The sequence below is a fragment of the Danio rerio genome, chromosome 24 (genome assembly GCF_049306965.1).
Source record: "Danio rerio strain Tuebingen ecotype United States chromosome 24, GRCz12tu, whole genome shotgun sequence".
Lineage (NCBI taxonomy): Eukaryota > Metazoa > Chordata > Actinopteri > Cypriniformes > Danionidae > Danio > Danio rerio.
In genome coordinates, this window is record NC_133199.1 from 40,994,458 (window position 1) to 41,066,546 (window position 72,089).

General features: G+C 36.7%; 4 protein-coding genes and 1 long non-coding RNA gene across 10 annotated transcripts in view; 4 read left to right on the forward strand and 1 right to left on the reverse strand.

The window, feature by feature from the left end:
* Positions 1-1,209, reverse strand: part of tsr3 (TSR3 ribosome maturation factor) — an 8,876-nt gene extending 7,667 nt beyond the window's left edge. The window contains exons 1-2 of one of the 2 annotated variants that reach the window (XR_012399102.1): positions 871-1,209; positions 137-344 (exon numbers count right to left, since the gene is read on the reverse strand). Coding sequence is in view for 1 of the 2 variants with exons in the window: in NM_001002370.1 (NP_001002370.1) it covers positions 137-344; positions 871-991 (329 nt within the window). In the remaining variant the exon portion in view is untranslated. 2 annotated transcript variants of the gene reach the window in all.
* A 435-nt stretch (positions 1,210-1,644) lies between these two features.
* gnptg (N-acetylglucosamine-1-phosphate transferase subunit gamma) lies at positions 1,645-11,076 on the forward strand. Of its 4 annotated transcripts, none has more exons than NM_001002057.2 (10): positions 1,645-1,780; positions 1,949-2,003; positions 2,090-2,212; positions 3,991-4,074; positions 4,405-4,498; positions 4,900-5,014; positions 5,759-5,841; positions 7,311-7,433; positions 7,512-7,593; positions 10,843-11,073. In NM_001002057.2, exons 1-10 carry the CDS (start codon positions 1,732-1,734, stop codon positions 10,932-10,934), a joined length of 900 nt encoding a protein of 299 aa, NP_001002057.2. In that variant the 5' UTR covers positions 1,645-1,731; the 3' UTR covers positions 10,935-11,073. The 4 variants fall into 4 exon arrangements, with proteins under 4 accessions (NP_001002057.2, XP_073796327.1, XP_073796328.1 ...); XM_073940226.1 differs by having other exon boundaries at positions 1,648-1,780; positions 2,090-3,099; positions 3,755-4,074; positions 10,843-11,076; XM_073940227.1 differs by having other exon boundaries at positions 1,648-1,780; positions 2,090-2,938; positions 3,162-4,074; positions 10,843-11,076.
* A 13,225-nt stretch (positions 11,077-24,301) lies between these two features.
* Positions 24,302-42,431, forward strand: sbk1 (SH3 domain binding kinase 1). The gene is made up of 4 exons (XM_683164.10): positions 24,302-24,492; positions 33,353-33,537; positions 34,174-34,376; positions 37,697-42,431. The coding sequence occupies exons 1-4, from the start codon at positions 24,452-24,454 to the stop codon at positions 38,468-38,470; spliced, it is 1,203 nt and encodes a 400-aa protein (XP_688256.4). The 5' UTR covers positions 24,302-24,451; the 3' UTR covers positions 38,471-42,431.
* On the forward strand, positions 30,459-32,909 carry LOC141380761 (uncharacterized). Its single transcript, XR_012399545.1, has 3 exons — positions 30,459-31,554; positions 31,993-32,325; positions 32,694-32,909. It is a non-coding gene; the product is annotated as an uncharacterized lncRNA (long non-coding RNA).
* Positions 42,432-67,694: 25,263 nt separating the features above from the next.
* si:ch211-183d21.1 overlaps positions 67,695-72,089 on the forward strand; it is a 25,675-nt gene continuing 21,280 nt past the window's right edge. The window contains exon 1 of one of the 2 annotated variants that reach the window (XM_073941106.1): positions 67,695-67,932. The gene's annotated coding sequence lies outside the window, so the exon portion shown is untranslated. Of the gene's footprint in view, positions 67,933-69,707; positions 69,833-72,089 lie in introns of those variants that run through there. The other variant, XM_695016.10, reaches the window with a different exon arrangement.

Genomic DNA, 72,089 nt, shown 5'->3' on the forward strand with positions numbered 1-72,089 from the left:
ATGTAGCTTTTCTGTGCAAATTCTGCTATTTAACCTAAATTAGTTTATTAATGTGCAAAAGCAGGTCTGACAAAAACATATTCAATCAACAACGAACAATGTATTATTGTTGAAAAATGTTTCCTGTGTGGCCCACCTGTCGGCAGGTGTGACGTATTTGGTTCCCATAGGGCTGAGTATCAGGCCATTAAAGCGCTGGTTGAGTCGTAGGCAGCGCACTAAACCTTTCCTTGCTAGCTTCCGTCCTGTGCAGCGTTTAGGGTCACAGTGACCCAGATCCCACATGGCCAGCGGACAGGGCAACTTCACCCCTCCGGCCGCCTCTGAATCTGCATGCTCACTGGCTGAAACACAAACATGACACACAAAATTATTGGCTATCCTGTGAAATTTTAATTCTTTTTCAAAAATCTTCCATGCTGTTTAACAAAGAGAAGCTTTTTTTCCCCAACATAGTTTTAAACACAATAATCCTAGTAACTATTTCGTCATGATGGCAGTATGTTTTTAATAACAATATAAATAACAATATTTTACAAGTTATTTCGCAAGATACTAGTATTCAGCTTAACGTGTTTTAGAATCTGCCACTATGCTGACACACAGCCATTTGTAGTCCCGCCCTCTTTTTAAAAGCCCATGATCTTATTTGAATTTAAAGCGACAATCACCAAAATCACCCAATTGGCATCAAAGCCCAAAAGAGGCAGTTGCAAAGAGTTATAAAACATTATTGGTGGTGTATTTTAAGCTGAAACGTCACATATACACTCTATTGACATCAGAGACTTATTCGAGATGTTTTCTAAAATAAGCATGACAACATTGCATGCACAATCCCTTTAAACGGACATGGCAGAAACCACAGACCTTGCAGAGCCTCGTGCATCTCCTCTGTGAATGTGTCCAATGATTTCCCCTTCATCCTGTGTCGAGTGTCTTTACCCTTGTGGACAGATCGCTCACATTTACCCTGTCTTTTACGCCCCATGTCTGAATTCGAGCTTATTTTAGGTTTAAAAGTCTTTAACTTTCGCACGTGTGTGAGCGACTTATTGGTTTAAGATCTTTACAGTGTACACCACGCCACTATACCGACTTTACGCCGACCATGGCTTAAATATAAATGTTTATGTGCTTTTAGAGCACACTTTAAAGATTAATTCTGACACGCTGCCGTTTCGTGAGGCCAAAACACGATGACGTCATGAAACATGGCTGTTGCTGTAACCAAAATAAAACTAATTTATTCACAGACATAGTTATAAAGATTTAGCTTTGACTATTTAATTGTAAAGGATATTTTAGCTTCAATACTACACACATGTTATACATAGCATACACGTAATAATCAAAAACGTAAAAACGCAATAGGACTTTTATTCTTGCGGAATCAAACCCGGAAATGTAGCATATTATTTTTTGGTTTACTGTCAGCGCCGCATTTTTAAGATTTACGAACGTTTTGATGCTTATTTCGAGCTTTAGGTTTTATTTAAACAGCTAAAATAACTATTAAATCTTAATTTAAAACGATATCGTCCTCTCTATTACTATTAAAACTATTATATAATGTCCTGTTTTGATAATTCATACGTTTCACAAGCGACAAATTCATAAAACATAGAACCATCCACTCTTTACATCGGTGATGTTTTCAGTTGTCACATGAACACACAGACGATAAACAGAGATGTAGTTTTATATACAAATCTGAGGATTTCACGAGTTATGGAGATTGTAAATTTTAAAGTATGCCTGTTTTATCTGACAGCACTAGGTAAGTATAACAAATCGACTTACCTTCTAATTGTATTATCAGATAATTAAATCAACACAGCGCTGAACACGCGGAACTGAAAGTGTTTTAATGTATTTGGTTTTACATGTAGAGTTTTAGCTAATAATATTCATAACAGCTGTGGTGTTCTTATATGTTATTTGTCAGTGGCTGTGACGTCAGGAGGGAAGATGAAGATAGTGGAGGAACCTAACACATTTGGGTAAGCTTTCCAACAGCTCCTAAAACATATTCAGCTCAAATATAAAATAATTGTATTCAAAATGTCCTTTTTCTTTTCATTTTCAGACTGAATAATCCACTTGTGTCTCAGACTAGTCGATTGCAGGCTAAAGTCAGCCCATCTCCAGTGTCTGGACCTCCACATCTGCACAGACTGGCAGGAAAATGCTTTAACTACATTGAGGCAACGTCAGTAACATTTTTCCCACATTAAAAAAAATATATAAATATGATTATCTAGTATATATGTTTTATGCCATATCATATAGTTTCTTCGTAAACTACTGTTACACTGAATGACATTTTAGTGGTTGTCTTCTTTTTTGGCGCAAAAGATAAAGGTAAAGGGATAGTTCACCCGAAAAATTAAATATTCTGTCATTATTTACTCACTTATTACCTCTTTCCAGCCTTAATGAGTTATTCTGTTGAACACAAAATAAGAAATTTTGAAGAAAGCTGCAAACCTGTAACCATTGTCTTCCATACAATTAGTTTTTCCATTATGGAAGTCGATGGCTACATGTTTTCAGCTTTTGTTTTTAAAAGCACTTGAGAAAGTAAATGGTGAGTAAATTTAAATTTTGGTGTGAACTATCCCTTTCAATATTTATTAAACTTTAATTATTATGATATTCTTCATCTGATGCACATTATTTTTATAAGTTTTTACTTTGTCATGTAGGTCAACCAAAAAAATGAAACTTTCTGTAATAATTTACTCACTTTTTACTTGTTTCAAACCTTTACGAGTTATTATGTTGAACACAAAAGAAGATATTTTGAAGAATGTTGGAAACCTGGACCCATTGACTTCCATACTATTTGTTTTTCCTGCTATGGAAGTCGATGGCTACATGTTTTCAGCTTTTTTCGCTTGAGACAGTAGTAAATTTGAGTAAATTTTAATTCTGGGTGAACTATCCCTTTAAATATTAATTAAACTTTAATTGTTTTGATACTCTTCATCTGATGTACAATATGTGTTTTTATTTTGTCATATAGTAAACCATAACCAGTAACCATTGACTTCTAAAGTATTTTATTTTTCCTACTATGGAAGTCGATGCCAATAGGTTTTTACTTTTTGTGTTTAAAACCACTTGAGACAGTAAATCGTGAGTAAATTGTAATTTAGGTGTGAACTATCCCTTTAAATATTAATTAAACTTTAATTGCTTTGATATTCTTCATCTGATGTACATTATTTTGTGTTTTTACTTTGTGATGTAGTTCACCCAAAAAATGAAATATTCTGTCATCATTTACTCACGTTTTTCGTGTTTCTAATCTTCATAAGTTATTCTGTTGAACACAAAACAAGATGTTTTTAAGAAACCTGCAAACCTGTAACCATTGACTTCCATACAATTAGTTTTTTCTACTATGGAAGTCGATGGGTACAGGTTTTCAGCTTTTTGTGCGTTTAAAACCACTTGCGACAGTAACAGTGAGCAAATTTTGAGTGAACTATCCCTTTAAATATTTATTAAACTTTAATTGTTTTGAAACTCTTCATCTGATGTACATTGTGTTTTACTTTGTCATATAGTTCACCCAAAAAATGATTCATTCTGTCATCATTTACTCACTTTTTACTTGTTTTGTTTCCTTTATGAGTTTCTTATGATTTTTGAACACAAAAGGAGATATTTTGAAAAATGTTGAAAACCTGTAACCATTGACGTCCATGGTATATGTTTTTCCTACTATGGAAGTCAGTGGTTACAGGTTTTCAACATTCTTCAGAATACAGAAGAAACTCATAAATGTTTATAACCGCTTGAGACAGTAAATAGTGAGTAAATTAAAATGTGAGGGTGAACTATCCCTTTAAGTATTTATCACACTTTGATTGTTTTATAGTCTGTATATTATTTTATACGTGTTTTTACTTTGTCATGTACGACAATGACTGAATTTTGTGCAATTGAAATAAAAACTAACACGTTTTCTTCTGTTTTTAGATACAAATATGTGTTTTGTCCTTTTCATAATGTGACTCAGCATGAACAGAGTTTCAGATGGAACGCATACAGCGGTATACTGGGGTAATCTTTTAATAAAAGTCTTTTTTTTATATTTGAATTATGCGTCTAGCTCAGGGGTGGCCAACCCTGTTCCTGGAGAGCCACCTTCCTGCAGATTTCAGTTGCTACCCATATCAAACACACCTGAACCAATTAATTAGGACCTGAACACCACGTGATAATAACAGGCAGTTGTGTTTGATATGGGTTGCAACTGAAATCTGCAGGAAGGTGGCTCTCTAGGAACAGGGTTGGCCACCCCTGGTCTAGCTTATATTTTTTTCTATTATTCATAGGTAATCATTATTTAAGAGTACTTTTGTGTGTGTGTGTGTGTATGTGTGTGTGTAGTATTTGGCACGAATGGGAGATTGAGAATAACACATTTACTGGCATGTGGATGCGTGAAGGAGATTCATGCGGAAACAAGAACAGACAGACCAAGGTAGGAGATGCTTTTGTTATTCATTCATTCATTTTCCTTCGGCTTAGTCTTCATTTTAGAGGTCACGCATGCCCTTCCAGCTGCAACTCAGTATTGGGAAACATCCATACACACTCATTCACACACATACACTACGGCCAATTTAGTTGCACTGTGGGGGAAACTGAGGCACCCGGAGGAAACCCACACCAACACGGGGAGAACATGCAAACTCCACACAGAAACGCCAACTGGCCCAGATGGTACTTGAACCAGCGACCTTCTTGCTGTGAGGCGACAGTGCTAACCACTGAGCCACCGTGCTGCTCTGCTTTTGTTATATATTTTGTTACACATATAATTTATGTAGCTGTATTTTCAGTAAATGCTGACCTAATTTACTATTTTATGTCTGCATTTAGGTTCTCCTGGTGTGTGGAAGCAGCAGTAAACTAGCAGGTGTTTCAGAGCCACAAACGTGTGTTTATTCTCTAACATTTGAGACGCCACTAGTCTGCCATTCACACTCCCTCTTAGGTAAGTTAAGCAATGTGTGTTAATAATCTAATCCAACTAGTTAAGTTTTAAAGGTACACTCCTTGTTGTTTTGAAAATAGGCTCATTTTACAATTCCCCTACAGTTAAAAAGGCGAGTTGTACCATTTTTTAATCCATTTAGCCGATCTCCGGGTCTGAAGGGAGCACTTTTAGCATAGCTTAGCATAGATCATTGAATCAGATTAGACCATTAGCATCTTGGTAAAAAAAAGTGATAATTTTCCTATTTAAAAAAATGTTCCTGTTTTCAGCAGTGCATCTGAAATTAGTCCCCAGCTAGGTAACAGCACTAAGTAATGTCATTGCTTGCTGCAGCCATGGTATGGCAACAATGTCTTGATCATTACACCTGAATGAGATTATAGTTCCTAGCCATGTCAGTCTATAAAAAAGTAACTTTATATTTTCTGTTGGTCGTAGTACACAATATAACAACAGAAGCTTTAAATAGGAAATTATTGATACTCTTTTAAAAAAAAAAATAATAATAATTTGTGAGATGCTAACGGTCTAATCCGATTCAATGAACTATGCTAAGCTAAGCTAAAAGTGCTCTCGCCAGACTCAAAGATCAGCTGAATGGCAACAACATTTGTAAAACTCAACTGTGTATCTCTAGAAGAGTTGTAAATTAGCCTATTTTCAAAATATAAAAGTGTAGCATTCCTTTAAAAGCTATTTACAGTATTCACAGTCTCTCGCCGTGCTTTTGTGTGTTTTCAGTGTATCCGGTTTTAAGTGAGAAATTACAGAAGGAGTGGGATGAAATTGCACAATCTCGATATGAAGAACTCATCACAGAACAGGTAACACAAAAAACCCTTGCTAACTACTGTACGTTTACATCAGGGGTGTCTAAACTCGGTCCTGGAGGGCCGGTGTCCTGCAGAGTTTAGCTCCAACTAGCTTCAACACACCTGCTAGGAAGTTTCTAGTATGTCTATAAAGAGCTTGATTAGGTGGTTCAGGTGTGTTTGATTAGGGTTAGAACTAAACTCTTGAGGACACCGGCTCTCCAGGACCGAGTTTGGACATCGCTGGTTTACATTTTGAGTAGGCAAGTTTTTTTATATAAGTTAAGTCCTGGTTTCACTAACTAGGTTTGAAATAAGCCGGGATTAGGCCATAGTTCAATTCAAGACATTTTTTTTTTTTTTCAATAAATGTGCCTGGTTTTATAAATCACTGGTGTATTTGATTATCACTGGTGTCCATCTTGAAGCAAAAAAAGACTATTATTTTTTCAGAAAACCACTTGAGTGAGAGTAAATGAATTAAATTTTTGGGTGAACTGTGTCTTTATTGAGCTCAAATGTCAACATGATTCATTTGAATTGCAAAGTTTTCACAAAAAAGTCCATGTCACAATACAGTGCTGATTTCTCATGTAGTGTTTTTTTAATCCATGTTCAACAGGATACAAAGCGTCTGTAATAAACTAAAAGTCTGCGTAAAATCAAAATTGACAATGTTAAGGTGAATAATTAATCGGTGCAAGTTAGTCCACTGAAAAAATGTGTTCGTTTTGGTAATCTTCAATCAAAGTCTAAGTATTTGCTTCTGCTTTTGGAGTTGGTCCTTCTGTTGATGTTAACCTGAGGACTTCTATAGCAACTGTATATAAATATTCTTATCTACGCGCCTCTGAGCACATTTAGTGTGCCACAGTATGTAATGTAATGTGTATTTATATAGCGCATTTATTGTGTATGGCCATACACCCAAAGCGCTTCACAATCATGAGGGGGGGTCTCTCCACACCACCAACAGGGTGCATGATCGTAAGGGCCGATAGAGGGACTTTGGCCAGGACACCGGGGTTACACCCCTGCTCTTTCACGAGAAGTGCCATGTGATTTTTAATGACCACAGAATGTCAGGACCTCGGTTTAACGTCTCATCCGAAAGACGGCGCCCACTGACAGTGTAGTGTCCCCTTCACTTTTACTGGGGCATTAGGACTCACGCAGACCACAGGTTGAGCGCCCCCTGCTGGCCTCACTAACACACTTCCAACAGCAACCTAGTCTGGACTCCCATCCGGGTACTGACCAGGCTCAGCCCTGCTTAGCTTCAGTGAGTAACCGGTCTTGGGCTGCAGGGTTATAGGGCTGTGGCCAATATGAGGGAATGATGTGCAAAACAAAGCCCCGCCCCTTACTTAATATTCAGTCTCAGTTAGAAGCCAATTAGCATATTAAAATAAAACACTCAGCAACTTCCAGTACACGCAAACCTTAAGAACATCAAATTAAAGGCATATGTGTGTGTTTAGGGTTATAATAAGCTGCTGAAGGAGCTGTTTGAAGAGGCTGGGTTTCTGAGAAAAGCTCAGCAGCAGAAGGCAGAGGAGAGCGTGACTTCTGTCTCACATCCCAGTCTGGAGCAGTGCACACAGGTCAGAGATGTAAATGCTGCACCCTTCACTCTGCTTAACTGCTGCATCCGTTGTAAACAAGCGTGTTTGTTTTAACAGGACTTTGAAAAGCAGCGAACAGAGATCGAACGGCTTCAGTCACTCCTAAAACAACACAACATCTCCTATGAGGCGACAGCAGGTGAGACGCATACAAAGCTTCACCTCATCTAATAGACTGTGGTAGATGTGAGTTATTTTAAGTGTGTAAAATTGAAATGTATTTTCTTGTGGTCAATCAGGTCAAAAGCAGAACTTAACTATAATAAGACTAACGCCATAGATTTCCCAGAATCAGTTTCTGTATAAATGTCTCTTGATACTCTTAAAATAATTAATAATTACCTAAATTAATAATTCGTTATATTTACATAGCGCTTTTCTGGGCGCTCAAAGCGCTTTACACATAGGGGGGAATCTCCTCACCCACCACCAGTGTGCGGCATCCACCTGGATGACGTGACGGCAGCCATTTTTGCGCCAGGCCGCACACATCACACAAGCTGATTGGTGGAGAGGAGACGTTGGAGTGATGAAGCCAATCATGATATGGGGAGGGTTAGTCTTTTTCGAAGGACATCCTGGGATTTTTAACAACCACAGAGTGTCCTCGGTTTAACGTCTCATCTGAAAGACAGTGCTCACAGAGCAGTATACGCTTATTTCACGCGGCCGCCATTTTAAAGAACCAAAGCGAGGCTGCGGTGGGAAGAAACCCGGAAGTAATGACCTTATTCTCCGCAGACGAGTGGGCGCTGCCATTTGAACCTTTTTGGCACGAGACTTCCAGTTTCATTCACTTCCATTCATTTTTAGACATTAAAAACTGCTCGTTTCGCTGTTTGATGTTGCAAACTGATATTTCCTTGTTATATTATTCTACTTGGTCTGTATAGTCATGCATACATTTGTTTGTAGAGCAAGTAGTTTGACCGTTTTTTGCCGTTTATTATTCCTTGTCATTTCTCCCATAGGCGACTGAAACGGAAGTTCTTAGCCAATCGCGAAAACAGGCGCACTTCAGCATTTTAGAATAAGGTCAATAGGACCAGCACTGGAAACATTGCAGTAACATGCTGTAGACTACAAACCTCCAGCTGTTGTCGAAATTTCAAAATGCAGAAATGGTGTAACCATCACTTTAATATTATTCAGTAAGTTTATTTTAAACAATTAAAAGCAAATTAGCATCAAACAAGATCACAATCTCAGTGATGCGCTTAAGTGTCCTCCTGGGGTCCGTTCTGCATACGTGGGTTACTCAGTTAGCTGGATTTGGATATTGACGATTTGACACGATCCAGGATCGTTTCATTCTTCAAAGCTGATCCGAGAGTTGTTGTCATGGCAACAGTTCTGCTAGGGCAAACCTGATCGGGAGCAGGTTCAATTCATATAAACAGGATTAGATCGGCTCAGTTCAAGCAAAGATAATACAGAAAGTATGTTCCCAATTCTGATATTTTCTTACAGTCGTAGTTATACACTCTTGGGAAAATGGTACATATTTTTTAACTATATATATAAAGTTATAGTCATTAATAAAATAAATAAAGTTATACATATTAATAAAACTTTTGCAATCTGCACCCTCGAAATGACAGTACAAAGACTGCCACCTGGTGGTGCAAAGAGAAAACTTAATGATATGAACTTTTTAGATCGCTTTAGTACAAATTGTGTATAATAGAAATGCACAATATGTGACTTTTTTAAAGCAATAATACATTTATGCAGTCATAAACATGTTTTGACAGCTAATATGCCGGTGATTTGATGCTTCACAAAAGTTGCAGACGCCTTTACCAATATGAAAACGCTTTTGTTAACAACCAGTTATTCTTTACACAGATTAAAAAACGGCTACTATAATAAAGAAAATCATTTCTAAATGTAAAACTAAATACATTGATTTGCATTGAAACACATGATGAATACTCTTGACACATGAAAGAGTAAAGCCTGCAGCTCACAACAAATGTGGAAGGTTATTGCGTGTCATATTTAACAAGCCGTTTACTGCTAATTTGATGTAATTTTGCTCACATGGATAATTGAATATTAATCAGATGATGTCATTACGCTGCTGTGCCGTCAGCCAATCGTTGCATTGCTGATCATGATTTCGAGGATCGATAGATCTGTCCTTCACAACACACGCAGCGATCTCAGATCAGTTCATCCAGACATTCTAATCTGATTCGCGAACTTGTTTGAAGAACCAAATTAGCGAGAGATCAGTTATCAAGATTAAAAGATCCAGGATCTGCCAAATCATCTTAGATCATTTAAGCGAGGTACGAAGAACGGACCCCAGGGCTTCAGTTCATGGCACTAGTCAAAAACCGTGCGGACGCTTTCCTGCTTCAGTCTATGTAACCCGGTGATTGATAAAACACAGCAGTCCTCTGCAGCACACCCTTGTCTTGTCTGTAATAGTGTTGTCCCGGTACTGAAGTTTTAAACCCGGCTATTTCCCGCTAACATGGAAGCGCTGCTGAGCGCGGATGACTCGACTGATCTACACGGCTTCGCGCTTCAGTCTCCGTGTATCTGTGTTTGGTTTGCACTCAGTTTACAAACTTCACCCAGTGCAAACACAGAAATTGCCGGCTTTTTCTTTTAATTCAGTATCGTGACAAGTCTAATATAGTGAAAGAAGCAGTTTATTAACTCAAATTTGATAAATGGCATCTAAGACGTGTGTCTGGGAAAGAAAACGTTAGCTAATTAGTGCCATTTCCCTTAACTTAGCTGAAAATGAGCTGTGATATCCCTTTTTACATTCACCATTCATTCAGAACAGAGTCCCCTTCACAATACTGGGGCATTAGGACCCACACAGGCCGCAGGTTGGGCGCCCCCTGCTGGCCTCACTAACACCACTTCCGTGCTAAAAGTGCAAATTCCGTTCTGTGCAAAGCTTTAAAACCATATTAAAATGTCTCATGCACCGAATTTAAAGTCAAATTTGTTTGTAACTGAGTCAAAACAACTTTCTCAAGGATCTTTGAAATAAAAGCAAGATTAGAAATTGGCGGAAAGTTAGAGAAAGAGTCTGGATCGAGGTTTGTTTTTTAGGATATGGTGTCACTACGCCACATAGTCACTTATTTGCACTCTACCTGCTATGTGACCTTATTTGTATATTGTGTTTTTGTCTGTATAATTGACTAAAATTTTTATATTTATTGAATATTTACATTCCTCTAGTAGTGTTCTTGTTAGCGGTATGCACAACGGGTCTTAGAGTAACAAAATTTCAATTCTCTGTATGTTTGAATGAGGCAGAATTAACAATAAAGCTAACTTTAAACAGTATTTGTTAAAGACATGAATGCATCTCACCTGTGCTCACAAGTGAAATAAACCAGTTCCCTCTCTCTCCCAGACAGGACTGAGGATCGGGGTTACACTGAACCTTCACCTGTCCAGGACCAGCACCTCCGCGGAGATGGCGGCTTCATCGCTGATCTGCACTGAAATCACAAAACACTGCTAATCTGAGCATTCAGGGAAATAATGTGACTGTGAGATGATGCTATTTAACGGGTTTTAAGCTTTGGACTTTATTCAGCCATGCAGGACTGACAATTAAAAATAAAGTTTTTGTGACAAAAAATGAGCTCACAATGTTAATGCTATCAGTTCTATGCCTCAAGCAAATATTTTTGGTTTTGATTGCAATGGATTAAAAAAAACAGCCTTTTCACAAACATATTTGTTATATATATGGAAAACTGTGGTCATTGGGGATTCATAATATACAAGTCAATGGTTATCGGCACTTTAAGAGTCTAAAAAACACATACAGGCAAAACAAAATGTATACCTGCGGCTCCTGTAGATAAGATTGATGTCTTAAGGAGATAAATTATTGGTCTGTGAAAGAAACGGAACATTATTTACAACATGATTACCTTTAATCCACAGCCATGGCAAACAGTCTTTGGCGTGGATATGACATTTGACAAAAATCTGGTTAAATAAATCAATAAAAATGAGATTTTTCTTGCATATGACAAATAAACTTGAAAAACCTGAATGAGAGGAAATGATGGGGACATTTTCATTTTAGGGTGATCTGTGCCTTTAAGCTGAAATCACAGTTGATCAAAAACCATGATGTAAAAGAAAAACTACACACTTTAAAAATTAACAATAATTAAAAAAATATTTAACTAAGAAATATTATAAATAAAAATGTGAATTACAAATCAAAACCATTCATGAACTGACAATTTATTAGGTACACCTTACTAGTACTGTGTTGGACGTCCTTTTGCCTTCAGATCTGCATTAATCCTTCGTGGCAGAGATTTAACAAGGTAATGGAAATATTCCTCAGGGATTTTACTCCATATTGACATGATAGCATCACACAGTTGCTGCAGATTTGTCAGCTGCATGTCCATGATGGGAATCTCCAGTTCCACCACATCCCAAAGGTGCTCTATTGGATTGCGATCTGGTGACTGTGAAGGCCATTTGAGAACAGTGAACTCATTGTCATGTTCAAGTAACCAGTCTGAGATGATTATAATATGCTGAAATCATTATGTAAATATATATATATATATATATATATATATATATATATATATATATATATATATATATATATATATATATATATAATATTTATTAAATATATCTTATTTCTAAGACAACAACAAACTCTACGGCATTGGATGTCATTCCCTCGCTGTAAACGCAAGTGTTCCCAGTTTTTTCTGCAACCTCTCTGCGCGTGCATCTTGAATGTTTACAAACATGGCAATTCGACTATAGTTTCTCATTAAACTCACTACAAAAACATCTGATACTTTTGGGAATGATAATGACTCAATGAAATCGATAACAAAAAACGTTTAATCAACCTGTAAATTAATTAACTGTCCAAACGCACCAATTCACCCAACAGTGCTATCAGTTGGGTGTAATCCTTTACAGTCTATGGTGTAATTGGTTACAAAATGACTATATTCACTTTACTCTTTAACTATTTTCTATTGCAGAACAAGAACAATAGCATACAAAAATGAGAAATACAGTGTTAACATTTTTTCCACATCAAAGGAATAAATCAGTAGAGTTTTTTTAATAAAAATAAAAATAAAATTTTTATATAAAAATTAGGGGATATAGAAAGAACAAAATTCCAAGGGATTCCAAAATTGCATACATCATTAGAGCTTTTTTTGTGTGTGTGTCTTTTAGGGTTTCTATATAATGCTTAAGATGAATTTTAAACAAATGAATTTTAGGCTAATCATTGGACCATTTTTGTTTGTGTACATGGTACTTCCCATATATTATAATTTAATAATTCTGCTCCAAAGTTTTGTTATTATTGTTGTAAAAAACTGATTTTTTAATTTTGTAAGTTTAAATATAAGATATTCAACATAAAACCAAAACATTTTGGACTATTTTCACATTACTTTATCTGGAAAAAGTAAGGAATTGCATCATCTTTTTAATTTAGCGACACCACTAGATGGCGGCATTTAAAGCTTCATGTTTTTCCCTCGTTTTCCACCTCGTGTAAACAAACCAAGCACCTTAGCCAATAAACCCGTGTCATTTACACAGAAATACTCTCCTCACACAGTCTGTATTATTTGCTCATGTCCAATTCTTCCTTTCCTTTGACTTGACCATCAGTAGACAGCAAAACAAACAGCCCAAAGCACAGACAAAACCTTGGAGCTGTGTGTGTGTGTGTGTGTGTGTGTGTGTGTTTTCTCTCAGGCTGTAAAGATGTAATATGCTGTTGCTTCCGTCTGCCGAGATACATCTTGTTAGAAACAGGCAGAGGAGGAAAAACCTTCAGAAAGTTCAGCTGAAAATGACCAGACCGTGAAAAAAGAAAATCCAATTACACAGAGACAGCAGCAGCGCCCGCAGAGAGCAAATAAAACCGCATTTTTAAACTTCAGCGTTTGCAAAACATGCCACTGTGATGGCCATGCGCTTTCGGTGTGTTTTGTATCAAATCAACAGTTCACCCAAAATGTACCATCTTTTCCCTGCTGAAAAAAAAACAGCTTAAACCAGCCGAAAGGTTGACTGGTTTTAGCTGGTCCATCAGGCTGGTTTTAGAGGGGTTTTGGCCATTTCCAGGCTGGTCTCAGCATCATGCAGTTGCTGCAGATTTGTCCGCTGCACATCCATGATGTGAATCTCCAGTTTCACCACATCACAAAGATGCTCTATTGGATTGAGTTCAGATGACTGTGGAGGCCATTTGAGTACAGTGAGCTCATTGTCATGTTCAAGAAACCAGTCTGAGATTCCTGTTTTAGCTAACAGGAGTGGCACCCGGTGTGGTCTTCTGCTGCTGTAGCCCATCTGCCTCAAGGTTGGACGTGTTGAGTGTTCAGTGATGCTCTTCTGCATGTCTCGGTTGTTACGAGTGCTTATTTGAGTCACTGTTGCCTTTCTATCAGCTGGAACCAGTCTGGTCATTCTCCTCTGACCTCTGGTATCATCAAGGCATTTGCACCCACAGAACTGCGGCTCACTGGATATTTCCTCTTTTTCAGACCATTCTATGTAAACCCTAGAGATGGCTGTGCATGAAAATCCCACTAGATCAGCAGTTTCTGAAATACTCAGATCAGCCTGTCTGGCACCAACAACCATGCCACGTTAAAAGTAACTTAAATCTTTCTTCCTCGTTCTGATGCTTGTTTGAACTGCAGCAGATCGTCTTGACCATGTCTTTGTGCCTAAATGAGTTGAGGAGAAATTTGCGTTAACGAGAAGTTGGATGGGTGTACCTAATAAAGTGGCCTGTGAGTGTATATCACTTTCATAAAGGTTAATTTTTCAAAAATGTAAATTCTCACCAAAACAATGAAATTATTTAATAACTGAAAAAGTGAACTATAAGCCTACACAACAAAAACACTCTAAAAAAATGCAGAGTTCACTATTAAACAAAAACAATTCCTTCATGTTCACTTTTTGCTTTCACAGATTTAAGTAGATTGACCATAAAACAAATAAGTTGTCCCAAAGAAATCTCTAGAGTTGTGTTGTTCTGGCTCATTTTAAACTAGTTTGAACAAGCAGCAAATATAATTATTTTGACAGTCTTCACTGCTACTCGCATTTATAAGTGAGACAAAGGCATTCACAGCTCTAGCGCCATGCAAAATTCTCCACTTTCTTTGAGAGAGAGAAAGAGAGAGAGAAATAGAGCGAGTGACCTTATTCTAAAGCTCTGGAGAGATGAAACTCTGCCTGCAGGACAACCTCTGCCTCACAATGACGCACTGAAAGGGTGCAACCAGTTGGAGATATTTATATCAGGGTTGTGTACATTAGATCATCAGTGGGTTCAGAGCTGCAGATGACTCATTAGACCCCCCGGTTAACATCTGACTGCTTCCAGTGGCAGTTCTGCGGTTCTGCTTCGGCACACGCTGTTCAGATCGATTCTTGGGGAAAAACCATTTCGCCAGTTCATTTCAGTCTCTCATGTTTCCGCTTCTAAATCTTTAGGTGGCTCTTTAAATGCAAATGAGCTGCTGCCGTCCCCCATCTCCCCTTTTCTAGAAGAGCGTGGAGCCTTTACATGTTGTGTCTCATTTACTGAAATATAAACAAACAAAACATTACCCACTAAACATACTATACAAAGCATACAAGGGTCCCTTTAAAGTGCCCTTATTATGCTTTAAGATTGTTGAGACATCTACTGTATCTACATGTAGGACAGATGGCTCTACTCTAATCTGATTGGTCAGATGTCACTGACTCTACACTTTGCCTTCATTGGTCAGATGAGTTTGGCTCTACTTTGCTCTTATTTGTTAGATGACTCTGACTGCTTTACTTTCATTGGTCAGATGAGTTTGGCTCTATCTTGCTCTCATTGGTCAGATGTCTCTGACTGCTTTGTTCTCATTGGTCAGATGAGTTTGGCTCTACTTTGCTCTCATTGGTCAGATGACTTTGGCTGTACTTTGCTCTCATTGGTCACATGACTTTGGCTCTACTTTGCTCTCATTGGTCAGATGACTTTGGCTGTACTTTGCTCTCATTGGTCAGATGACTTTGGCTCTTCTTTGCTCTCATTGGTCAGATGACTTTGGCTCTTCTTTGCTCTCATTGGACAGATGACTTTGGCTCTACTTTGCTCTCATTGGACAGATGACTGGCTCTACTTTGCTCTCATTGGTCAGATGACTTTGGCTCTTCTTTGCTCTCATTGGTCAGATGACATTGGCTGTACTTTGCTCTCATTGGTCAGATGACTTTGGCTCTACTTTGCTCTCATTGGTCAGATGACTTTGGCTCTTCTTTGCTCTCATTGGTCAGATGACTTTGGCTCTTCTTTGCTCTCATTGGACAGATGACTTTGGCTCTACTTTGCTCTCATTGGACAGATGACTTTGGCTCTTCTTTGCTCTCATTGGACAGATGACTTTGGTTCTACTCTGCTCTGATGGGTCAGATTGCTCAACTTTGCTCTGATTGGTCAGACAACTTTACTTAGCTCTGATTGGTCAGATGGCTCTACACTTCTCTGATTGGTCAGATGACTTTGGCTCTACACTGCTCAGATGGGTCAAAATGCTTTGCTCTGATTGGTCAGACGACTTTACTCAGCTCTGATTGGTCAGATGGCACTACACTTCTCTGATTGGTCAGATGACTTTACTTTGATTGGTCAGATGACTCTACTCTTATTGGTCAGATGGCTCTACTCTGATTGGTCTGACAGCCTTACTCTGATTGGTCAGACGGCGCTACTCTACTCTCACAGGACAGATGGCTTTACTCTCATTGATCAGATGGCTCTAATCTGATTGGTCAGATTACTTTACTCTACTCTGATTGGTCAGATGGTTCTACTCTGATTGGTCAGATGACTCTACTCTGATTGGTCAGACAGCTCTACTCTACTCTCACTGAACAGATGGCTTTACTCTCATTGATCAGATGGCTCTAATCTGATTGGTCAGATTACTCTACTCTGATTGGTCAGATGGCTCTACTCCGATTGGTCAGATTACTCTACTCTGATTGGTCAGATTGCTCTACTCTGATTGGTCAGATGACTCTACTCTGATTGGTCAGACGGCTCTACTCTACTCTCATTTGTTTGATGACTCTCGTCTGATCGGTCAGAAGACTCTACTCTGATTGGTCCAACGGCTCTACTCTACTCTCATTTGTCGGATGACTTTCGTCTGATTGGTCAGATGACTCTACTCTTCTCTCATTTGTGGGTTGACTCTCCTCTGATTGGCCTGATGGCTTTACCTTGATTGGTCAGATGACTCTACTCTGCTCTCATTTGTCAGATGGCTCTATTCTCGGATGGCTCTAGTCTTTGACTGGACAGATAGATCTTCCCTCTTCTAATTGGTCAAACCAAAAACCCATTACCATATCTAAATTTCAGCACTTCCTACCAGGAAGACAAACACATTTATTGTATTCTCTACAGAACTCTACAGACTCTCACTAACAGCTACACTACAACTCTGAAATTCACATGAAACAAAACACAACATTCATAAAAAACAGACACAAAGGTCAGCGCTGCCATTCCCATCAGCACATTAAATGAACTTCAGCTCCTGTCAGTCCAAACCTCAGGTGAAAAATGAAGGCTTTTCATCTAATTTAAACCCAAACCACTCAAAACGATGGCAGAGTGACATTCAGCAAGAAATGCGTGATATTCACAGTTGTCTTTTGGTCTGTTTCGCATCTCCTCTTGCAGCAGATGAAGAGGCGAGTGTGTTCATAAACGCCGGATGATGTGTTTCTGGAAAGATCCGCGACCTGCTGAATGCCATTGGAAGTCATTCAAGGGCTTCAGATTGCGGATAATCGGCTGTGAAGATCCTCAAAGGGCTGCTGGCGGACCTGCTGAGCGCAGCTGAGAGCGTGACGCTTCTCTGTGTATAATGAATGCAGGAAAACAAGCGTACATGACAGAAACCGGCTGCATGTGCTGGATGCTCACAGTGTTTTTATAGGAGGAGAGATGATGGACAGAAAATGATCCTGTGTTGACTCTCATGTTTCCGCTGTCCTCAAGCACACGTGCACTGGCATGACAAATCAGACACTGCAGACTGTATTTATTGTTATTATCATTTATGAAAGATGGAACATAAAGCTAATAAATGACATGCAACAATTTCTATAAAAATCTGATTATTTTAAATATAATGTATTATTATTATTATTATTATTATTATTATTATTATTATTATTAAATGCCAATTGGTCAGATGGCTCTTCTCTGATTAGTCAAATGGCTCTAATCTGCTGAGATTGGTCAGATGGCTGGACAGATTTTAAATATAATGTATTATTATTATTATCATTATTATTATTAAATGCCAACTTAATAAAAATAATTAAGATTTTAATGAGCATATTCAAATTTGAAATTATGCAAACAATATTTACATTTTATTAAAATATTGGTTATTATCATTAAAATGACAATAAGTTAACAATTAACAATAACTATTAATTTTAATATAAAATTATTATTATTATTATTATTATTATTATTATTATTATTATATTAATATTGATAATAAAACAAACTTATAAAGATGTCAACATAATAATAATTTAGAATTTTGATAGGTTTTTAATTATTATATTTAAAATTGAAATTATGAAATTAGTTATGTACATTATATAATTACTAATATTTACAATAAAATAATAATAATATATATTTTTATTAATACTATTATTATAAGTGAGACACTGCGGTTTGTATTTATTATTATTACATATTGTATTTATTAATATTATAATTTATTAAAAGTGGAACATAAAACTAAAAAATAACATGCAACAATTTCTATAAAAATCTGATTAATAATTTTAAATTTAATGTATTTTTATTATTATTAAATGCCAACTTAATTAAAACAATTTAGATTTTTAATGATTTATTAGCATATTTAAAACTGGAGTTATGAAAAAATATGTATATTTTATTGAAACTGTTAAGATAATTAAAAATAAGATAATAACCACAATAAATTATTTTTAATATAACAATTATAATAATAATTAAAAATATTATTCATATAAAAAAGACTATTATAAAGTTATTTTTATTTGTAGCAATTTCTTATAAAGGTGGCAAAATAATAATAACTTAGATTTAATAATTATAAAAACTATTATACAATTATATTGGTATTTATTGACAATTAGCATATACTTTTTAAGTACTATTATTTTATAAATAATAATAGTCTACTCCATGCCAAAGTAGCTGCAAAGTACTTTTATTATTGTCATATTTGTAATATATTACAAAGAACAAAAGTGCATTAAATGTGGCCTTACTGTGCAGATATTTTCAGCTGTATTCTTTTCTCAGCCTCGTCATTTATAAGACAGTGTTTCGGAACAAAAATAAAACAAGTCGACCTGGATAAAGTGAGGAGAAAGCAACTTAAACTAGGACAGAAAGTGTGCAGGAGCAGCTGAGAGCAGGAGTAATGAACACAGAGACGCTCTGAACACAGGTCAGAGGACAGGATTCAGGCCTTCAGGAAACAGCGCTCTTATTAAACCACATTCACATTTATTAAACTATATAATTCCAGTATGGGTGGCTCAGTGGATAGCACTGTCGCCTCACAGCAAGAAGGTTGCTGGTTCGAGTCCTGGTTGGATTAGTAGGCATTTCTGTGTGGAGTTTGCATGTTCTCCACGTGTTGGTGTGGGTTTTCTCCGGGTGCTCCGGTTTCCCTCACAATCCAAAGACTTGCACTATAGGTCAATCGGGTAAGCTAAATCCGCTGCGTAAAACATATGCTGGAATAGTTATCGGTTTCGTCCGCTATGGCGACCCCTGATGAAATAAGAGACTAAGCCGAAGGAAAAGGAATGATTGAATAATTCCAGTGTTTAAGTTGGAAGAGTTGGTGGTTCATTCCGCTGTGGAGACCTCTGATGACAGAAGGGACTAAGCCGAAGGAAAATTAATGATCGAATCATTCCAGTTTAAGTTAAGACCTAGCTTTTAAGATTCGCTGACCCTAAATGCAGTGTAAACATCGGCCAAATGAATACATTTACAAAAACATACATTTAATTATGCCAATAAATCCAAACTAATCTATTATCACTGTTGCTTTCACAAACAATGAAGGTCAATGTGAGATTTTGATCTACACTCTGAAAAATGATGGGTTATTTCAACCCAATTTCAGGTGTAATATGGACTAACTCAACTGCTGGAAGTAGGGTTCGCTGCAGCCCAGAGACCTCAAAGTGGGAGGGACTTAAACCACAAGTAGGTTGGGTTTAGGTGGTGTAGATATTAATAAAACACATCAGGTTACTGTGAGGTTGGGTTTAGAGTTGGGGTAGGCGTAGACATTCATAAGACACAATATTGGACTCATGTATACATGTACAAGACATTAAATAAATAAATAAATAACTCCAGGTTTGTACAGCCCACTTGGAGCTCAAATCCCAACCACTTGGAGCTGGCTCTGACCTCCGTTTATTCCCTTCTCAACTGCTGGGTTAATTTTTGGAAATGAATGAATGGGGCCATATTTAAGCCAATGTCCGGGGAAGTCCATACACTGTAAAAAATGCTGGGTTCCGCACAATTCCTTCATGTTTTCCCAACACAAATCAATGACAGTATGTTTACTATCATTTCTTTTACAAATTTACAACATAAAACAATTAAGTTGTCCCAAAAAAAAAATTAAGATTTGTGTTGTTTTAACTCATTTTTAAATAAGTAGATTGAACAAGCAGCAAAAGTCGTATTTTTGCTAATAGTTTACACAATTGGGATTTAAATAATCCAACATTTCTTAAATGTACTTGTTGTTATTAATCATAATAAAATATTTGCATAACAATGCATTTAAAATAAAACCTTAAAACATTCATTCATTTTGCTTTGACTTAGTCTCTATTCCAGAGGTCGCCAAAGCAGAATGAACCGCCAACTATTTAACCCAGTACTGGAAAACACCCATGCACACTCATTCAATAGTTGCCACAGCCATATCACCCTGCAGCCCAAGACCGGTTACTCACTGAAGCTAAGCAGGGCTGAGCCTGGTTAGTACCTGGATTGGAGACCACTAGGGAACACTAGGTTGCTGTTGGAAGTGTGTTAGTGAGGCCAGCAGGGGGAGCTCAACCTGAGGTCTATGTGAGTCCTAATGCCCCAGTAAAAGTGAAGGGGACACTACTCTGTCAGTGGGCGCCGTCTTTCGGATGAGACGTGAAACCGAGGTCCTGACATTCTGTGGTCATTAAAAATCCCATGGCACTTCTCCTAAAAGAGCAGGGGTGTAACCCCGGTGTCCTGGCCAAAGTCCCTCAATCGGCCCTTACGATCATGGCCTCCCAATCATCCCCTTCCACTGAATTGCCTCAATCACTGTCTCTCCACTCCACCAATAGCTGGTGTGTGGTGAGCGCACTGGCGCCGTTGTCCTGTGGCAGCCGTTGCATCATCCAAGTGGATGCTGCACACTGGTGGTGGTGTGGAGAGACCCCCCTCATGATTGTGAAGCGCTTTGGGTGTACGGCCATACACAATAAATGCGCTATATAAATACACATTACATTACATTCACACACCCACTCAAACACTACGGGCAATTTTGTTTGCCAAATTCACTTATTGCACATGTGTTTGGACTGTGGGGAAAACCGGAGCACCCGGAGGAAACCCACGCCAATGAGGAGAGAACATGCAAACTCCTGAAATGCCAACTGACCCAGCCAGGACTCGAACCAGCGACCTTCTTGCGTCGTCCCACATTAAACATATATATTTTACCTCTAGTTGACAAGACATTATTGGTCATTTATTTCAATTTAGCGGAAAAAGAAAGAGAATAAACACTATACCGTCAGTTTCTCAGTTTAATTTAGTTCAATTAAATGTGATGAACTGAATAAACACAAAAATGTGGTAAAACATAAAAACAAAAATACATTTAAAATCAAAAGGAAGGCTCTAAAATAACACTCAAGTCATTACAGCGAGGAGAACTGGGGTGAAAATGTGAAAAACATCTATCTGTCAGGTTGTGTGTGTTAAACTCGGTGTGCGGATGAAGACTGAATGTGGACGAGCTGCAGGCGAACATCCCTGAACACACCAGCGGACACACCGACATACAGGAGAGCAGCGCAGGGAACTGGGTTATTCGCACACGCACACACACACACACACACACACATAAGCAAACATACATAACACACAGCCTGTCACACACAGAGATTCATTCTTTGTGAATTGTGGGGACATTCCATAGGTTTCCATTTTTTAATACTGAAAAACTGTATTTTTTTTTAGAACGCTAGCACAACACTATCCCTAAACCCAACCCTTATGGAAAAATGTGCATCATACTTTCTCCAAAAAATCCCTCTGTATGATTCATAAGCCTTGCACTAATGGGGACATGGGCAGTGTCCTCATAAGTCACTTTCTCCTTGTAATACCTTTGTTATACAAGTTTGTGTCCTTGTATGGCACGAAAACAAACATGCACATACAAACTCTCATTCTCACACACACATACACAAGTTCTCTTTCTCTCTCTCCCCTCTCTCTCACACACACATATACATACACTCTATATGGCAAGCTGGTTTACCATTTAATCAACCCAGGCTCATTCTGAAAACGTACCTCTATATACATTTTTGGAGAGCACCAAACACCAGGAGATACGTTTTTGGCTGTTTCTGCTTTCGTGAATCCACCAGAGAGCGCTGTGTATGCTTTTTGAGATCTTACACTTCTCTCGCAAGCGCCATTCACACCTGCTCCTCTCGCATAAATCCACCAGAGGCTGTTTTTAAAGACAAACCTTAATCAAAATGATTTAGTTACTAAGTTTACCGTACGTTAATATCACTACAATATTACGGACTAAAGATCCGCTGTAAATGCTGCTCTCCGAGTGTAAACATGTAAACACCCAATCACACTATTATCGTCACGTAGAATTTTTGCCGCATTTTGTGACAGGATAGTCTATAAACACACGGCTTTCTAACGCTACCTAACTAGTGCATATAAGTTACCGAACAATGCTGATTTTTTTTCTCCTATTCGCCGTGCGGTATCTAACATTGCATTAAAACTACACTCTTCCAGCAGTTCCTCGCATCCAGTATCACGTTTGTCATAGGAGGCATGCATAAAATGTTCCTGAGTGAAAGTAAAGCGCCAAACTGCAGTTAAAGTTGACAAATTAAGAATTTGGCAAATAATTTGTTTACTGATGTCAATGAAAACGTTGCTGTCTTTCTCCTCTGCGTCTGTGCGTTGTTTTGCCACACTCAGTGTGTGCTCAAAACGACACAAGGGGGTTTCATGTCCCTTTAACTCCATACACTAGCCGCATTTCCACTGTCTGGCCAGTGCGAGCCAGGGCTTTAATCGGGCCGGGCCAATCGCCCGGGAGGTTGAGCAATGAGGCCGAAATCATGTCGCGTTTACACTGTCAGGCTAGTAGCTCGCAGCGCATCACGCAAACCTCGCCCCCAGAACGTCCCCCGAATCAAAACGTCACACAATCCGCCCACTTCGGCGGGAATCAGGCAGATAATGCACACCATCACATCATCACGAAACCATTCAAATAAAGACATCCAAAACAAACAAATGACCCGTTATGGTTCAGCATTACATTATATGTCTGTACGCACAGGCCTGTGTTCTCATTCACCATATTTATTTACTCACCGACCGACTGTCGGCATCGAAATCGAGTGGTCTCGCCACTAACGGAGGGACCCAGCGCAGTGAGCGCACCAATCCATATTATAAAACCACAGAAATTCTCTGTTGATAGACAGAAAAATGGAAAGAAAAAAGAAAATATATTTCATAACATGCTCGTTCAGATATACACGTCAAACATTCAGCCCAAATGCTCCGGAAAGATCTGAAACATTAATTTTTCCCTATAGGCTATATGACACTTAATAGGTGATTCCCCTTTATTTAAGGATATTTAGGGAAAGTGTTAAGTACTTCAGCAAATAAGAGCAAGTAATAAAATATAGCCTATGTTTCGTTGCGCTCAGCAGCTATCCACTAAAAAAGCTCTACATGTATTTAAGAAAAAAGATAGCCTAGCCTACAGAGAAAAGCTCTGACTGGCCTTGGCTCGCCCTGGCTCACTCGCTTTAGCCACGATAGTGGAAACGCAGCTAATGAGTACAGCTGAAAGGAGAGTGAAACCAGCTCGTTGAACATTACCTCATTGCAGAATAACCTTTTTTGGCTTTTATTTTTTGACCAATGTGAAATTCTATGAACGAAAAACAAATTTAAAATCTTTTCACTGACTGAAATCACATACTTTTCTTACAGCAGCTTTCAGGCGCTCCGCCATTCAGCCAAAAATCAAGGTAACATTTTATTTTGATGGTCCATTTGAGTATTAGTAGACTGTCTGCTTAATATCTGTTGATACTGCTTCTTCAACAGATGTTTAACCGATAAGAATCTTTGCAAGTACATGTCAACTTACACTAACCCTAACCCCAACCCCAACCTAACAGTCTACTCATAATCTAATGAGAATTAGTTGGCATGTAAATGCAATGTAACCATATTCAACAAACGGAGCATCAAAATAAAGTGTGACCTAAAACAAAAAATGCCATTTTCAATCAAAAACCCTAATGGTACTGGACCAGCATCGATATCAGACATGAAAAACTGGTATTTTGCCACCACTAACAGACACTATAGCTCTGGCAGACTAAATGTATAATGGGCTTGCCATACTCACAGCACACGAGTGATGCTCCGCTCTCCTCATGCTGTTTCCCTCACAAAGAAAACAGCGAGCAGGACTGCGCTTCTCCACACCAGCTCCACACGGCTCAGGATGTAAAGCGACGTGCACATGATCCGCACCCATTCACACTTCTCTCTGCAATGAATCTCTAGGCAGTGCTGTCGGATCGGACGTGGCGTTTGGATGCAGGAACATGAGGGCGAGAGACAGCAGGGCGCCGGCAGGTGAGTTCAGGACTGGGGGGAAGAAAAACAAAAAACTGTGTGGATCCATTTCTTTTGTTTGAAGGCATCTTGAAGGACCTGCTGTGAAGGAAAGGGCACTTGCTGTAATTGAGGGTTTGTTTGTCTCTGCTGGAGGTACATTGTGTGTGCGTTCTTTTCTGGTGAAGTTGGTGATGCTTTTTTATTGTTTTAGGCAGGATTGTTGATGTTTGTTGTAGCCGACAGGAAAAGATGAGGTGGAAAAATAAATAAAGAGGGGAAAAACTGGTTACAGATTAATTTGAGAGTAAAACAGCTGTTTAATTAAATATCCTGCAAATAAAAGAGAATGCATTCAGGATAAAAGGCAAAGAAATTTGGTTACAATTAACTGTTAATATGAAATTAATATAGTATAATATATTATAATATGATATAATATAATATAATATAATATAATATAATATAATATAATATAATATAATATAATATAATATAATATACATTGGTGACTAAATGATTAAAAATATGACAATAATAAAGGTACTTTGGAGCTACTTTTGGCATGGAATAGATTATTATTATTTATGAAATAATAGTTTTTAAAAATAATGCTAATTTTCAATAGCAATATAGTTGTATAATAGTTTTTTATTATTATTTTATTATTATGATTTTAATAATTACTAAACTATAATACATTTTATTGGTATGATTTAGTTTTTGCTTAAAATAATAGTATTAATATATATGATTTTAATGGAAAATTCTTAATTATAAATAAATTATTTTTCAATTTCAATTTGGCGACGCGGTGGCGCAGTGGGTAGCCATGGCGCAGTGGGTAGCATGTTCGTTTCACAGCAAGAAGGTCGCTGCAGCCTCGACTGGGTCAGTTAACTTTCTGTATGGAGTTTGCATGTTCTCTCCGCGTTGGCGTGGGTTTCTTCCGGGTGCTTCGGTTTCCCCCTCAGTCCAAAGGTGATTTGGGTAGGCTAAATTGTCCGTATTGTATGGGTGTGAATGAGTGTGTATGGATGTTTCCCAGGAATAGGTTGTGGGTGGAAGGACATGCTGTGTAAAAAAACGTATGCTGGGTAGGTTGGCGGTTCATTCCACTGTGGTGTCCCCAGATTGATAAAGGGACTAAGCCGAAAAGAAAATGACTGAATGAATAATATTCATTCATTCATTCATTCATTCATTCATTCATTCATTCATTCAATCATTCATTCAGTTTGTTATTTAGTTCCTTTATTAATCAGGGTTTGCCACAGCAGAATGAACTGCCAATTATTCCAGCATATGTTTTCCACAGCAGCCCTTAACACAAATCAAATAAACGAATTTAATTGTTTTTACAAATATAAATAGATTGAACATAAAACAATTAAGTTGTCCCAAAAAAAACTTAAAAATTGTTGATTTAACTTATTTAAATAAGCAGTTTAAACAAGCAGCAAAAGTTTTGAGTCGAATACAAAATATTATACTATGTAATGTAATAAATGTAATAATTAGCAAACATTTAAGTATATTGTATTCCATTTAATAAAAAATAAGTAAATGATAATTCATTTTAAGACACTAAATTAAAAAGCAATAAATAAATAAATAAATAAATGTGAAAGAAATTAAATACATTTAATCAAATTTAATAAACAAAAAATACTATGAAATATGAGCACGAGTGGAATAAATATCTTTAAAAAAAATAAATAATACAATAAATGAAAGTGAAATAATGTGGTTTAAAATATAAATGTAAAAATAAACTAAAATTAAATAATAAAAAGGAAGAAAAATAGAATATAAAAATAATAAAAACATTCACTCATTTTCTTTTCGGCTCAGTCTCTTTATTAATCCGGGGTCGCCACAGAGGAATGAACCGCTAACTTATCCAGCATATGTTTTATGCAGAGGATGCCCTTTTAGCTGCATTTATTCAATTCAATTCAATTCGTCTTTATTTCTATAGCACTTTTACCATGTAGATTGTGTCAAAGCAGCTTAACATAGAAGTCTTTATTGTTTATATGCCAGTGTTTAAATGTAAATATAAGTAGGTATTTTCTTAAATATTAGCAAAGTTTGTGAAATGAATGTGACCTGAGAGAAACCATAGGTCAAATGCCTTCTTTTGACATTCATGTAAAATGAGGTTAGATTTTTATTATTATAATTACAGTTAAGGGACTCTGAATTTACACTATAAAGTGTATTTTCACAAAGCTTCCTGCAGTATTTTCCATTTAATTGAAATTGTTACTTGATGTTTTCTTTGTGGTGTTTCTTGAGAATTCAAAAGACATTGTACAAAATGTCCTGTTTTCGTACTCGCTCTGTTTTACACTCAGTCAGACTGTGTGGAGAAATTATGGCATTTTGCATGAATTCATCTGACGGGAGATTTTTATGGCTCAGTCCCTCAGGATCAAACCAATGACCTTGATGTTGCTGGCGCTGGGCTGTTCAGATATGAACTCAAGAGTGTGTTACATTTACATTTGAATTGATTTCAATACATGCTTTTAAAAAGACTATAAAAGATTTAGAAGTTTAAACAGGTTTGTAGATGTTTTGAATAGTTTGTCAGTGTGATTCATGTTAACTGTAAATTGTTTTTTGTTTGTTGTCTGTTGGACTCGTGTGACTTGTGTACTGCCTAATCTTGGCCAGGGCGCTCTTGTAGAAGAGATTTTTAATCTCAATGTGTCTTTCCTGGTAAAATATAAGTTATAATAATAATAATAATAACATTTCATATTGTTGACTATTTTAAATGAACCAGAGGATTTGAATTGATACATTTAGTTTGTAACTGCATGTAAAAATATACATTTATATAATTTACAGTGTATCTTTAATATAACATTTATATACTATTATTATTAACACATTTACTTGAGTGTAAATAATATATAATATTCAATATTTATATACAATTGAAGTCTGAATTATTAGACCCCCCTGTTTATTTTTACCCCCATTTTCTGTTTAACGGAGAGATTTTTCAACACATTTTTAAGCATAATAGTTTTAATAACTAATTTCTAATACCTGATGTATTTGATCCTTGCCATGATGACAGTAAATAATATTTGACTTGATATTTTTCAAGACACTTCTATACAGCTTAAAGTGACATTTAAAGGCTTAACTTGGTTAATTAGGTTAACTAAGCAGGTTAGGGTAATTAAGCAAGTTAGGGTATAACGATGTTTTTTTTCTTTAGACTATCGAAAAGAAATTAAGCTTAAAGGGGCTTATAATTTTGACCTTAAAATGGGTTTTAAAAAAAATGCTTGTTTAGTCGAAATAGAACAAATAAGACTTTCGCCAGAAGAAAAAAAAAATTATCAGGCATACTGTGAAAATTTCCTTGCTCTGTTAAACATTATTGGGAAATATTTAAAAAAGAGAAAAAAAATCAAAAGGGGGCTAATAATTCTGACTTCAACTGTATATATAGACATATTCAGTAAAACGTTAAATCAGTTTTAAAAATGGAGCTAAATGACATTATTTAAATAAAATTATGATTATAAATATGATAATAATATAGGATATGATATAGTATATGAGTCCATTTATTTATGTAATTAACACTCAATTTCATAATTTAGGCATCGATTTTCGATTACTTCACTTAATTCATGATATTCTACTAGAAAATTATAATTGAATTAAAAAAATGTATATTTAAAAACTTATTTATTTATCTTTTTATAAATTAATTTACTGTTTTATTTAATAATTTTTTCATTTTAAAAATGTATTCATAAATATTTTTTATTTATATTGTCTTTTGTACTGTTTTTCCAAACCTACCCTTTTTTAATTTCTATATAGTTATTTATAAATTAATTTATTTCATTTTTCATATGTACATAGGAGGGATAATAATTTTGCCTTCAAGTGTATGTATGTATATCAGAAATATTAGCCCCCCTTTGAATTTTTTCCTTTTTTGAATATTTCCCAAATTATGTTTAACAGAGCAAGGAAATTTTCACAGTATGTCTGATAATATTTTGTCTTCTGGAGAAAGTCTTATTTGTTTTATTTCGGCTAGAATAAAAGCAGTTGTTAATTTTTTAAAAACCATTTTAAGGGAAAGTTATTAGTCACTTTAAGCTTTATATTTTTTCAATAGTCTACAGAACAAACCATCGTTATACAATAACTTGCCTAATTACCCTAACCTGCCTAGTTAACCTAATTAACCTTGTTATGTAACACAGGGAGTGACAGAGACAAATGAGTTCAGATCCTCATGCAGGTTTATTCAGGATATCAGGCAAGCAATTGTCAATACGGGTGCAAACAGAGGTATAAAAACAACCCAGAATCGTGGTCGGAATAACAGGGAAGAGGTCGGAAGGCAGGCGGCAGACAAAAAGACAAACTAGGCTAAGGTCAAAACACGGGAAAAACAAGACCAGGAAAACGACTTGTAATGTCACTTTACGTAAACAAGACTCGGCCATGTGTGTGTGCTGCTTAAGTAGTGTGTGTAATCAGTCTTTGACAATCCTCCGGTGGTGCGAGTGTAATCAGTCAGAATAAGGAAGCATGTGTGTGTGTGCGGAGTGCATGTATGAAAATGTAGTCCATGAATGGCAGATTTGTAGTCCATCAGTTCTTGTGTGTGAGATCCAGCGATCTATGAAGTTACGATCGCTGGTGATCATGACAAGTTAAGCCTTTAAATGTCTTGAAAAATATCTAGTCAAATATTATTTACTGTCATCAAGGCAAAGATAAAATAAAACAGTTATTAGAGATGATTTATTACAACTATTATGATTGGAAATGTGTTGAAGAAATCTGCTCTCCACTAAACAGAAATTGGGGAAAAAAATAAACAGGGGGCTAATATCTTTAATGATTCTGACTTCAACTGTATGTGTGTGTGTGTGTGTGTGTGTGTGTGTGTGTGTGTGTGTGTGTGTGTGTGTATATATATATATATATATATATATAATAAATATAAATAAATAGATAAATATACAATATGGATAAATAAATAAATTAATCAATAAAAAAAAAAAATATATATATATATATATATATATATATATATATATATTTTTTTTTTAATTAATTAATTAATTTATTTATTTAATATTAATAAAATGATTATAAAAATTTTATTACATTAAAACATTTATTATATTTAGATGTGTGTTGAAAAAATCTTTAAACATCACTTGGGAAATTTTTTCAAATATATAAATATTCTTGGGAAAACATATAGCATTTTCCTAAATTTAGTATTCAAAATGGATTTAATTGTCATTAAGCAGTGTTGGGCAAATGTGAATTTCCATCGCAATTACAAAAATGGCTTTTCCTGTCATTCCAAATCCACCATCCAGTGTGTAGAGGCTCACAGAATTAAAAAGGAAGAAAATGCATGCCCTCAGATTCCCCTCAGCCCAATTCACCGCTTGAGAAGGAAGCAGCGGAGAGAAACGGCAGGTGATTTAATGCAGCTCAGAGAGTGAATGCAGACCGAAAGGAGAGCGTTCCTCAATCCATACCTCATTTGAGTGTCGGTCAGGACAGCAGGGGTTCGGAGAGGTCGTTTTAAGGTCGTGTTCTCCTTCATTTGCTACTGCTGCTGCTGTTGTTGTTGTAGTGGCTGTCGGCCGAGCGCAGGCTGCTGTCAGCACTCATGATGATGATGAGGACGTCACTACTGATTCTGGGTCAGCGCTTTATTCCCCTGAGCTGCAGCAGACCTCAGCGCTCTTCAAAAATTTACAAAGATTTGACTGCTTCGTCGAGTCAGGTACATGACGAGGAAAACAGAATGCTGACAAAAGGGAAGAAAAGAGGACACGATGAGCGCTGGAGAAAGAGAGAGATTCCAGATATTCAAGCTGTTGCATCTTGGCCAAATATTTTCCTAATTATGAATCATCTGAAATAAGGCTGCACATTTCTGGCTAAAATGAGAATCACAATTTTTTTTTTTTGCTTAAAATCTAGATCACGATTTTGTAGATCTAAAATAAAGGTTAATATGAGGAGGTTTTTAATTTTGTAAATTCTCAAGCATATGGTACATAACAATAATAATATTTGGCCTATGTGTAGCTCTACTGTTGGTTAAAATGCTATATTTTGCAAAGAATTGGAATGGTGAACTTGAATATAATTAAAAAATGTCCTTCACTGTAAAAAAAATCTGTAGTTTTACGGTTTATTTCAGGCAGCTGGGGTGCCGGAAAAAAACGTAAATTAACGGCCGTTAAATTACAGAAATATACCATAAAATAACGGATATTAAATTACAGACATTTAAATTTTAGGGCATTTCTGTAATTTAACATCTGTTATTTGACAGTATATTTCTGTATTTTAACGCAGTTACTTTATGGTATATTTCTGTAATATAACGCAGTTACTTTATGGTATATTTCTGTAATTTAACGCAGTTACTTTATGGTATATTTCTGTAATATAACGCAGTTACTTTATGGTATATTTCTGTAATTTAACGCAGTTACTTTATGGTATATTTCTGTAATTTAACGCAGTTACTTTATGGTATATTTCTGTAATTTAACGCAGTTACTTTATGGTATATTTCTGTAATTTAACGCAGTTACTTTATGGTATATTTCTGTAATTTAACGCAGTTACTTTATGGTATATTTCTGTAATTTAACGCAGTTACCGGTACTTTATGGCATATTTCTGTAATTTAACGCAGTTATTTTATGGTATATTTCTGTAATTTAACGCAGTTACTTTATGGTATATTTCTGTAATTTAACGCAGTTACCGGTACTTTATGGCATATTTCTGTAATTTAACGCAGTTATTTTATGGTATATTTCTGTAATTTAACACAGTAATTTTATGGTATATTTCTGTATTTTAAGGCTGTTATTTTATGTTATATTTCTGTAATTTAACGCAGTTACTTTATGGTATATTTCTGTAATTTAACGCAGTTACTTTATGGTATATTTCTGTAATTTAACGCAGTTACTTTATGGTATATTTCTGTAATTTAACACAGTTATTTTATGGTATATTTCTGTATTTTAAGGCTGTTATTTTATGGTATATTTTTGTAATTTAACAGGCCTTATTTTCTGTAAATTAATGGCCGTTATTTTACGGTATATATCTGGATTTAACGCTGTTATTTTTCAGGATATTTTTGTAATTTCACAGTCGTTATTTAATGGTATATTTTTGTCATTTACTGGCTGTTATTTTACGGTATATTTCTGTAATTTAACAGTCGTTATTTTATGGTCTATTACTGTAATTTAACGCCGTTATTTTATGGTATGTTTTTGTAACTTAACGATTGTTTTTCTTTGTAATTTAACGGTCGTTATTTTACAGTATATTTTTGTAATTTAACGCCATTATTTTATGGTATATTTTTGTAATTTAACAGTCATTTTTTCTGTAATTTAACGGCCGTTATTTTACGTTAAATTTCTGTAATTTAACGCCATTATTTTATGGTATATTTTTGTATTTTAACAGTAATTTATTCTGTAATTTAACGGCCGTTATTTTACGTTAAATTTCTGTAATTTAACGCCATTATTTTATGGTATATATCTGTAATTTAACACCGTTATTTTTATGGTATATTTTTGTAATTTAACGGCCGTTATTTTACGGTATATTTCTGTAATTTAACGCTGTTATTTTATGGTATATTTTTGTAATTTAACAGTCATTTTTTCTGTAATTTAACGGCTGTTATTTTACGTTAAATTTCTGTAATTTAACACCATTATTTTATGGTATATATCTGTAATTTAACACCGTTATTTTATGGTATATTTTTGTAATTTAACAGTCATTTTTTCTGTAATTTACGGCCGTTATTTTACGTTAAATTTCTGTAATTTAACGCCATTATTTTATGGTATATTTTTGTAATTTAACAGTAATTTATTCTGTAATTTAACGGCCGTTATTTTACGTTAAATTTCTGTAATTTAACGACATTATTTTATGGTATATATCTGTAATTTAACACCGTTATTTTTATGGTATATTTTTGTAATTTAACGGCCGTTATTTTTATGGTATATATCTGTAATTTAACACCGTTATTTTATGGTATATTTTTGTAATTTAACAGTCATTTTTTCTGTAATTTACGGCCGTTATTTTACGGTAAAGTTCTGTAATTTAACACCATTATTTTATGGTATATTTTTGTAATTTAACAGTAATTTTTTCTGTAATTTAACGCCATTATTTTATAGTATATTTTTGTAATTTAACGTCGTTATTTTATGGTATATTTTTTGTAATTTAACAGTCATTTTTTCTGCAATTTACGGCCGTTATTTTACGGTAAATTTCTGTAATTTAATGCCGTTATTTTATAGCATATTTTTGTAATTTAACACCGTTATTTTATGTTATATTTCTGTAATTTAACGTCGTTAAACATACATCTACATAGAGTTAATGACTTCCAAGAATATTCCAGTAAAATGAGAAAGATAGCAGAAGACAGAGAAGACCATCAGGGAGATCTGATGGAGAACAGACCTGCTCACAACAAGGACACGAAATACAGCAGTAACAATACAGTCCTAAATATCTCTCTGAAAATAAAAGAATAGCAGAGTGATTAATGGTTCAGAGGAACAATAATGCCTCAATCATGTTCATGAAGAATTTCTCCAGCACATGAATGATATAATCATTGGCAGCCAATCAGAATTGCATCGTGATTTTGAAGAGCTCGAGCATTTAAAGTTACAGGTGACAAAAGGGCAGTGGTGCTTATTATATGACAGGAATAAATCATGAACATTAAATGCTGCACGCTTGTGTTGATATGTGCATTTGGGATAAAGTGTTTGTGTGTGTTTGTCAGTGCCCAGGTTGGTGTTCCTCCAGCGGGACGGGGTGTCGGGATGGGCGGAGCTCCGGTCGAGGACATGCAGGCTCTGTCAATCACGTCTCTCTCCGCCTCCGAGGTAGAGCAGCAGTTTGAGTTGATTAGTCCTCTGGGGAAAGGCACCTACGGCAAAGTCGACTTGGTAGTGCACCGGACACAGGGTGAGTCAGTATGAAAATGAGGCTGTGCCATTCCCTATTTACTTCTTTCTAGTGGAAACAAGACAATACGCTGTTGACTGTAGTGAATATGATTGATTTTAATCGTGCTTTACACTGAAAGAAAAATGTCTGCAGAATTGTTGCAAACTATTTATTTGGGCTGAATTTAAACAAACAAGTTAGATTTAATAATGTTCAACTTAATTTGTTTGTTTAAATTCAGCCCAAATAAATTGTTTACAACCACTTAATGTAAAAAAATAATAATAATCCAAGGAGTCATCTTTGAATTATTTTTTTCAGTGTATTAAATGTTAAACTATAATTAATAAGCACTTCAGGTGTTGTTAATTCTAAGTTCATGTTAGTAAAAATAATAACTAACAGTTATCAAACCTTATTGTATGTTGTTATTAGTGTTACAATACATTTAATACATTGATACATTAACACAGGGACTTGCTGCCACCTACTGGTAGATTTAGTGTCGTATTTGTTATATATATATATATATATATATATATATATATATATATATATATATATAGTCAAAATTGCACATCCCTAATTCAAATACGGTACTGTTTTTAGGCACCATATTTATTTCATATATTTATTTATTCCATATTTTTGCAGGTACTAAATTGGCTCTGAAGTACGTGAGCAAGAACAAGACAAAGCTGCGTAGTTTTCTGCGGGAATACAGTCTGAACGCAGCACTCGGCTGCAGCCCATTTATCATCAAAGTCCTGAATGTTCTGTTTGAGACGGAGGACAGCTATGTGTTCGGCCAAGAGTATGCGCCTGCCGGAGACCTGTTCGACATCATCCCACCTCAGGTATTATTATCATGATAATATAGGGTGTCACGGTTGCACAATCGCCTCACAGCAAGTAGGTCGCTGGTTCGAGCCTCGGCTGGGTCAGTTGGCATTTCTGTGTGGAGTTTGCATGTTCTCCCCATGTTCGCGTGGGTTTTATCCAGGTGCTCCGGTTTCCCCCACAAGTCCAAAGAAATGAGGTACAGGTGAACTGGGTTGGCTAAAATTGGCCGTAGTGTATAGTTGCGTCCCAAATCGCATACTTATGCACTATTCTACGCCATTTTGTAGTATAAATAGTGTAAGTAGTGCGTTCACACAGAAAACTCTAAAAATAATAAGTGCACTTTAATTACCCGGATGATGCACTCAATCAGCCGGTAAAATGAAGTGTGTAATGATGGACACTTCACGCACTCAATGACTGTAGGTTTGCTCACAAAGCGGAAGGGGCGGAGCTATCGGGCGCATATGTTGGGTAACTTTATTTATTTTGGATGGTGAAAGCAAAATTCTCCTATGAGAGTGATTATAGCACCTCCCGATGGTGAATGCGGTTACACTCACGGCAGGTATTATTTGATGATTCGGTCGTTTATTTCACTGATTTGGCAACCGTCAAACGTCATCAGGGAAACGGTTTGAATTTCCGCATAGTAAAAAAAACATTAGTGTGCCATTTGGGACGATTTCACATATGTATACTATACTGGTGAGTGTGTAAGTGCATAAGTACATAGTGCATGAGTGCATAGTATATAGTGTGCAATTTGGGACGCAGCTTATGAGTTTGAATTAGTGTGTATGGGTGTTGTCTGGTGATGGGTGCGGTTGGAAGGGCATTCACTGCATAGAACATATGCTGTATTAGTTGGCGGTTCATTCCGCTGTGGCGACCCCTGATTAATAAAGGGACTAAGCCAAAAAGAAAATGAATGAATGAATGAATGATAAAATAAAAAAGGTGACACGGTGACTCAGTGGTTTCTGTGTGGAGTTGCACGTCATGATTTTGCCAAGTACGATGCAATCCTGAATTAACATCTATGTTGATCCTGAAACATCATTTTTGTTGGAAAATGTATTTCATACCTATTCCCTACCTCTAAACCTTACCATAACTGCAAATTATTCCCAAACCAGAGGGGAATAATAGTTACAAGTGTTACAAAACATTCATTCATTAAGACAGGCACTTGCTGCCACCTACTGGTGAATTAAGGGCGTACTCACACTATGTACAGTTGCCTCGGACCGGGCCAAAGCACGCTTGACCCCCTACCCGTCTCCCCCGACGGCCCGCACTCACACTTACAATCTGGCCTGGGCGTGCTTACGTCATCAATGCTGCGCTGTTCACTAAGCGCTTTCGCTCAGCACAGTGAAGATTTCTCTAGTTATATTGCTTTAGTCCTTACAGATGCGGTGACACGCAGTCAGATATTTCGCCGAACAGATCCGCCACTTTTGACTCTCATAAAAAATCATAAAGCCCTCATGCTGCAGGAATCAGGAGCTTTGCTGAAGGTGCGCAGCTTTCATGCAGTGAGGGGTTTGCGTATTTAATAAACTAAGGCAGTTTGCCTTCACTGAACAGTAAGAATGATTAATAAATCTATATGATACAGTCCCTTAAAAGTCACGTCTCGCTTTCAGTTTGGGGCTTTGGCCCAAGTGAACCGTGCTCAGGCACACCTCTTCCAACCGGGTCAGGGCCGGCCAAGTGAACCGTTCCTGAGCCTGATTCAGCGCACTCACACTTCTCAAACGATCCGTGAAACGGGCATGGGCACGGTACGGATAGCATAGTGTGAGTAGGCCCTAAGTCTCGTATTAGTTTTATCCATATATTCAGTTGAAGTCAGAATTAATAGCTCCCTTTGAATTTTTTCTTCTTTGTTAAATATTTCCTAAATTATGTTAAACAGGGCAATGAAATTTTTACAGTATGTCTGATAATATTTTTTCTTCTGTAGAAAGTCTTATTTGTTTTATTTCTGCTAGAATAAAAGCAGTTAGTATTTTTTAAACATGGAGTTGCAATTCTGGATTAACATCTATGTTGATCCTGAAACATCATTTTTATTGGAAAATATAATCCATACCTATTCCCTACCCTTAAACCCAACCATGACTGTAAATTATTCCCAAACCAGAGAGGAATAATAGTTAGATGACAATCATGTAGAAGTGCAAAACCTGACCATAAGCCTAAACTTAACATAAACAGTAAAAGTATCCCTAAAATTATTGGCTGATTGAAATGTGGCTCCGGGATCAACATAGATGTTAATCCTGGATCATGTCCTACTTGATGAAATCAGGTTGGCTATGTGGAGTTTGCATATTCTTCCCGTGTTGGTGTGGGTTTCCTTCTGGTGCTCCGGTTTCCCTCACAGTCTGAACATATGCACTATGTGAAGTTTATTTATAAACTAATGTCGAGAGGATTACGTGCTTATGATTGCTTGCAGCCGGTTCTGCATTATTCAATTTATGATTCACCAATCAGATGATTCCTAAGCCACTATAAATACCCCAAGTTCCACATGACAGCCATCTTCGTTTTGAAGAATCCACCCCTACTCCTCCTTCTTTCCTAGATGAGTGGCACGGTGGCTCAGTGGTTAGCACTGTTGCCTCACAGCAAGAACATCACTGGTTCTAGTCCTTACCAAGCCCATCGACGTTTCTGTGTGAAGTTTACATGTTCTCCCCGTGCACACGTGGGTTTCCCCCAGGTTCCCCGGTTTCCTCCCATTGTCCAAAAATATGCAACTTAAGTTAATTGACTAATCAAATCAGCACCATCGACATGCTCCTAGTAAGTAGTTATCTCTTAAGAGCAATCACTGTCTGTTCATTAGCTACTACAGCAGGGGAGTTCTCGAGATCTACCTGAGCTTAAACTCCCCTCTCGCCTTGCAAATGAGAGGGAACTTATGAGCTCGGGGCTCTCACCCGGGACAGCATGCCAAACAAGCTTTATAATCAATCATCAGCTAAGTGTGAACTCTTGAAAGGTGAACTGAATGAACAAAATTGGCCATAGTGTATGAGTGTGTGTGAGAATGGGTGTATGGGTGTTTCTCAGTTCTGGGTTGTGGCTGGAAAGGCTGATGATGACCACTCCTATTGAGATCTTGTATGAAGCCAAAACCGAGAGGCTGGAAGGGCATCAGCTGTGTAAAACAAAGGCTGGAATAGTTGGTGGTTCATTCCACTGTGGCAACCTCTGATAAATCTAAGCCTAAATAAAATGAATGAATGAATGAATTGTGGGTGTGTTTTTAATATATGCTGATCATCCTCTCTTTTATCTGTGTCTCTGTTTTTAGGCCGGTCTGCCGGAGGAGATGGTGAAGCGCTGTGTGCAGCAGCTGGGTTTGGCTCTGGACTTCATGCACAGCAAGAGTCTCGTCCATCGTGATGTGAAGCCAGAAAACGTTCTGCTTTTCGACCGCGAGTGTCGGCGCGTGAAATTAGCGGATTTAGGCATGACACGGCGGTCGGGCAGCCGAATCAAGCGGATCAGCGGCACAATCCCGTATACGGCCGCCGAAGTGTGCCAGGCCTCAGTCTCAGAGGGGATCATCGTGGCCACCACGCAGGACGTGTGGGCTTTTGGGGTTCTGCTTTTCTGCATGCTGACCGGGAACTTTCCGTGGGAGGCAGCGTTGCCGAATGATGCGTTTTTTGCAGAGTTTCAACGATGGCAGCGGGGGGCGTTTCCACCGGGTTCTGTTCCCTCCCAGTGGCGGCGCTTTTCTGACGATGCGTTACGCATGTTTGGTCGACTGTTGGCGCTGGAGCCAGAGCGTAGGTGCGGCGTTAAAGAGGTTTTCTACTTTCTGAAATACGACCTGCTCAATCATCACCGCCGACGAGCGTCCTGTAGAACGTCTAGGGGAGGAGCCACTCATTGCTCCGCCCACAGACACGCAGACCCCTCTCCTCCGTCAGGCACTTCCTGTCTACGCCCCACCCCCCTGAAACGTAGCATCCTATCCGAACTGCACTCTTCTAGAGAGGAATCCTCCAAAAGCCCGTCGCCAAACCGCCAAGACAAGAGCAAAGTGATGATGACCACTCCTATTGAGATCTGCGTATGAAGTCAAATCCGGGTCTTAAAGTGTACGACATTTCTCGGGACGACAGCAACAAAGGTAGCAATATCATTTCAGAAGTACTGCTGGAAAATGTGTGCATGAGAAGGACAACGTTGTGGATGTTTTAATGAAGAAGCGGCGTAAATGTAGACTGTTAAGAAGTAGACTTTGAAACTTTATAGTATAAGAAGATTGACAGGATCACAGTAACACCTTCGGTAGGTCACGCTAGCTCTAGACACTGATAGATTCACCGGTAAACGTGTATTCAATTACATCGTTTTCATTTTGAAGGAATAGTTCACTCTGAAATGTGAAAGGAAGAGCATTTACCTCATGTCATTCCAAAGCTGTATGACTTTCTTTCTTATGTGGAAATGGATACAGGAATACTGTACAATGCTCCGTAATGTGGCTGTCAGGATCCTGAAATGACATAAAGCACCATATTCAGAGTCGTCTAAAGCCACACACTGCTTTTCTTACTTAAAGTTTTTGTCTTCATTTTAATCTAAAAATCAAAACTTCCATAAATCAAGAAGCATATATATATTTTAAATAAAAAATAAAGTTTATTTATAAACTAATTTCGAGAGGATCACATGCTTATGATTTACCACAGCCGGTCTCGCATTAGCTAATCATAATCTTCCAATCATATGATTTCTAAGTTACTATAAATAACCACAGTCTTCGGTCCACATTTCTCTTCGTCCGGAAGAAACCCCCCCCTTCCGCCCCATTCTCCTCCTTTGTCATAGATCGGGCGGCACGGCGGCTCAGTGCTTAGCACTGTTAGGCTCACAGCAAGAACACTGCCGGCCCTGGTCCTCGCCAGGCTGGTGGGTGTTTCTGTGCGGAGTTTATATGTTCGTGTCCGCATGTGTTTCCTCCGGGTTCTCCAGTTTCCTCCCACCCTCCAAAGATTTGCATCACACGTAACAGACTAAGCAAAGCAGGCACTTTAGCTCTCTTATTTCTCAAAGTAGTTCACCTTAGTCCCTTCAGCCGGGGAGTTGTTGAGATCCACCTGAGCTCAATCTCCCCTCTCGCTCTGTGAACAGGAGGGAGCCCTGGGCTCGAGGATCTCTTGAGCTCAGGGGATCTCTCCCAGGACAGCATGCCAAACAAGCTTATAATAAATCATCAGCTAAGTGTGAACTCTTGAAGTCAAATTTAACTGGGTTTTTCATGCTAATTCTGCCAATGGGATGAGTAAAATAATCTTGTTTTCAGTCTGAAATAAGTTTAATTCACTTAGTCCATTGGCAAATTATTCAGCTTGTTTTAGGGAAAAACTCACTTCATTTTATTAAGTAAGAAAAGCATTGTTTGCACTGCTAAGTCAATGACCAAATACAATATTCATACTATAGGTATTCGATATATTTGTCATTGACATTAATATTATTTTGGATTATATTAATAAAATCTATAAAACTTTTTTTTTTATCCTGGAGCAACTGTAGCGCTGTATTCACACGTAAACAGTCCATGTTAGTCGTCTAAGGTTCTTGCTCTCTAAGGATACCTTTAATGGTAAATAAGTAAAAGAAAAATTAAGGATAAAATTAATTGTTTTCAGAAAACTTTTCTCAAACTCAAAGACATATTTCTTTTTGCATTTTCAGCTCAAATGTTGAACTGTTTGTCAAGGAAAGTTGATCATTATGTGGCTTTAAAGACTTCTAGGGCACTTTTAAGGTGCTTTTTGTCTTTCTCAGAGAATTTATTATTAAATTATTATAAGTTTGCTACTATTTAAAATTATTGTTTTATGTTTTCTGATTTTAATTTTAGTTAAATGTTTTGAGTGATGAGTGTTTATTTGATTTTTTTTTATTTGACAAGATATAAATATAACGTGTATGTTTTAGGAATTTTAGTTTTAACTGTTAAAAATTGTATTTATGTTCATGTTTTTTTAAAACTCTGCGTTAAGTTCATTTAATGGATCAGTCATCTGGGAATGGCATGATAAATAGTGTGAAGAATATTGGGTGAACTAAACCTTAAATGAAACTTGGCTTCTAGGGCTACACCGTTCATAATAATAAATATGAAATACTTCTTAGTGCAATTTAAAATAAATTAACTTTTGCAGAGAGAATTACATTATGCATCTTAAATACCTATACACTACCTGACAAAAGTCTTGTCATCAATCCCAGTTGTAAAAGCAACAAATAATAACTTGACTTCTAGTTGATTAATTGGAAAATGACGCATGGACCAAAGATCCTCTTAGAAATCAGTCAAGTTTGGTGAAGGAAAAATCATAGTTTGGGTTTACATTCAATATGGGGACGTATTTGTGCTGCCCATTACATTACAAACCTCAGGAGAGGGCAAATTCTTCAGCAGGATAGCGCTGCTCCTCATACTTCAGCCTCCACATCAAAGTTCATAGTAGGTCTAGGTGCTCCAAAATTGGCCAGCCTAGTCACCAGACTTAAACATTATTGAGCATGTCTGGGGTAAGATGAAGGAGGAGGCATTGAATATGAATCCAAAGAATCTTGATGAACTCTGGGAGTCCTGCAGGAACGCTTTCTTTGCCATTCCAGATGACTTTATTTATTAAGTCATCTGGAAATTAATATTCTATACTGGACATTATTTCTGTTAAGTTACAAGACTTTTGTCTAAGCAAAGTCAGAGCTTACTGTCCTAATTAAATCATTAAAAATGAAGGCATGATCATATTTTATTGTGGTAAAATAAGTGAAATCTAGAGGCCTTTGCCTTTCATATAAGCCACTTCTGATACCAAATGATCAACTAGAAGTCAAGTTATTATTTGTTGTTCCTAAAACTTGGATAGGCGACAAGACTTCTGTCAGGTAGTGTATTTATTTAACAATCAAAGGATATTTAAATGTATGATTTTACTGCCACATTGATATATAATCAAGTTTTGATCCAAATAATCTATATCCACAAAGCAAACCCTTTAAAAAAGATTGCAAATTTTTGTGAAAAACAAAATTATAATTGGATTTTTAACATAGTATGTGCAGCCCTAGTAACTCCAACATGTTTATCACTTATAATACCACTTATAATAACTAAAGTCATTCCTTTTCGGAGACTCGCATCATGAATCCAGCCTATATATATATATGACACAATCACGCAATGTGCACCAATAGAAGAATAAGATATATTTTATACTGGATTTGTTTTTTAGTTTTAGTAGCCAAACCGGATGCCACGACGACCTGGAGACAATCTGGATGAACATCCCGAGAGATTTTAATCAATCTTCAAAGCATTTTTTAAGAGTCTCCATAGATCACAGGGATTTTATTACATCTCTTTGTATTTGATGTGTGATTCAAACACCTTTCTAGGAGATATTTGAAGAAGCTGGTGTTTTTTGTAGAGATCTGAACACGAGACCAATCTTCTGTTTCCTCGTAAAATGGATCAATTGTAAACCGAGCCTCCGGAGGTTAATGAAAACAAAAAAAGCAAGAACATCTGCTCCCTAGGACATTGTGACTGTTTCGTCAGGTAGTGCTAATTTGTAGCTCCTTTTGTATCTGAGAACAAACAATCGTTGAACTAACTTCCACACAGACTGTTTTTAGTCTTAAAATAAAGTGTATGTTTACATAGGATGCATTAGATTTCGATTTAGGTGGTAAATAGAGCAGTTAATGTCGTAATATTTGAAGTACTTGTGTTGCAAAGGAGCACATTCAAAATAACTCAAAAAATGCTGAATGATAAACATAATAATTGTTTAAAGCTAATGGATTTGGTCTTTTTATAGAACTGTTTCATGGTAAATGTTCACATGACTTTGGTTTATCCACTCATGATAGTTGGTGTTTTTAATTTTGTGCAAATAAAAGGGTAAATATATATAAAACTCAATGTTATTTAGCTGCTGTAAGGATTGTGATACAGTCGTAGATTGTTCTGAATGATAAACAGCTAATTAAACAGATTTAATGCACATGGAATGGACAGTCTGTTTTTTTATTTGTCAATTCATTTGTCACTACACGTTAGGGGAATCTATTACCACAACTTAAAATTCATGCATACTGAAAATATATTGGTATAGATGCAGATTTTTTTTACAGAAATTGTGTGGAAAGATGTAAGGACAGATAGTGTTTGCTTAGGATTGGATACAAACAGTCCACTGTAAAACTTGTTTCAGTGAGATAAATGTCATTCTTGAGATTTTCAGACTCACAGTAAAGTAATATAAATATTTAAAAGTGGTAATGTACAAAATTAGGATGACACAGCAAGGTTATGTAAACACTTACTGTGTTACAGTGATGTAAATGTTTATAGTGTTACAATAAATGGATGTAAATGTTTACAGCATTACAGTAAGGGAACGTGAATAATTTAATGTAAGCATTTTCAGTGTTACAATGAGGTAGTGCAAACGTTTACATGCTACAGCCATGTAATATCAATATTTACAGTGTTACTGTGTGTAATGTAAATATTTACAGTTTTACTGTGAGTAGTGTAAATATTTACAGTGTTGCTGCGAGTAATGTAAATATTTACAGTGTTACAGTGAGTAGTGTAAATATTTACAGTGTTACAGTGAGTAATGTAAATATTTACAGTGTTACAGTGAGTAGTGTAAATATTTACAGTGTTACAGTGAGTAGTGTAAATATTTACAGTGTTACAGTGAGTAGTGTAAATATTTACATTGTTACAGTGAGTAATGTAAATATTTACAGTGTTACTGTGAGTAGTGTAAATATTTACAGTGTTACTGTGAGTAGTGTAAATATTAACAGTGTTACTGTGAGTAGTGTAAATATTTACAGTGTAACAGTGAGTAGTGTAAATATTTACAGTGTTACAGTGAGTAATGTAAATATTTACAGTGTTACTGTGAGTAGTGTAAATATTTACAGTGTTGCTGCGAGTAATGTAAATATTTACAGTGTTACAGTGAGTAATGTAAATATTTACAGTGTTACTGTAAGTAGTGTAAATATTTACAGTGTTACAGTGAGTAATGTAAATATTTACAGTGTTACTGTGAGTAGTGTAAATATTTACAGTGTAACAGTGAGTAGTGTAAATATTTACAGTTTTACAGTGAGTAATGTAAATATTTACAGTGTTACTGTGAGTAGTGTAAATATTTACAGTGTTACAGTGAGTAATGTAAATATTTACAGTGTTACTGTGAGTAATGTAAATATTTACAGTGTTACTGTGAGTAGTGTAAATATTTACAGTGTTACTGTGAGTAATGTAAATATTTACAGTGTTACTGTGAGTAGTGTAAATATTTACAGTGTTACTGTGAGTAGTGTAAATATTTACAGTGTTACTGTGAGTAATGTAAATATTTACAGTGTTACTGTGAGTAGTGTAAATATTTACAGTGTTACTGTGAGTAGTGTAAATATTTACAGTGTTACTGTGAGTAATGTAAATATTTAGAGTGTTACAGTGAGTAGTGTAAATATTTACAGTGTTACTGTGAGTAGTGTAAATATTTACAGTGTTACTGTGAGTAGTGTAAATATTTACAGTGTTACAGTGAGTAATGTAAATATTTACAGTGTTACTGTGAGTAATGTAAATATTTACAGTGTTACTGTGAGTAGTGTAAATATTTACAGTGTTACTGTGAGTTGTGTAAATATTTACAGTGTAACAGTGAGTAATGTAAATATTTACAGTGTTACTGTGAGTAGTGTAAATATTTACAGTGTTGCTGCGAGTAATGTAAATATTTACAGTGTTACAGTGAGTAATGTAAATATTTACAGTGTTACTGTGAGTAGTGTAAATATTTACAGTGTTACTGTGAGTAGTGTAAATATTTACAGTGTTACTGTGAGTAGTGTAAATATTTACAGTGTTACAGTGAGTAATGTAAATATTTACAGTGTTACTGTGAGTAATGTAAATATTTACAGTGTTACTGTGAGTAGTGTAAATATTTACAGTGTTACTGTGAGTAATGTAAATAGTTACAGTTATACTGTGAGTAATGAAAATATTGTGTTAGGCAATGTAATATTTACAGTGTTACAATAAATTAACCAGAAAATATTCAGATTTTCAGTTCAATATTCCTCAACGCTTGTCTTTTTAATACAAACCGCTTTTCAGTCATAAAGCAGGCTCGCCGGCAAAACTAGTGAAGACACGATAGTTCACAGCATACTGTAGACATAAAGAGAGTTGAAGGTGAATCAATAGCATCATTCACCTGCCCTTCATTAACATTCTCTGACATTTCACCCTGTCTGTGTCACTTCACTGAGTTCAGTTTGATATGTGTGTGGATTTGTGTCTTTATCGCTCTTAAACGCACACAAGTCTTTCAAGCGCAGCGATCAACGTTTCCGGGGTGGTTTGTGTGCAATTTTAATCATCTGACAAGAGTCGCACATCATTAAAGACGGGCAGATCTGCGGATAACTGACTCCTCTGCTCTCTCGCTGCCCTTTTCTCCCTGTTACTTAGTTCATCTTTTTATCCCTTTTTATCCATCTTTTTTATTCTGAAGGTCATTAAAACTAGGTCTCTCTCTCTCTCTTTCTCTCTCTCTCTCTCTCTCTCTCTCTCACACACACACACACACACACACACACACAAACACACATTGATGTAAAACACTAATGAGTTGTTTCTGGTAGTAAAAGAATAAATGCAGAATTAGACTGCAGGAAACTAGAAAACTGAGACAGCAGACACCACCAGCCTGAAACTGTGTGTGTGTGTGTGTGTGTGTGTGTGTGTGTTTATGCCTATAGTGTGTGTGTGTATACCTTTGCCTGTGCTGCTGCCTGTAATGTGTGTGTGTGTGTATGTGCCTGCCTGCCTGTGCCTATAATGTGTGTGTGTATACCTTTGCCTCTGTGTGTCTGTGTGTGTGCTGCTGCCTGTAGTGTGTGTGTGTGTGTGTGTGCCTGTGTGTGTGCCTGTGTGAGTGTGTATATGTATATCTGCATGCCAGTGCATGTGAGTGTGTGTGTATGCTTGTGTGTGTGTTTTTATCTGTGTGTCTGTCTGTGTGTGCATGTTTTTGTGTTAGTATGAGTGTGTTTTTGTGTCTCTGTGTGTGTGTGTGTGTGTGTGTGTGTGTGTGTGTGCCTGTGTGAGTGCGTATATGTATACCTGCGTGCCAGTGCATGTGAGTGTGTGTGTGTATGCTTGTGTGTGTGTTTTTATCTGTGTGTCTGTCTGTGTGTTCATGTTTTTGTGTGTATGAGTGTGTGTTTGTGTCTCTGTGTGTGTGTGTGTGTGTGTGTGTGCGTGTGCGCGCCTGTGTGAGTGCGTATATGTATAGGTGCGTGCCAGTGCATGTGAGTGTGTGTGTATGCTTGTGTGTATGTGTGTGTTTCTATCTGTGTGTCTGTCTGTGCCTGTTTTTGTGTGTGTGAGTGGGTCTGTGTGTGTGTTTCTATGAGTGTGTCTGTCTGTGTGTGCCTGTTTTTGTGTGTGTGCTTTTCTGTGTGTGTGTATGTATACCTTTGCCTGTGTGTGTGCCTGGGTATGAGTGTGTGTGTCTGTGTGTGCCCGTGCCTGTGGTGTATGTGTGTGTGTTGATGTCTGTGCCCACAGTGTGTATATGTGTGTGCCAGTTTGTCTGTATATGTGTGTGCATGTGTGCCTGTACCTTTAATGTGTGTGTATACCTCTGTTTGTGTGTGTGTGAGTCTGTGTGTGCGCATGAGTGTGTGTCTGTTATGTATGTATGTCTGTGTGTGTGTGTTTGGTTTGGGTGAGAGAGGTGAGAAGTCGGTCTGTCTGTACCTATAGCATATGTGTGTGTGTGTGTGTATGTGTGTGTGTGTGTGTGTGTGTGTGTGTGTGTGTGTGTGTGTGTGTGTGTGATGGCAGTAATGCATTGGAGCTCATTAAGTTGTGGTGATAAGGGCTGTTCAGACTCAGTCATGAGGGAGTTCGAGAGGAAAAAAAGAGAATGAAGAAAAAGAGCGAAGCGAATAAAAAGAGGACAAAATGTAGATAAGACTAGAGGACTTCACTCCCGTTCCTGCAAATATCCCTCAGTAATAAAACGCATGCAAATGGGGAATAAAGCAGCAGGGAGTTTTTCATCTCCACAAGGTTTTTTTCTTTCTTCTAGAACTAGTGGGAACAATTTACCATGTGTGCTTCGTGGCTTTAAACTATTTTGTCCTGAAGATGTCCGCTGTAATGCGTAATGTCTTTCTTTGCCCTCTGGTTTTATCCTTATCGACAATATAATGAAAGAAAAGGATGTAAACGCAGGCTTATTTGAGAGGAAATCTCATAAAAAGCTAACAGAAATAGACGGCTGGATGAAGATAATCTAATATAGTAGCATGTTTCGCTTTAAAAATATTCTCAGGCTTCTATTTTTGGTCGATTGTCTTTTATCTGGATTATTTCGTCATGTTGTAATGAACATCAATGTAGGCCTGTCACAATAATCAACATCTTGACTTATCACACAACACATGGACACGACCTCAGTCATTGTTGGTGATGCAATATACACCCACCGGCCACTTTATTAGGTACACCTGTCCAACTGCTTGTTAACGCAAATTTCTCTTCAGCCAATCACATGGAAGCAACTCGATGCATTTAGGCATGTCGGCATGGTCAAGATGATCTACTGCAGATCAAACTGAGCATTAGAAGGAGAAAGAAAGGGGATTTAAGTGACTTTAAACGTGGCATGGTTGTTGGTGCCAGACGGGCTGGTCTGATTATTTCAGAAACTGCTGATCTACTGGGGTTTTCATGCACAACCATCTCTAGGGTTAACAGAGAATGGCCTGAAAATCCAGGAAATATCCAGTGAGCGGCAGTTCTTTGGGTGCAAATGCCTTGTTGATGCCAGAGGTCAGAGGAGAATGGCCAGACTGGTTCCAGCTGATAGAAAGGCAACAGTAACTCAAATAAGCACTCGCTACAACCGAGACATGCAGAAGAGCATCTCTGAACACTCAACACTTCCAACCTTGAGGCAGATGGGCTACAGCAGCAGAAGACCACATCAGATGCCACTCCTGTCACACTGGCACATTTCGGGCCCATTAGTACCAATTGAGCATTGTGTCACCGCCACCGGTAAAGAAATTAAATGGCTTCTGTTTTGCTGGCGGTTTTTCCACACCTAAAAATTACCATTCAGATAGTGATTGTTTAAAACAAGGTTAAAAATGAGTAAACGCTCTTTAAAACAGATAAACTTATTCGAGACATTTGCCAAAAGGTCTAAAACTAATGGGACAAATACTGATCCCCCACATGGGATCACATGACCATCATCAGCACCTGAGCCGGGGAAACTGTCTCTTTTATCGGACAGATCAGATCTTGCTGCTGCTGCCTTCTCGCATGGAACCGCTATCATTCAAGGTGTTTCATTCATTCATTCATTTTCTTGTCGGCTTAGTCCCTTTATTAATCTGGGGTCGCCACAGCGGAATGAACCACCAACTTATCCAGCAAGTTTTTACGCAGCGGATGCCCTTCCAGCCGCAACCCATCTCTGGGAAACATCCACATTCACATTCACACCCAAACTCATACACTACGGACAATTTAGCTTACCCAATTCACCTGTACCGCATGTCTTTGGACTGTGGGGGAAACCGGAGCACCCGGAGGAAACCCACGCGAATGCAGGGAGAACATGTAAACTCCACACAGAAACGCCAACTGAGCCGAGGTTCGAACCAGCGACCTTCTTGCTGTGAGGCGACAAAGAATGAAGAAATAAGAAGAAATAAGCAGACATCTCCATTCTCATCAACCAGTTTCTGAGTTGTTTCACCCTTCAACTGAGTTTGTTCCACCGAGTTAATGTGGGAACATGTTCAGTGCTGTTGCGAATATATGCTATATGGAAATTTGAAAATGCCTGTTCTGCTCTTTCAAATTATTTGATTAAATGAATTAAATTGCAATTGACCAGCTCAACATGTAAAACTGTTTAATATTGGCTTCTCTGAAACTGAATATTTCACTTTAATTTTATTTAGGCTAGATTATTTTATTTGACAATTCAGTTCATGATTCGGCATTGATAAAACAGCAGATTTGTTTTGAAACATTCATTCATTCATTTTCTTGTCGGCTTAGTCCCTTTATTAATCAGGGGTCACCACAGCGGAATGAACCGCCAACTTATCCAGCAAGTTTTTACGCAGATGCAACCCATCTCTGGGAAACATCCACACACACATTCATACACTACAGACAATTTAGCCTACCCAATTAACCTGTACCACATGTGTTTGGACTGTGTGGAAAACCGGAGCACTCGGAGAAAACCCACGCGAAGGCAGGGAGAACATGCAAACTCCACACAGAAACTCCAACTGAGCCGAGGTTCAAACCAGCAACCCAGCGACCTTCTTGCTGTGAGGCGACAGCACTACCTACTGCGCCACTGCCTCGCCTGTTTTGAAGCACTTCACCTCAAATCTTATTCCTTCTATTTTATCTAGATATAACTGACCAGGAAAAACATTTAAACAAAAAGACAAAATTAGTTTTAAAAAGATATTTTTTCCAAGAAAATTATATGAATTATATTTTTGTTTGGGCCCCTCCACTACTCAACTGTGCAGGTGGATGATTTTCGGTCAGTGGAAAGTAAGGATTTAATTCATGCTTTACTAATTTTATTGTATTACAATCTTTTGTCAAATATTTGCAATTTTTTTTAATATGTCATAATTTAAAAAATTACGCCGTGAGTGTCTGATTTTTCCTTGGTGATGATGTGCTTTTCTTTAGATTTCAGCGAAATATTGTCAAAACGAATGCCCTTAAATAACGTAGCCTTTGACAGCAAGCATCAGTGTTTCTTGACATGATTGGCGAATGAGGCGGGGCGGTCTTGGATTTATGCGTACCTTCGAACAAAATCCTGCAGGGGCCCCTGGGTCAGTCAGTCAGTCAAAACAGTCGGTCAAACAGTCAGTCGACAGTGGCCTTTGATGGGTTTACGAGAGAACAGCAGGCGCGAATAGTTCTCGCGAGAGAAATCTGAGATCTAAAAAAAAGCATACACAGCGGCCTCTGGTGTATTCGTGAAAACAAAAACTGCAAAAAAACCTAGCTCCTGGGACGTATTTGGCATTCTCCAGAAGTGTATAAAAAAGTATGTTTTTTAGAATGAGCCTGGGTTGTCACACACTCATACCCTATTAGTTTGCCAGTTTAGCTTACCCAATTCACCTAAAGCGCATGTGTTTGGACTGTGGAGGAAAGTGGAGCACCCGTAGGAAACCCACGCCAACAAGGAGAGAACATGCAAACTCCACACAGAAATGCCAACTGTCCCAGCTGGGACTCGAACTAGCGGCCTTCTTGCTGTGAGGTGACAGTGCTAACCCACTGAGCCACCCTATAGCATTTACATTGAAAATTCAAATGTATATATCTGTATCACTGTTGTCTTTGCCGCCAAAGATCATGAAGTATCATGAAGTAATCCTGAAAATCCTGAAACTCTGTTCACAGTGTGTAGTCAGTTTGGCATTTCAAATCCCCACTAAGCTGTTGCATATGAAAGCTTAATTCTCAACACAAATCAGTTTAATCAAAGTCAAGGGCGTAATGTCACTCCTCAACCGTTCACTTGAGGAAACATTATTGATTGCTTGCAAATGATCTTTCGCTTCTTACACGGAAACATAAACAGACAACCTTTCTGTGACCTTTCTGGAGTTTTATGTCGACTTTTTTCCCCACTCGCGGCTCTCTGTGTGGATAATTAACTTTTCAACCCAGCACAGACGCACACACAAAGATTCATTATGCAGCTTAATCAAAGTAATTAAAACTCTGCTGATGATTTCTGCTCAAGTTGCTGAAGCCAACAGGAATGCACACAAACACACTCATGAGACGGATAATGGGAAAAAGTGGTTTGTTTATTTTAATTCTGCGTCTTCATTAAGCAATCTGATATTTTACCTCACTAGTGAAAATACAATCTGAATTCATGAGCTCACATTCTGAGGCTTTTGATTGTAAGCTAACTTCGTAGTTAGCTTATTTGCAATATTTTAGGCCCAATCCCAATTCTAATTTTGTACCCCTTCCCCTTGGCCCTTGAAACAGAGTGTGAAGAGGAAGGACTTCAAAATTTACCCCTAAGAAATGGAACAGCACTACAACTCCTGCGCACGTCATCATATGTCATCGCAATCTCTTACTTGATATGAAATCGACAATGACGAAATGAATTTGTCATTGTCTTTGATGCTGATCCTGCAGGAATTATTACACTGTTTAAAGGCTTGAACAGAACTCCATGTATCAAACCACCTCTTTGTGATCCATTTGAAACAAAAAGTGGGTGGCTAAAGCTTGATTTGTTACAAACTCAACTAAAAAATCAATCAGTGCACTGTTTCAGAAAGACGTTGTCTCAAAATGATGTGTTATTGCTTATTGGAGCAATTTTCTAAATCAGAGAAGTGTCCTTTAAAGCAGTGTTTCTCAACTGGTGGGAACATTTTCAGTGGGTTGCGGAGTGTGTGGTCAAAAAAACAACAAAAGTTACATTTTTTACTTATTTTGCTTATACCAGACTGTTATTTTGAAATGCGTGCGCGACAACCCTACCGTTTGACATGTGAAATTTCATTTAATTATTGCAACTAATATGTCGCAGTAAAGCGCAGGTACGACCTAAATAAAGCATACCAGGTACGACCTAAATATGTAAAGTATGGATATATATATTTTTTTTTTAATTTTTTTTTTTATTTTTTGATGACAAAGAAGACTTAAAGCCTCAGTCACATATGTAGTGAGGTGCTCTCATAAGAGAGCATGAAACCCTCTAAATTAAAACAACATTTAGAAACCAGATAACATGTTTTATCACCAGTTTATTATTAACAGTATTTGTCATTTTTACTTTGTAATATTTCTTTTAATTTAATATATTTTGTTAAATGACAGCAATAAAATTGTGTTTATTTGCAAGTCTTTGTGAATTTCTTATGGTGTATCTGTCACTACTTGTTTATGTTAACAAATACAAATTAAGTATAATTCCTAAAATTGTATTATAGTTCCTAAAAATTTGGGTCGCGGCTTGATGACCATGTAAATGGCCAAACCAGTTGAGAACCCCTGCTTTAAAGTAATCCACAGATTCTACCCAGTGAGTAGCTATTTAAAAAGATTTAAATCGGAAATTGACACAATGTGCGCTTTTTGTCATTTACAAAGTGAAACAACTGTACATTTATTTTGGTACTGTACCTACACAAGAATAGTTTGGGGTAACTTTTGCTAATTTGTGATTGAGTTTATTTATTTAATTTTTTTCTTTTTGGGGGAAAATGTGATATTTGGTTTAATTGATACAGACAATAATACTGAGAAAGTGTTCCACTCAAGCGGCAACCTCCCGCTCTCCCTTGTGAAGCTAATACGGAAGTAACTGAAACTGCAATTCATTGAAATTCCACTAGACCTGACTCTATAATACAGCAGATTTCTATTGACCCTGCTGTTAAAATGGCCAACTTTACCACAAAAGGTGTTTACAGCCTGGTACAAAGAACGATTTTGGTGTATATATCAAACATTACCCTTTATGACAACTGTGAGGGGGTGAATTTTTTAGAACTCATCCGTTTCCTTCATATTAAGTTATATTAAGCCTGCATAATTAAGGGCGTGGCCACTTGAGTAACAGCTAGATCTCGCTGGTCGCCGTCTCGCCACCTCAGCTGATTCCGGCTGATTAGCCGCTGAACTCTGCATATACAGTTGAAGTCAGAATTATTAGCCCCCTTTTGATTTTTTTTTCCTTTTTTAAATATTTCCCAAATGATGTTTAACAGAGCAAGGAAATGTTCACAGTATGTCTGATAATATTTTTTCTTCTGGAGAAAGTCTTATTTGTTTTATTTCAGCAAGAATAAAAGCAGTTTTAAATTTTTTTTAAAGCCATTTTTGGGACAAAATTATTAGCCTCTTTAAGCTATTTTTTTTTGATAGTCTACAGAACAAACCATCGTTATACAATAACTTGCCTAATTACCCTAACCTGCCTAGTTAACCTAATTAACCTAGTTAAGCCTTTAAATGTCACTTTAAGCTGTATAGAAGTGTCTTGAAACATATTAAGTAAAATATTACTTACTGTCATCATGGCAAAGATAAAATAAATCAGTTATTAGAAACAGGTTATTAAAACTATTATGCTTAGAAATGTGCTGAAACAATCTTTCCTCCATTAAACAGAAATTGGGGAAAAAATAAACAGGGGCGCTAATAATACAGGGGGGGCTAATAATTCTGACTTCAACTGTACATTGTACTTTTGTGTTGTGTTTTATGTGGCTTTACACGGTCAGTTGCCTTTAAGAATTATTTCTTACTATTATCAGATAATATTACATCCTGTGTGCACTTAATTGCAGGGGTAAGGTAGAATTGGGATTGGGCCTGATAGTTGTTATGAATGCTAATAGCAACTTTTGAAGGTTATGATATGTAATAGATTGGATTTTACATAATGGAAGCAGGCGTCATTTAATAGTTCACATTTTAGTCTGGGCACAATTGCAGGCGACAAACACACACAAACAGGGAGTGAGTCTGAGGCGTTTCCATGGCAACCACTGCAGACAACTTCCACTTTTGGTTCACAGATCTATTTAATAATAATCTCACTTTCCCATATCCATTCTTTCTCATTCCCTTGCAGACATGTGTGTGTGTATACTGTTTACCGTTGCTGCCACAGTGAACATCAATGAAGCTTCACATTTCACAAATCAAAACCAGGGCGTCACGGTGGCGCAGTGGGTAGCATGATCACCTCACAGCAAGAAGGTCACCGGTTTGGGCCCTGGCAGGGTCAGTTAGCATTTCTGTGTGGAGTTTGCATGTTCTCTCCGTGTTGGCGAGGGTTTTCTTCGGGTGCTCCGGTTTCCCCCACAGTCCGAACACATGCGCTATAAAGGGAATTGAATAAGCTAAATTGGCTGTAGTGTATGTGTGTGAAAGAGTGTGTTTGGGGGTTTTCCAGTTTTGTGTTGTGGCTGGAAGGGCATCTGCTGCGCAAAACATATGCTGGAAAAGTTGGCGGTTCATGCCACTGTGGTGACCCCTGATTGATAAAGGAACTAAGCCGAAAAGAAAATGAATGACTGTATTCAAAACCCACCTGACATTCATAAACAACACACACACACACACACACACACACTCAGCAGAGAAATACTTTTATATTTATAGTTCAATTTTTTGACTATTATTGCTCATACACTAGCTCAAATCATCAGGCATGGCGATGAAAAGGATGACGATGTTCTATCAGTTATCAGACTTGCAATTTTCAGCAGGCTGATGATAAAAAAAAATAGGAGAGATACCACTGACATTGAAGATAGGAATCGAGACGCATGTAGGGATCAGAATATTATTTAAGATAAGAAAGGGCTAAGAAAAAGCCCAGAACACCTTAGAAACCATAAAGCAACAGACTTTATGAAAAAAGGAAGAACAGTACCATAAACTGCATAGAAACACAGTGAAAACCAAACATAAATTCAAAGCAACCATACAGCAACACAGAGTCCAGAGTCTGAACTGTGCCTGTGATAAAGGTTGACGGAGCTGCAGTGCCACAGTGAGTGTTTCTGTCTCCCTTTCCCCCCATTTCCTCTTATCTCTCCCTCACTCTCGCTCCAGCATTGTTATTCTGCATCCTTTAAGAAAGTGAGGCATGGCTATAGTTAGTGAGACCCTGAGGGATGCGAGAGAGAGAGAGAGAGAGGGAGACGGTGAGCGCATTTGTTCTGCTTCCTCACACATAAGACTTGTCGTGTTTCAGAAAATCCATTTCATTAATCTGAAATTGCGCACTGTCATCAAAGGCTGTTTGCTTTATCGGGAAACTCTCGCAATAGAACATTTCAGACCATTTAAATGGCTCCCTATCTGTGTTTTACAAATATATCCAGGTGAAGGGGAAAAAAATTGTTAAAAAAAAAAAGGGGAAAATTGTGTTATTCGAGGGTGAAGCTTCCTGTGGGCTTTAATGGGTAAAATCAGAAGCTGTCTAAGAAATGTGGGATTCAATTAAACTGGAGTCATATAAAAAACATAAAACTAATAAATATAAACATAAACTAATAAATATAGAGATATAAAACTAATAAATACACTCACTGGCCACATTATTAGGTACACCTTACTAGTACCAGGTTGGAACTTCGGAACTGCCTTCATCCTTCGTGGCAGAGATTCAACAAGATACTGGAAATATTCCTCAGAGATTTTGCTCCATATTGACATGATAGCATCACACAGTTGCTGCAGATTTGTCGGCTGCACATCCATGATGCAAATCTTCCGTTCCACCACATCCCAAAGGTGCTCATTATGCTAACATTATGCGTTATCCTGCTGGAAGTGGCCATCAGAAGATGGTCATAGAGGGATGGACATGGTTAGCAACAATACTCAGGTAGGCTGTGGCGTTGACACAATGCTCAATTGGTACTAATGGACCCAAAGTGTGCCAAGAAAATATCCCCCACACCATTACATCACCACCACCAGCCTAAACTGTTGATACAAGTAAGGATGGATCCATGGTTTCAAGTTGTTGACGCTAAATTCTGACCCTAACTTCCAAATGTCGCAACAGAAATCAAGACTCATCAGATCAGGCAACGCTTCTCCAATCTTCTATTGTCCAGTTTTGGTCAGCCTGTGTGAATTGTATCCTCAGTTTCCTGTTCTTAGCTGACAGGAGTGGCACCCGGTGTGGTCTTCTGCTGCTGTAGCCCATCTGCCTCGAGGTTGGATGTGTTGTGCGTTCAGTGATGCTCTACTCGGTTGTAACGAGTGCTTATTTGAGTTACTGTTGCCTTTCTATCAGCTGGAACCAGTCTGGCAATTCTCCTCTGACCTCTGGCATCAACAAGGCATTTGCGCCCACAGAACTGCCGCTCACTGGATATTTCCTCTTTTTCAGACTATTCTCTGTAAACCCTAGAGATGGTTGTGCGTGAAAATCCCAGTAGATCAGCAGTTTCTGTAATACTCAGATCAGCCTGTCTGGCACCAAAAACCAGGCCATGTTAAAAGTCACTTAAATCTCCTTTCTTCCTCATTCTGATGCTCGTTTGAACTGCAGCAGATCGTCTTGACAATGTCTTTGTGCCTAAATGAGTTGAAGAGAAATTTGAGTTAACAAGAAGTTGGACGGGTGTACCTAATAAAGTGGCTGGTGAGTATTTCCGCTTATACATTAAATATAAAAATAATATATAAATATGAACTTATAAAACTAATAATTGTTATCATGTAAAATAATAATAAAACTATTTCATCAGGGAACACTAAATTAATTGAGAGTATGTGACACTGATGACTGGAATAATGACATTGAAAATGATGCATTTAGCATAATTTTTTTTCCAAATATATTTAATTAGAAAAAAAGGTAATTCTACATTTAAGTATTATTTAATCTATTTAACTGTATTTGTATTAAAACAAATGCAGACATCTTACTAAAATATTAAAAAATACCCAAACTTTCGAACAAAAATAGTTAAAATACTCACTATTAGGTCTTTTTATTTTGGTGAACACAAAAGAAGATATTTCGACAAATGTTACAAACCGGTAACCATTGACACTAGGGCTGCACAATCTTTTTTTTATATATATATATTGCGATATGAAAACAATTTCAGCAGAGGAGTTGAATAAATGTTTGTAAAGAGTCTAAAATTTTAGCTTGACTGGGAAAATTCTGTACTGGAGTACATAAAATATAATAAACTTGCCTAGATAAATTCAATAAAGAAAAATATGCTTATTAAATAAACAGTGTTTTGGTTTTCTATGTCTAGTTTTCTAAGACTGGTTTTGGAGTCTAAATATATTTATGTATACAGTAACTGAATATTGGATATAGACATCCCAAGATGTCCATATCCTGGACCAGGCCATATCCCGAGCAGCTGCTGTGGTGGTCATGGAGGAGTGGAGAGCGGTGATTCCTGTGACGCTCCAGGGACAGACGTGTCTTCGCTGAGGCCAGCTTCCAGCCTCCGCCGCTGAGACTGCAGCTCTGCACAAGACGTTTGGCCAGTGGAGAAATTAAAATGGTCGTGCCCAACTCAGTCTGGTTTCTCTCAAGGTTTTTTTTACTTCTCTCCTGCCAATTGGTGAAGTTTTTTATCCCTCTCCGCTGTCGCCACTAGCTTGCATGGTTTGGTAAATTTGGGTAGAGCAACGCATTGATGGATTTGCTGCTCAGTTTTTAAGCCCTCAATAGTGACTAATAAACCACACTGAACTGAGCTGAACTTAAACACTAAATACTGAACTACACTGTTTCAATTTGCTATGATCATTTATGTGAAGCTGCTTTAACACAATGTACATTGTAAAAGCCCTATACGAATAAAGATGAATTGAAAATTGAATTAAATTTTCAAATGTGAAATAATCCTGCACAGTCTTTGTTTTTAAAAACAATTCGATTAAATGAATCATTATTCATTTTTCAAATTTACAAATGATACAATTCTTCCACCAAATTGTTTTTTAAACAGTCACAAGCCTCAAAAAACATCATCATAATTCAGACTCAACATTGGATATACTCGCAATGTGACTATTGCAAATGATCACATTGTGATATCGAAGCTGAAACAATATATTGTGCAGCCTTAATTGACACCCATGGTAGGAAAAACAAATACTATTGTAATCAATGGTTACTGGCTTCCAACACTTTCAAAATGTCTTTGCTTGTGTTTAACAGAAGAAAGAAACTCAAACTGATTTGTGACAAATGAAGAGATGAGTAAACGAAGACAGAATGTTTATTTTTGCGGTGAACTATCCCTTTAATCTGCTGTATGCATTAGTTTCCAAATTGCACAGATGTTAGTGATACCACTGAAGATATTTGTGGTCTCAAATCATAGAGCACTGCACACCAAATACTAACACATTCATGCTAATATTTACCCGAGAGCTCAAACTGATTTGAAAAGAGCTGAACCCCACAGTATAAGCACATGCATAAACACAATTTTTGCAATTTCCCCTGAAAGTGGGTTAACCCAGATATTCAGGCTGTTTATAGAGTCCCCAACCCATCAGCGTGCTCTTCTTCTGCACACATGCTGAAGATGTTGACGTCACTTTATAGTCAGCACTGACGCCACACTGGATTAAACATGCTCCTGTGCTACCTGGAAATATTTGAGTGTCATAGTCTATACAGTTGAAGTCAAAATTATTCACCCTCCTCTTAATTTCTTTTCAAATATTTCTTAAATGATTTTTAACAGAGCAAGGAATTTTTTACAATATTTCCTATAACATTTTTTTGTAGAGTAAGTCTTATTTGTTTTATTTCGGCTAGAATAAAAGCAGTTTTACAAGTTTTTTAAAAGTTTTTTTTTTTTAAACTATTTTAAGGTCAAAATTATTAGCCCCCTTAAGCAATATTTGTTTTCGATTGCCTACAGATCATAGCACTCTTATGCACTGATTTGCCTAATTACTTTTAACTTGTCTAATTAACCTAGTTAAGCCTTTAAATGTCACTTTAAGCTGAATACTAGTGTCTTGAAAAACATCCAGTCATATATTATTTACTGTCATCATGGCAAAGATAAAATAAATCAGTTATTAGAGATGAGTTATTAAAACTATTATGTTTAAAATGTGTTGAAAGAACTTCTCAGTGTTAAACAAACTGGGGAAAAAACATACAGGGGGCTGATAATTCAAGAGGGATACTAATTCAGAGTATGTACAGGAATAGGATGAACAGGAACGTACAGGAGAGTAAAATTCAATACCTTTTACACTGCAAAAACTGTTGTCTTGTTTCTAGTCCAAATATCTAAAAGTTCTCAAATCAAGAAGCATTATTTAGACAAGCAAAACATACAGTCTTGTTTTAAGAAATAATATGCCAAAATGAAGTGAGTTTTTCCTTAAATCAAGCAAAATAATCTGCCAATGGGGTAAACAAAATAATAACATCACAAATCGAAAAACAAGATTATTTTGCTAAACCCATTGGCAGATTATTTTGCTTGATTTAAGGAAAAACTCACTTCATTTTGGCATATTATGTCTTAAAACAAGACAATATATTTTGCTTGTGTAGAAAATGCTTCTTGATTTAAGAATGTGTAGATATTTGGACTAGAAATAAAACAAAAAATCTAAGTAAGAAAAGCATTTTTTGCAGTGTAAGACCTTTTTCCTCATTCCTCAAGTGACCTCATCGCCACTTTAGGTCTGAACCTATGTAACATAGGTTACATTTTAAATATATTCACAGAATACTGATGGTAATAAACATTCATATACTTAATAAAAATGTTAATCCAGAATGTGTCACCTATAGAACAGCAGAAATAATGGTGCTGCCTTGGTGTGAGATCAATTATAGCAGGATTTTATCGATTTTATAAATAAATTACACAGCATCCCAAAATGGGGCGACGCAGTGGTGCAGCAGATAGGGCTGTCGCCTAACAGCAAGAAGGTTGCTGGTTTGACCCTCGGCTGGGTCAGTTGGCATTTCTGTGTGGAGTTTGCATGTTCTCCCTGCATTTGCGTGGGTTTCCTCCGGTTTCCCCCACAGTCTAAAGACATGCAGTACAGGTGAATTGGGTAGGCTAAATCGTCCATAGTGTATGTATGTGTGTGAATGAGTGTGTGTGGGTTTCCCAGTGATGTGTTGTGGCTGGAAGGGCTGTGTAAAACATGTGCTGGATAAGTTGGTGGTTCATTCCGCTGTGGCGACCCCAGATTAATAAAGGGACTAAGCCGAAAAGAAAATGAATGACTGAGTTAAAAGCTGTTGTATGAAGAGACTCTATAATTGAAATATGCTTTTTCCCAGTGTGATTATACTTTAACACTACTTAACAACAGTTCTCTTTGTGTACAACTTATAAAGCAGTACTTCTTTGCCAGATTTGGCACATGTCTGGACAGACATCTCATTTTAATATTTTTGTCATGTCTATTTTTAGAGTGTGAGGCTGTATCTTGTGTGTCTGTGTATTTGTATGTGTGTGACAGTCAGTCTTGTCACCAGATGGTCTTTGGCAGTTTGTGTTCATACAGAACATATGTAGGTCAGGTGCAGCATGGGTTGTCGTTACCGTGGAAACTAGGAGTCAAACATGACTGTGATGCTTTGGGATCACACGGACACATGTAGGGGACTTTTTCTGACTATTAATAATTATTCAGTCCATGAGTTGATAATATATGCTGCAGCTCGGGCTGGATTTATCAGGACGCAGCCAGTGCGCCGTAACACCTTTTCTCCACTTCACCTGTTCTACCGTTTCTCTTCTGGGCATCCTGCCATCTAAAATAACCAGGCTTTTACTGCTCTATCCATCATTCAGATACCAGCTCGAGTAATAAATCTTCTGTCTGGCCCAGAAGGCTCATGGGAAGACTCTGCTCTATTTTACTTCCGAGAGGGAGAGGAATAAAAAAAAAAAAGTAGAGCAGAGGAAATAAGGCTATGTCAGGTGTGGGTCTATCGCTAGTTTTCAACTTTAGCATCTTTTAGCATGTTACTATGTTTTTTTGTATGTTTTTAATATTTTAGTTTTTCCTATTCTCCTGTTATTTTCTAAAAATTAAAATAAAATAGATTCTTGCTAAATTTGTATTTAAATTCCTACTCTTTTACGCCCCATTCACTCTTTTACGCTTCAACGTCAACGCTTGACTGAAGGCGTGTCTGAAGTTGGTGCTGAAGTGATCATCATAGCAGCGTCAGCCAATGAAATTCAGTCAGCCATAGGCCACTGTCTTGCTGGTGTATTTGCATACAGCGATCTAATTGGCTGACGCTTCCGTCTGCGCTTAAAAAGTTGAGCTAGTCCCAACTTCAGCAGCGAGCAAAGCCTCTGAAATGGCGCTGACGGATCCACGACGTCACCCATTTAAAGCGAATGGGAAGTGTTGAGGCCCCGTGTGAATGGGGCGTTAAGGTGATAATTATCACAAAATCACTTTAAAGTGAAGTGGGACCCTGACAAGAAAGTACAGATCCAAATGCAAGTTTAATCAACAGAGAATGGCCGGCCAAGCAATGATAAACAAAGGGGCAAACCGATGTATACAGGAAATCCAGCGTTGTAGTCATTAAACAGGCAGAAGGTCAAAAGGCAGGAAGCATACAACGTAAAAAAACAAACAAGGCGAGGGTCAAAAACATGGCAAAGCAAGGCAAGGGAAATGCGTCATATTGTTTGGAATGTATGGAGTAGGATAAACTTTTTATTTAATAAGAAAAGATGCGCACTACGATGGAAACACTTTTACCGCTTAAATTTCAGAATGCGCATTAAAAAAGATCATGTGATTTTGTTATAAGAGATTATGTGATGATGAAAATGTGTGTAAATGGACAAATCATCAGGCTGAGCACACTGTAACATCTGAACTGTTGATTTGGTTATTCTAAAACACCTTACCATTGAAGTATTACTGCTATTATATTATTAATGACCTCCAGAATCGAGAGCATCTGTGCTCCGCGTCTGACACCTTCAAACGCTGCCGCATGTTCACTGCATGTCAGGATTGCATTCCGAGTCCCAAGTCATTTATAAGATGAAGAAAAGATTAATGCAGGTTCTCCTACCGCGGTAAATTCAGTTTTTCCTGTTGATATCTGGCGCCAGTTAATCAGGAAGTGACGATTTTGTTAGCTTTAACTCGTTGGATGGAAAGGCTGCTTTATTTACGCGTCTTTTATGCGATAATGCAGTTTTGCACATAAAGTTTATTCGCATTTTTGGATGGAAACATAGCTAAATAGAGAATGACAATCAGTTTTAAATCGCTTTTATGTTAAATTTGTTTTGGATTAACATCACTTTTTCTTTTTTTTTTTTAGTTCGGCTCTCTTTCAGACTAAACTGTTTCAGGAATTTCAATACAAAAGGAAAAATGGCTTTTGTTTAGTTTATGTTAAATGAATATTGGATTGATATCCCTTTACAGCCATATCCTGTACAGTTTTGTTGTCTGAGTTTGGTGCTCATTTCGAACTAAATTGGTCCTGTGGTCCACTACACTGGACATGCTGTAAAATAAAAAAATAAATAAATGTTAAACTCTAAACTGTAGAATTTTTTTAAACCACAGGATGTAGGAAATTACAGAAAAAAAAGAAAAAAAGATTTCCTTCATCTTTTGTTTTAAAAAAAATCAACAATTTAGAGTTTTACATTTTTTATTTTGCAAAAGGTTACCCATTCCTATTTTAATGTTGAAGTGATTGGAATTATAAAACATGTCAAATATTATTTAATATTAATATATTTTTATTATACCTTTTTATCAAAGTTCACAGTAGCTTAGCTTTTAATCAGAATATTATAATTCAGCTTTTATTTTTAATGAAATATTTGTAAAGTAAATATTAAAAGGGCATTCTATGAAACAATATTAATACATATTATATTTAATATTACTATCCCAGAGCACCATGAGTGGTATTTTGTTGCTGTTGTTGTACGTTTTTAACATTTAATTTTTTTTCTGTTATTTTCTAAAAATTATAAAAATAAAAATAAAGTTTTATTGCCATTCTTGCAGAACTTTTATTTATAAATTTCTACTCTGTGAAGTTGATAATTATCACAAGATTACACAGTTTTCTGGAAAACATGCTCAAAATAACCCTTTTCTCCAAATACCTGTAATTGATTTAACGTTTTACAAGGAGCAGGTGAGATCTCCCAAACATTGCATGCATGTAAAACAAGCACAGTTGCCAATTTAGTTTCATGTATCACTCCAGACGTCTGTAATGTGCTACACATCGATGATTCAAACATCCTGTGTGCCAGAATGAGTCAACATCTCATTCACAAATAAGCGAACAGATGCTTGCATACGCACGCCAAACACATCCTGAAATACCCAAAGACTTTCCATTCAACATGACAACATGACAGCACCTTCTTATAATCAGCCTGTCAAACACTCCCCAGGAGTCCTGAGCTTACCTGCGGGAACCATATGGAGAAACAACGCCGAGGATTGTGGGAGAGAGACAGTTCTTCCAGTCCAATTCCTCACACATAGATCAACAGCCCCATCAGGGTCCAGATGTCCCGCCATCAGGTCTGAAACTGCCATTAAACCGGCTGTGAAAACAAGAACAAGTGTCAAAAGGTAAAAAACAGAGCGAATAAGAGTTCAATGGAGCTCAAAGCCATTGTGATGTGATCTGTAATCCAAGAAAGATGACAGGGAAACGAGATGATTTAACACGGCGAAATGAATGAAGCGGGAAAACTAGGCCACCTTTATTCTCTATAAACCACCTCATATTTTCTCTCGTTTTGTTTTCCTCATGGCCTTTGTTGAACGCAGATATTTAATTATATTTTTGGCTTTCAGTTAATTACTGAATAATCTGTCAAATATAATTCAGATTGCTAAATGAATAAAAACACAATCCGAGATTACTGTACGTCTAAACAGCTTACAGAAAGCACATCAATTTTATAATTAAAAAAAAAACTGGAAGTAAATGTAAAGCCCTTTAAAAAATGTAAATCCCATTTTCACAGCATCTTGTATTTGATTAATTGTGTGGTGTTTTTGTCCCAAGTCACTGTTGTTTTTGATACAATTTTAAATGCTAGCTTTCCCAGGGATGGGTTGCAGCTGGAAGAGCACCCATTGTATAAAACATATGCTGAATAAGTTGGCGGTTTATTCCGCTGTGGGGACTGTAGATTATCAAAGGGACTAAGCCGAAAAAAAATGAATGAATGAATAAATGCTAGTTTATTTTAACCAAACATTGGGTTAAATATGAACAAACCCCACCATTGCTTTAAGTAGTCACAATAAAACATGTCTCCACGCATTGCTAATATGCTTCTAACATGTTTCTAGTGTGCTTTTACACATTAGCATTTTACTTATCAAGTTTTAGCAAATTGCTAGCATGTCCTAGCTTATTTTAACACATTTCTCATGTTTCTATCATGTTTTGACACATTGCTAACATGCTTATACCATGTTTATTGTATTGCTACCTTTTCTCTTGCATTGCTACAGTGCAAAAACAAGTTGCAATCAACATGCTAAAACAACATTGCATGTTTGTAGCATTGCCAACACATTGCTAAAAAAAATTATTTATCAAGTTTTAGCACATTGCTAGTATGTTTTAACATATTGTAACACATTTCTTATATTTCTACCATGTTTTGACACATTGGTAACAAGCTTATACCATGTTTATCGTGTTGCTATAATTTCTGTGGCATTGCTACATTGCAAAAACAAGTTGCAAGCAACATGCTACATTGCATGTGTGTAGCATTGCCAATACATTGCTAAAAAAAATTTCAAGTATTTTGTAAGACATTGTTACATTTTTTTCCACACATTAGCATGTTTCTTGCGTGTTTGTACAAAAGCTAGTATGTTTTAACACGTTTCTTAAGTTTTTGTGTTTTTACACAAACATTTTACTTATCAAGTTTTAGCACATTGCTAGCATGTTTTAGCTTATTTTAACACATTTCTCATATTTCTACTGTGTTTTGACACATTGCTAGCATGCTTATGCCATGTTTATTGTATTGCTACCTTTTCTCTTGCATTGCTACAGTGCAAAAACAAGTTGCAATCAACATGCTAAAACAACATTGGATGTTTGTAGCATTGCCAACACATTGTTAAAAACATTTTTCCAAGCATGTTGTAAGACATTGCTAAATTTTTTATAAACATTAGCATGTTGCTTGCATGTTTGTATACAAACGCTATTGTTTTTAACACATTTCTCATGTTTGTACTGTGTTTTTACACATTAGCATTTTACTTATCATGTTTTAGCAAAGTGCTAGCATTTTTTTAGCTTATTTTAACACATTTCTCATCTTTCTATCATGTTTTTACACATTAGTAACATGCTTATACATTGTTTATTGTATTGCTACCTTTTCTGTGGCATTGCTAAATTGCAAAAACAAGTCACAAGCAACATGCTAAAACAACATTGCATGTTTGTAGCATTGCCAACACCTTGCTAAAAATATTTTCAAGCATGTTGTAAGACATTCTACATTTTGTCCAAACATTATCATGTTGCTTGCATGTTTGTACAAATACTAGTATGTTTTAACACATTTCTCACAAATTTCTACTGTGTTTTACACATTAAAATTTTAGTTAAGTTTTAGCACATTGCTAGCATTTGTTAGCTTATTTTAACACATTTCTCATGTTTCTTTCTACTATGTTTTGACGCGTGCTAACATATTTATACCATGTTTATTGTATTGCTACCTTTTCGGTTGCATTGCTCCATTGTAAAAACAAGTTGAAAGCAACATGCTAAAACAACATTGTATGTTTGTAGCATTGTCAACATATTGCTAACATATTTTTCAAGCATGTTGTAAGACATTGCTACATTTTTCCACACATTAGCATGTTGCTTGCATGTTTGTACAAATGCTAGTATGTTTTAACATCTTTCTCATGTAATTAGTGTTTTTACACATTAGCATTTTACTTAGCAGGTTTTAACACATTGCTAGCATGTTTTAGCTTATTTTAACACATTTCCCATATTACAACAATGCTAACATTCTTTTTGCTATCATTTTACCATCTGTATCATGTTGTTACCTTTTCTGAGGCATTGCTACATTGCAAAAACAAGTTGCAAGCAACATGCTGAAAAATTTGCATGTTTGTAGCATTACCAAAACATTGCTAATATTTTAATGATCATTCATTAGCATGTTCGCACCATGTTTTATTGTTTACATGTTTTCACCAAATTGCTAGTTGATTTGAACACATTTCTAAAATGTGTACATTGTTTTGACACATTGCAAGCATGTTTTTACTCCATTTTAATATGTTGCTAGCTTATTTACAACTAGAATAATAGAATTATTAAGAGATTAATAAATTTCATCTCTCCACACTATATAATAACAGTTTTGGTGGTAGTGATAATAAGCTCACCGTTAATGCATCTCCTCAAAGACCTTAAAAAACTTAATAAACCTCAGTGAAAAATCACTGTACCACCACAAACATGTGCTGTATTTACTTGTGGCTCTGTGCGTAGGCTGGTTTGGGTGTGATGTGTCTGCCAAAAAACAGCTTTTGGCAGCTTCGGCAGAACATGAGGAACCAGCAAGAGTACAGGAATTACACATAGAACAAGGAAGTGATACAAACACAATATGTTCAAGACTATGCAGAGAGATCCAAAGGGAAATTGATTGGATTATCTATCATCCCTGAGTCTACTAGTATTATGTCTGCAATATATAGGGCATGGATATCTGGCTGACCAACTACATTTGACAAACTGTGCAGTACAATGCGCTATAGTTAGTGCAGTGCAGAAGGTTTAACCTTTTATTTTAGGTGTGATGAATGACCTGGAAGTAATATCTGCATAAGATACTGGTTGCATGCAATAGTTCATGTACTTTTTTATATATATAAAGCAACATGCAGTAGTCTATGGACAGTATTCATTAAGCTGTATATTGGGCTGCCATTTAAAACATGGCAAGAAATGTTAATAAAAATGCAACTGTAATACTAGAACATAAAAGGCTGATATTTGGCATTATATGCAAATATATTGCTTACAATTAAATATATATATATATATATATATATATATATATATATATATATATATATATATATATATAAACTATTACTTAGAAAAGGTATAACAATATAATGTGATATAAACTGGATTTGAGATGACTTAAATAGTAAAATGGGATTTTTGTCATTTCGCCCAGTCCTAGTAGACATATAGCAGGGGTGCCCAAACTTTTTTTTTTTTTTTAATTCAAGTTTTTTTATTGTTTTCTTCTGGTTCATGACAAAATAATACAAACACATATTACAAATGATCACTTGTGGCCTACTAAATGTAAAGCCAAAATGAATACAGTGGTTACTAGGACAGAGGTACAATATTATTAGGAAAACCTGGTGAGTAGTTTAAAATTGTATTACAAGACATTGTCACATAAGACCAAAAAGCTTCCAACACTGGGATACATACAGGGACCCCTGCTTTGTCTATATTATGTAATTTGTAAAGTAAACGTTCATACGAGGCTGTTTTAGTCATTATGTTGGCCCATTTTTTTAACTCTGGAATTTTGGGAGTTTTCCAGTGTTTTAAGATGACTCTAGCTGTCACGTGCCCAAACTTTTTTGAATGAAGGGCCAAAAATCAAATATCATTGATAGCCGTGGGCCGAAAATAAATATACCAACCTATAGTACATTAAAGTTGCCATGTTTCCTAATTTATTTCATAAAATTTCTAAATAAATAGAAAACATGAATTGTTTTAACTAATGCAGTATAACTTTTTAATTATAACTTATTGCAATAAAAACAAAAACACATTTATAAAACAGTGAAGTTCAATGCTGAATACACTAGTCAAGCAGAATCTGCCTTTGTCTTGATTTCCTCACCCAATCTCTTCATTGTCTTTTATCTGTTGTGTGTACATTTGAAACTAAACTGCAGCACTTAAATTAAAACATTTAATTTCAGTTAGCTTTTTTGTAGCTTAACAATAAAACAAACAAATAAAAGATTACACGAAATTTGAAATGAAAATACCTAAAGCATCCCCATCATTCTCCCTTTCTTCTCTGATGGAATGGCAGGCCTAACTAATTTAAGGTCACCAACTTTGTCCCGCAGGCCCTAGTTTTGCATCTCTGACATATACAACACTTCTGAAACAGTAAAACAGAAGGTGGTATTTAATTCTAACGGAAATCAAAATACACAATTAACATTGTGAAGACAGCGACATCTGGTGTTGAAACTAAGCATTTAAGTCTGACTACAAGGCATTTTTGGCCTGATATTTAGCATTCAAATCTCGAACTGAAGAATTAAGTTAGTTTCCCCATGTAGAACACAGGTTAACGTTTGAAGTGATGTACACTGATAAATGAGATAGGGTTTACTTACCACAACAGCTGGTGCAGATAAAGTCTTTAATCATCGTTTTCTTATCAGTGGGAAATGGCCAACAGAATTCTGGGAGTAACGTTAAGAATTAACCGACTTAATTAATGTATTTGTATAATATAAGTTCATCAAAAAGCTTACAAACTGTGAAGATGATGAAAAATTGCCAATCCATGAGCCACATTTGACCTTTAAACAGGAAGTATTTGAAGTCCGTCTCTTGTTTTTGGATGACAGGATCTGCAAAAATGTGTAATGTAGGCTAAATGTAAACTACATTTTGAAATGACGTACATTAACAAATGTTTTCGCAGATTTAAGGCCTACTTACCTTCACACATTTCATAATTCACTTAGGATTAATTGATAAAACGTAAAAACGGCGAAATTTTCGGTTAGTTAGATGACGTCAAAACAAACGGTGATTTAAGGTATGTACAGCTTTAAATTTCCCGCCCTTCAGGTCTTCATTATTCTCTACTAAAAATGGCTGTTATACATTTTATTATGATTTATGGAAGAAATTTAATGAAATATAACCAGGTTTAAGCCAGTTTTTAGGATTACATTTTAAATACATTTAAATATTAAATTCAGTATGATTTAGTAGGCCAGGCCCGTAGCCAGAGGAGTTCAGTTGGTTCGAAAGACCCTCACTGACAAAGCTCCAGAATTTACCCAGAATTTGTCCCGTACATGAGCTCATTTGTCCTATTTTGACTGCTATACCATAATAAATTATAAAAATGCCTATGAAAATAACCTATTGAAGCTGGCTTCAGCTGTTGCTTCGGTGTGACTTCAGGTTCCGAAAGCCCCAAATTCAGCGACTGAGGAAAGTTAAATGTGCTGGCCTAGTTTGTTATTTGCTTAATAAATGAGTTTTTATATTAAAACTTTAACAATTCCTATTTTTTTCTAATGGTGATGTAATACATTTGTATAAAAAGTATTTTAAAATATATATTTCTTTATTCTAATCTTTAAGAAATGTTTTTGGTACATCAAAACTTCTCGTTATGATGACCATCCGACAAGCTAATCCAGCAAAAAAGTATTGCTTAATATGTCACTAAAATGCAGTATTTAAACCTCATAATTAAATAGAAAATGAGGTGAACATCTGCAAAAAGGTCCACTTTTTGAGAAAAAATAACCACCCCTTTCACGAGCATGGCTACGGGCCTGTAAGCTATATAATTATATATTTGAATAAGTAATTCATGATAAGGTGTATGGTTTTACACTGAGAACACAAGAAAAAAAAGGTTTTAAGAAAAAAAAATATTTTATTAGTATTAAAATTGTTAGTCTCTTTGAAAAATAGTCTACAACAAAAGAGTGTTGGTGTTTATACATCTGTAAGATTAACACATGCTTAAAAAACAGATGTCAATATTTTATTAAAAATCTGCAACAGTAAAAAAAAACAATTAGAGTAGTTGGCACTGGCAGATAAAAGTGCACGTATCAGTGACTATGTCGAAGGAAAATTAATTAATGTTTTTGATGTTTTACTTTTTTGGCCTTCATTATTTATTTTTGCTCACGTTTAGTCTTTTAATATTAAAATACCAGTGTTGAAAGAAAACACAGCTCAAACCAGCTTAAGCTGGTTGTCTGGTTTTAATAATAATAATAATAATAATAAGGGGTTTTAATCATTTCCAGCCTGGTCTTAGCTGGTCAGGCTAGAAAATGACTAACCAGCTTGATTAGCCTGGTTGAAGCTGGTTTTATATGGTCATCTCCCAGCCTGACCAGCTAAGACCAGGCTGTAAATGGCTGAAAACCAGCATGTTTGACTAGCTAAAACCAGCCAACCAGCATATGCTGAATTAAGCTGTTTTTTTCAGCAGGGTAGTCTGGTATTTTAATATTAAAATACTAAATGCGAGCAAAAATAAATGATGAAGTTCAAAAAAGAAAAACAACAAAAACATTCATTCACTCATTTTCCTTCACTCTCTGATTTATCAGCGGTCGCCACAACGGAATGAACCGAAATAACAAAAAACAACTTTTTGTTTGTGTTGTTGATTTAATATGTAGCTATTTTTGAGTAATTGTCCCAATAGTTCTGTGTACTAGAACTCAACCAGTGATGCATCCAGAGTGAAGCAATAGCACACAAAGGACAGAGGCATCATTCTGGGAAGTAAATTAGGCTAGCATTAATGTCTCCGGGAATGTGCGTGAGTACTCCAGATACACCGCCCACACTCGCGTGGAAGAGATCGGATCGGATCGCTTCTTCCTCCACACAAATAAAAAGTTGCTGAAACTCCACCAAACTCTACCAGATCCCATAAACAGGCACCGGGACACGCGGTAAGCAACACTTCTCCGTTAAACCGATCTCATGCGAGGATCTCACGATTGTTCTTTGTCACTTTCTCGGATCGAGTGTTCTGTGATTTTTTTTACAGTTGCGAAATCGAGCGTGTCTTTTGTGATGGCAAAGTAGCCTACTATATCTTGTAGATGAATGTATTTTAAAGTCTCAGCAACACACAATGCTTTCGTAGTGGAAAGTTGTGAAGTAAATACATGTTAGTTTGACGCGATCGTCATTTGTTTCTTGATGTTTTCCAGATTTTAGTGTGCAACAAGTCTCCGCACCCATCAGCATGGTTCCCAGAAAATCTGTAAACAATACTTTAAAATGCATGTTATGACGTAATGATGATCGTGTTGTATGTTTTGAGTGGCATATAATCATACTGCATGAAGTGTATAATGGATTAGACAAGTGACAAGTATTGTGATCCTGTTGCCTGACTAACATGAATGCGTAATTATAAACAGTTCAGATTGTTCACATATGTTTATGTGAAAATAAGTGAAATTAATTTCTAAGATTGAGCATGTTGCATTTGATTTTGTTACACACTACTCTCATTAAAATGCAGGGGTGGACTGGGACTAAAAATCAGCCCTGGCACTGTAGCCACACCAGCCCACATTACCACACCGACACAGCCCCACCCAAGGGCATGCACATTCACTACAATATTGGTGTACAGATGGTAAAATTATATAAGCAGTACCTTATTTAAGAGATATTTAAACATTTAATGTATGTGACTGGAACAAAAGCAACCCATTTATATATGCAATCATGTCATTCATTTTTTTTTCCGGCTTAGTCCCTTTATTAATCTGGGAATCAGCAACTTATCCAGCATATGTTTTACACAGCGGATGCCCTCAAAGCCGCAACCCATTATACTGGGTTACCCAATTCACAATTGGCCTACCCAATTCACCTATAGCATGAGGAAATCCACGCGAACATGCAAACTCCACACAGAAACACCAACTGACCCAGATGAGGCTCAAACCAGCGACTTTCTTGCTCTGAGGCGACAGCACTACCTACTGCACCGTCACACTGACCCCTTTCGAGACCAGTTCAGTAAATTTTATGTATTTGGCAATATCTGACTTGACTGCATTTCCCTTTTTTTTCACTTACTGTTTGTTTGACATTCTTGCCAGATTTTGATTACATCTGAGAAGCCTCAGATTGGGTCGGCCCATCTCGAAACCAGCCGGTTGTTGCCAATTGGGTCAATGCCCTGCTAAAAAATCCAGCTTAAACCAGCCTAGGCTGGTTGACTGGTTTTAGCTGGTCTACCAGGCTGGTTTTAGAGGGGTTTTGGCCACTTCCAGACTGGTTTTCAGCCATTTCCAGCCTGGTCTTAGCTGGTCAGGGTGGAAAATGACCAGCCAAATCCAGCTAAAACCAGCTTGACCAACCTGGTTTAAGCTGGATATAGCTGGTTTTGGCTGGACTCCCAGCTTGGCTAGGCTGGTCAAGCTGGTTTTAGCTGGTCATCTCCCAGCCTGACCAGCTAAGACCAGGCTGGAAATGGCTGGAAACCAGCCTGGAAGTGGCCAAAACCCCTCTAAAACCAGCCTGGTCGACCAGCTAAAACCAGCCAACCAGCCTAGGCTGGTGTAAGCAGGATTTTTCAGCAGGGTGCTTAACATTTACTATTATTCTTACTATTATCACCATCATCATCATCATAATATTCACATCTCGCACAAGATAAAAGCTGCCTACATTTAAAAAACAATACATATGAAAAAATAAATAAATAAAATAGGTGACCGGCCCACATTTAAAAAATGGCCCGACTTTCTGGCATTTGCCAGAATTGCCAGATGGCCAGTCCGCCCCTGTTAAAATGTATAGAAATTTTGCATTCAGAAAATTAGTGTTAGCGTACTGTGCAGCTATACATATACTGAGGTAGGATTGAAATTATGGCAAGCCGTTTTAACTTTTATTCCTTCTCAGGATATGTATTCTTCATACCAACAATTAAATTTTTGATATCAACAATTAACATTCTTGATATCAACAATTCAGTTCAGTTTAGCTTAAAGTCCAGTGGATGTTTAAGATCTAGTTCTTCGTTACTATAGCAATATGAAGAGTCCAGTTCATTATTCGGATGTCTAGTGCAACAGTTCTGGAAGTGAAAATCCCATTTATTTTCTCCTTAAGGGACTTTTTTCTTTATTTCTTTTATTTTTTTAAATATTTTTTTTATGCTGTTGTAAACTTTAGTTGACA

Excerpts from the sequence above, each read along its gene's own strand:
- gnptg (NM_001002057.2), top strand. The coding sequence starts at position 1,732 with ATGGAGATTGTAAATTTTAAAGTATGCCTGTTTTATCTGACAGCACTA. Across the intron at positions 1,781-1,948 it reads GTTTTATCTGACAGCACTAG|TGGCTGTGACGTCAGGAGGG; the intron begins GTAAGTATAACA and ends GTTATTTGTCAG. Across the intron at positions 4,075-4,404 it reads GCATACAGCGGTATACTGGG|TATTTGGCACGAATGGGAGA; the intron begins GTAATCTTTTAA and ends GTGTGTGTGTAG.
- sbk1 (XM_683164.10), top strand. The coding sequence starts at position 24,452 with ATGCAGGAACATGAGGGCGAGAGACAGCAGGGCGCCGGCAG. Across the intron at positions 33,538-34,173 it reads GGTAGTGCACCGGACACAGG|GTACTAAATTGGCTCTGAAG; the intron begins GTGAGTCAGTAT and ends ATATTTTTGCAG. Across the intron at positions 34,377-37,696 it reads TCGACATCATCCCACCTCAG|GCCGGTCTGCCGGAGGAGAT; the intron begins GTATTATTATCA and ends CTCTGTTTTTAG.